The sequence below is a fragment of the Rhinolophus hipposideros genome, assembly GCF_964194185.1.
Source record: "Rhinolophus hipposideros genome assembly, chromosome: 17".
NCBI lineage: Eukaryota > Metazoa > Chordata > Mammalia > Chiroptera > Rhinolophidae > Rhinolophus > Rhinolophus hipposideros.
The window spans coordinates 333,535-387,915 of NC_138063.1; the positions used below are offsets into that span (position 1 = coordinate 333,535).

Here is a 54,381-nt window from a genome sequence, read left to right on the forward strand (position 1 = left end):
ACACATGTCAGTGCTGTGCAGCTCCCTCACTCTGGTGCTTCTGGAAGGCAAACGTTCTTTGACAGTTTCCCAAAATGCTACACTGAATCCTTTGGTACGAGAGAGACTTTTAGGTAGTATGTGGACAAATATTGTTTTACTCATTACATAGTTATGTGTGTGTTTGAATGCAGAATAGAACAAGTATAGCAAATGCACTAAGCTCTTGGAGTGAGACGAAGTTAAAAAGGATTAAATTTAAAAGTAATTTAAAGAAAAACATTAGGTGCCTACTGCACAAGTGCTGTAGGTATGGCAAGGGTCGTCCGGGGTAGGTCAGCCTCTGAGGTTTGGAGCTCTGCTAAGAATGACTCAGGAGGGTCCAGGAAAAGTCCCACCGCCTCAGTGAGGTGAGGACTCCACTCCAGACACAGAAGCTGCCACCACACACTTGACCAGGAGGGAACAGTCCCAACTCAGTTGCTTGGAGCGAGAGGCCTGGTTTATTTGGTGCCCTCGGGAGAACGGCCCCAAACAAACACTGGAGCTTCTCGTGTTGATAACACAATCAGGAAGTGGCCTGTGTAGAATTAGTGGTCCATGGGCTTGGAGTTTCGTCTGTCACCGTGCACACAGAAGGGACAGGGGAGAATCCATGGGTGCCAGTAGCAATTAGTGAGGCCTAGCTGACACTTCTGAATCCTGAAGGTCAGGATTTTGGAAGAAAACTTCAGCAGGCCGAGTCACCTAGGGTCCCCAACCGCTTTCTGCTCCTGTCCAGTCTTCCATGCCCGCCTCACCCCTCAGGGAGCTCTCATCTCAGTGTCTTACTGCATTCTAGTGACAGTCCTATGAGGAAAGATGGCGTACTCTCCCCATGTTCTCCAGGAGGAAACTGACATTCAGAGCAGGGAAGTCAGTTAACTGAGTAACTTAACTGGTTGTTGGAGGGATGGCATTTGAATTTTGGTTCTCTAACTGTAGGTTTCCTTTATATTACACTTTCTCAGAATAATTTTCACCCCAGCATGACAGTGCACTCACCTGTACAGATACACTGAGCCTGCTTCTGATATAATAATTCCAATTTTTCCGGGGGAAAAGATTGGGACAAAGAAACCCAAGACATAGGATTTCTTCATATCACACAGAGTTGCAATTTGGGGAGGGAATTTGTGTGCTGATCGGCTTTGTGGGACAGAGTGTCTTTGTACAACCACGTAGCAGAAAGGGTGTCATTTCCTGTTATTAAGCATATGCTTCAAATGCTTGGGGGATATAAAAGGTGTTAAGACATATCTGTTGAGGAACTAAATGAATGACTAAATTATATAATGACATAGTACCTGCCTTCAAGCATTAACAAGAGGCTAGAAGCTTCTATCAAGCATTACAAGAAACAGCGTCCTGCAGAGAAGCTGGAGGGCCATCGCCCGTCTCCAGTGGCCCCTGGGCAGGTTCCTGAGCCAGCCCGTCAGATGGGGCCTCTGGTTTGCAGTCTTTTCTGTCACCACACTGGGGCACAATTGGACCTCTAAAAATTACGTGCACAAGATGAAATTGATTTTTCAGCATTTATAGCATCCTCCAAACAAAAATGGCAAAGCCAGTTTAGTGAGCAGGGAAAGAAAGGGGCAAGCTTTAGCAAGAGAGGCACACTGTCTCTGGAACCCACAGAGAGTTTGACAGTGTGAGGAGTTGGAGTCCTTTGTGGGACTGGGAAGCAGAAATGAGGGACGGCAGCCGTGTGCGTAGGACGGGCCCTTTTACCCGATGTGCCCGGGTTTATTCACACAGAGCTCACGAGCCATCTGGTTCTAAGGACGCAGAAGGTTCTAAGGTGGAAGACGTGGAGGGCGTGGGGTGTTCAGGTGAGGATCTTGGGGGCCTGACTGAGGTCTGCCAAATTGGTGAGAAGCGGGCAAAGCATCAGAACTAACAGTAGCAAGGCCTAGGGTGACAGCCAAGCTGGGGGGCATAAGGTGGAGATTTTAGAAGGTGTCCCAAAGGGTTACAGCTGCCCAAGCAATTAAAAGGTGCCCTGAATGAGGCTCCTACAAAGTCTATTGTTTTCAGATCTCATAGGAACGGGGTTATAATCAGTCCTTAGGGATGAAAACCTGGAGCCCAAGCTCAGGGGCGTCAGTGAGACTCAGGGAGAGTCTGCAGGTCAGAGCAGGGGCAGTTCCCGCCTGGGTGGTGGGTGGGCCCCGTGGGACAGAGCAGACAGAGGAGAGACCATCACCAGGCCGGGACAAGAAAGACACAATGGAAGCGTGGGCCTGCGGAGCTGGAGAGCGTGGTTAATGCTGCCCGGCCTGCCCAGCTCTGCCTTTCTCTTCTCTTTGTCTCTGTATCTCTCTGTCTCCAGTCACAGACGTTCACTAGCACAAAACTTATTTGGAGATGACATTGGTTATCAGTGTCAAAAAGAGTAATTACAGGTGTATCTCAAATGGATGAGTTAAATTTTACAAACATGTAAAAAGTGGCTCAGAGAGAGATGCAGTCATAAAATACAGTGAGGCTGGGTGTACGCCCACAGGACTGAAAAGCAGGATCTCGAAAAGATGCTGGCACACCATGCTCAGAGCTGAGCTACAGTGGCCGGAGGTGGCTGCGACCAGTGTCCACCGATGAGTGGACAGAGAAGCAAACCGGGGTCTCTCTGCATGATGCAGTGCTACTCAGTCCTCAAAGGACGGGTGTGCTGACACATGCCACAACGTGGACAGACCTGGGGGACATTGTGCTTCATGAAATAAGCCCGGCACCAAAGACATAGGCTTCCAGGTGCCTGGGGGGTCAGATTCAGAGACAGGAAGTAGGGCTGGGGGCGGGGCCAGGCAGCCGTTGTTGGGGGCGGCAGTGTGTGTTCCACGGCCCATGCGCCTGTTGCACTATCCAGGTAAACATGGCCAAGGGGAAAATCTTACCACCGCCCCCCCAATGGAGGGAAGGACCTGCCTGCACTGAGGCTGCATGTGGGAATTCTGGGGGTCCTGTGGCTATTCTCATGGGGAGCCCGGTGATGGGACGCCCAGTGTCTCCTGAGGCACAGTGATTGCTACACAGTTGAAAACACAAAATGTATGGGTTTTGTTTGGATTCTTTTTTTTTAAAAGCACTAAATTTTTTTTTTTTAAGATATTATTGGGGAAGGGGAACAGGACTTTATTGGGGAACAGTGTGTACTTCCAGGACTTTCTCCAAATCAAGTTGTCCTTTCAATCTTAGTTGTGGAGGGCGCAGCTCAGCTCCAGGTCCAGTTGCCGTTTCGAGTTGCAGGGGGCGCAGCCCACCATCCCTTGCGGGAGTCGAACCGGCAACCTTGTGGTTGAGAGGACGCGCTCCAACCAACTGAGCCATCCGGGAGCTCAGCAGCAGCTCAGCTCAAGGTGCTGTGTTCAATTTTAGTTGCAGGGGGCACTGCCCACCATCCCTTGTGGGACTTGAGGAATTGAACCGGCAGCCTTGTGGTTGAGAGCCCACTGGCCCATGTGGGAATCGAACCGGCAGCCTTTGGAGTCAGGAGCATGGAGCTCTAACTGCCTGAGCCACCGCGCCGGTGCTGGATTCTTCTTTTAAGTGGCCAGGAGGAGTCCCAGACTCACGCTGAGGATGTCTAAGGGCATGTTGGACGGAGCTGGTGCTTGCAGGCATAGCGGGGACACAGCTGTCCTCACGGTGTGGTACCCGCAGACGGGATCTCCTGAATAAACTGCGTACCCGTGCATGGCCCACGGACGTGCTTTGGGACGTCACGTGTCTGTGGCCCTTTTCTGTTCTGGTGTGGCGACCATATTCCATTCATCCCATGAGAGGAATTTAGGACATGTGCTAAGTGGATGTCACCTGTTTTTTCAGAACCAATCCAACCTACTCTTGTGACCCAAGGCCTTTTCCTCCCACTCAGACCCGCAGTGGAGAGTCCCCACCAGCTGGAGCGTCCGTGAGGGTACCTGTCCTCACAGACTGGCTGCTCCAAGGGCACCGGCCTTCAGACAGGGTGCCCTCCTTGGGGGTGCAGGTCCCTCACTGGCCCAGCTCACTGGGTCCGAGGTTCAGAGGGCATAGCAGCCGAGGAGGGCCAGCGGCCTTTTAAGCAAAAGAAATGCCTTTTCATCACGCCAAAGACTTCAGGAGACGCTAACACTGCTGCCCATGTGTTTCCACTGACACCTTTGAGCTTATAAATTGTTTCGATCAGAGTCCCTTCCTTACAGAGCTCAGACACTAGCAAGCGCTGCTTTGACACACAAGCCAAGTGGGGTCAGAGCTGAGCCCAACGGCTCATTTTAAACAGACACTAACATTTTAAACAAGTCTGGTGACAACTCCCAGCCCACAGCCCTTCTAGGCATGTCCCTGGTTCTGGCCCAGAGAGAAGAAGGGGGCCTTCGGAGAGGCCACCCCCAGAACCTTGCGAGGGAAACCTGAATCCCATCCCAAATTTCAGAGTCTTTGAAACTATCGCTCACAAGTTAGGCTTTTCATCCAAGCAACTCCAGATTCTGGGATGTAATGTCACGGCAGTTCATTCTAATTGGGATGGGAGCCTGGGGTCCTCTGATGTCTTCCGGGGGATCTTCTCTCTGAGCCTGTCCCTGGCATCTGGCAACGTCACAGCGACGACGGTGGGCCTTGCTCCCGCCAGAGGACGAGGCAGCCTGGGCTCCTTGGCCAGGGCACCCACACAGAGACGGGTGGTGCTTCCTGAGCACGCAGGCTCCTGGCAGAATAGACATTACAGAAGCCGAGGGCCTGTGTCCATCCTAGGCCTGGCCAGTCAGCCTGGGCTGGCAGCTCCTCCTACCTGACTGTCAGACTGCCTGGCCCAGCCCCTCCCCTGGCTTCTTCAGTCAATGATTAAGTCTTCTAAGAGCACAGCCCCGGTCCCAGGCTCCTTCTCTCCATTACCCACAGGAAGGCCATCTAATACGCTGTTTTGTCCAGGCTTGTAGAGGGGAATCGCAGGGTGCTGGACCGCGGTACTTTTTCCAATCTGGATGGTAGTTTCAGGATGTCTCTGACACAGCTTGTCCTTAGTATCCTGGGTTCCACCGTGATCCAGCATGACCGCAGCTCCAGGTGTGACCCCAGCTCCAGGTTGAACCCAGGTTTGCTGTGACCCCAGGTCCAGGCTGAGCCCTGGCCTGGCCCAAGGTGGTCTCTATGTTCGTTCAGCCTTCACTGGGAGTTTGTTCTTGAGGTCCAGGGGCCTCATAACCATCTTTGAGGCATCTGAGTGACAGCACTGAATTACCTGCTTCGGAGCAGGTTTTCGTGGCAGCACTGGAAGTCTCCTTGTCCCCTGGCTGACCAGCCATCATTCATCCATGTTTGTGTCCTCTGCTCCGCCATGTCTCCCTGGACCCCTTTCCCAGACAAATCACTGACAGCTCAGACCCCTCTTTTGTTAGCTTGTCTGTTGTCAGCACCTCACCTGAACTGTGCGCCCCTCCCCTGGTTGGTGCACTCTGAGCAGAGGGACAGTTGCAGCTGGATTTAGAATCCGGTGGAGAGACGGATACCTGCTTATTTGGGTTAGGAATGAGTGTCAGCTGGATGGCCACTGCGCCCACTCCTCGCACATCTCCCCAATGCTGGAGGGCCAGTGCCGGACACGATGGCCTGTCAAGCTGGCTTCACATCAGGCAGGCTCCGGCCCACTGGACATCACGCTGCCATCTGCCTGTCAGGAGCCTTTAAACATAGGCTTCTCCCAAGTGTGGATTCCAAGTGGGTGGGAAACTGCAGTGCCTTCCCGATGCCTGTGGCCACAAAGTCATGTAGCTGCTTATACTTAGAATAGGGTGACAACTCCCTTCCGGGGACACCGTAGCCGCTAATAGGTACCAGCTGTGGCATCGGAACCTCGGGTCCATTGATCCTTTTCCGAGACTGTGCGTATGTCCTGCGAGCAACAAACAGAAATAGAAAGCCACCCACTGCTCATAAGGAGCTTCGCAGGGTCTCTCCCCACCTTGCGCTTGAGGCTGACCCATCTGGAAGGTGAAACTAACAGGCTTGATGGGGTTAGCTTGTGAATAGGTTTTAACCTGGCCAGATTCCAGAAAGGGGTAGAAATAGATCATATGAAACAAAATGCGGCCGATTAGTTTGGTTGGTTAGAGCCTGGTGCTCTTAACAACAGGTTGCCAGTTCGATCCCCACATGGGCCACTGTGAGCTGCGCCCTCCTCAACTAGATTGAAACAACTACTTGACTTGGAGCTGATGGGGCCTGGAAAAACACACTTAAATAAATAAAAGTTAAAAAAAAAAGACACGAGAAAACAACAACAAAAAATTTTAAAAGAAAACAAAACAAAATGTACGGAATGAATGCAACCCCCACATCATGACAGAGAATGTAGGAGGTGGCACGGAGACCTGCAGCCCAGGTGTGTGTGGCTGGCTGAGACTGGCTGGGAGGGGTTTGCAGCCCACAGTGTCCACTCAAGGGAAGACACCCTCTGTCCTCGTCTAGGTTTCACTGACGGCCCACAGGCAGGGCAGACTCCCCTCACAGACACCCAGCAGATGGGGCTGGGCCCCCCAGTCAGGGACGGGCAGAACCAGGCAGAACCCCAGGGCAGCGGCAGGGGACTCTGGGCAGGTGGTAGCTCCTGCAGTGCCCAGGGCCACTGGCTTGAGAGTGGGTCCCTGTAGCCCAGACAGAAGCATGAGAGCTTTCTAGGAGGCGAGCCCTGCACTGTATAAAGGGTGCTGCAAAGTGACCTGCAGAGACAGGGACCGCCGGCTCAGTGTTGGCACCTGAGAAGCATTCCAGGTTGTCATGTGGAGCCTGGTGTTTGAGTCAGGAACAAAGCCACCTGGAGTGGCTGGACCCAGTCTGTGAGGAGAGCCCCACCATGCCGAGCTTGAATCTGGTTGGGATTTCTTTGGACCAGCACAGCCTTCTAAATTAAGCTTTCAGAATGGTGGGCTGCTCATTTGAAGCCCCTTTCTTTTGTGGATGATATGGAGTGTGGCCTGAGCAATGTTCACTCATTTGTAGCAACCCTGAGGTCTGACTTGGGGCCCTCCTCCCCCGTCTTCCTCCGTCTGCCCTGCGCTTGTCCCTCACTGTTTTAACGGCTGCGTTTTTGCAAATCTTTAAATGTGTGGGTAGCACAGATCCTTCCTATAACTGGAGGGTTTTTGTTTTATCTTGCTTTGCTTTTCTTGTACTTTTCCAGAGGAAAAATTAATTTTGTCAAGTTCCTTGCAAAGGAATGAATGCACTCATTTCAGTCATCGTCTCCCGTCTGACTGCACAGCACCCGGTCTGTCCTGAGTAACTGAAATGTGACTGGGACCACTGGTTGGGGGGACCTGGCCTGTGAGTCAACGGACAGCAGGTCCGGGGGGGGGGCGTCCGCTGTGCAGACGACTGGCCTCGTGTCCCAGCACCTGGGAGGGTTTCCACAAGAATACGGAAGGGGAAACTTCCGGGTTTTCTCCGAAAGAGGAAGCTTGGATCAATCATGAGTGTTTTCAGTTAGTGTATTGTTTCTGCTTTCCCCAGAAATAGCTGTGTGCTGGTGAGCCATGCCAGTGCTGCTGACGGGACAGTCACACCGGAAAGCCCCGCTCACCCGGCTCCCTTAGACCTTCATTCCTGCTGAAAAGTCCTGTGGGATGGTCGGTGGTCGGCCTGTGGAACAGGAGCTGGGGCAGCCATCTGCTGCCAGACTCATTGTGTGCCTGTCGTTGTAAACATTCTAGCACCGAGTGGGGCTTCAGGAAGAAATCCCACGAAACCGACTTCCCTGTGGCGGGTATCTAGTCCTGAAGCCAGCAGGCTGTGCCCAGCACATAGGTGAAGGCTGCAGTGGTGGCCCCAGGTAAGGGCCACCCCAAGGCCCCACATCCTGGGTGGCGGTGGAGAACTTTCCTCACGAGCTACCGCTTGGCTTCGTTTGGCCGCTATGAGCTAAAGGCCGCCTTTCAACTCACACCCCCCGCCTGTGCCAGTCGGGTTGCTGTGCATCAAGCTCACTCACATAGTAGTGTGACAAGGGACATCTCGTGCCCCTCTAGCTGACAGGCCCAGGGGCAGGCTGCAGGGGTGGCTTCATCCAGCAGGTTAGTGATGTCACCAAACGCTTGTGTCTTAACTCTCTGTCCTACCTCGTCCAAGGGGATTTCTGATGGCGCCTGCCTGTGAGCGTGTCCCTGTCCCGCTGTCGCAGGCCAGGTCGGGAGGCTCACATGAGTTGACGAGCTGATGGCGGGGGTGGGGGGTGGGGGGTGGAGTGGTGGGGGGTGCGACCTAGGCTGGGCGGGGCGGACTCAGCCTTCCCAAGGCCGCGTGTCATGGGGAGCAGCCTGTCCTGTGAGCACAGGACCTGGGCGTAGAATCCCTGTGTTTTGGTGTGTGAAGTGGCAATGCTGAAGTAGCTGCTGCCAGAGGGGCCCCCACACCCGCTTCCGAGTCCCTGCGCCTTGGGCAGGGGTCTCACCCTCAGAGCCAGCACATTGTGACCAAGGGCTAGGGCAGAGGAAAGCCCTTTGTCCTCTCTATTCAGGTAATTCTAGAAAATTCTCGAGAACTCTAGAAGCCAAGTCCTTCCCTTCGTCAGTACTTGGTTATTAGCACTCGGACTCTGACTCGCTTCAGGGAGTTGGGGTCCCCCCTTCTGCGGAATTTCCCTGGGAAGTCCCAACGGGCGTACAGCTCAGTCATCTGAATGACGGGTTATAGATGGATTTTTTTAATCACAAAGCAAGAATTTTGTACAGTGCCTTCCTTGAAGAAGGATCTGACAGGAGAGCAGCACTCCCCCTCTCTGGCACTGAAATTCCTGCTTGTCCCCCAGCTCTGCTCTGTGACTCTGCCCCCTCCACTTCTAACACTGCTCAATGAGATGAGTCTACAAATGTTAAGATTATTTTCCAGTGTTATGGAAAAACGTTCTGACATGTCACCAGATGATTCGGATTCCAAACACGTCTTGTCAGCTGCAACGGCATCCAAACCTTGCTGGCAGCTGGGGGGGACCCTGCTGGTGTGTGCCCTCCTCCTTGCCTTGATCCAAATGAGATTTTCCACGTTAAGCGCAGATCCAACCTGCACCGCTCCCATGCCATTGTGGTGTGTGTGTGACAACGTGACGGGACCCAGAGCTAATCCTCGCTGTGCCCTCTCTGCCCCTACTCGGTGACATGAGCCCTTTGTAACCACTGTCCCAAGCCAGGCCACCCTTTTAAAGAACAAGTTGACCCCTGTGTGTGGCGGCAGGATGGCAGGGTGGGGCTGGGCTTCGATTACACCGGGGGCTGTGGGAGTCAGCTGGTGTGGCCCATGGCTTCCTGACACGGTCTGTAGCCATGGAATTGATGCCAGTTTTCCTTGTACCCTTGGTCCCCTGTGATGCGTCATCTTAATGTTGCAATTCCCATTTAGGAAGTTATTACTCTCTCAGTAAGACCAAGCATCGGCCTCGTCCCCACCAGCAAAACTTAATGCAAACGTCCCTGCCTACCTCCACATCAGTGACACAAAGCTTCATGTCAGATGTGCCTTCGTTAGTTTGTAAACGTGCCATTCTTGGGTCAAATCATTCATTCATGCAATTAAAAATACTGCCACAGTGCTGTGATGAGGCCTACTGAGGGCCTGGGGCACCGAGAAGAGATGCTGACCCCCCCCCCCCGCTCCCCTGCGGTCTGTGTGCCATCAGGTGCTGCTGTCACCTGACTTGTGGTGGCGCAGGAGACCCCTCGAGAGACAGGAGCTGGCAGACGAGAGAACCTGATCACCCACAGGCCCAGCGGTTGGCGTGGGTACGTCGTCTGTTTCTTGTCACTCTGTCTGGGTCCCATTGACAAGGACACACGTTTGATGTGCGACATGAGGTATATTAACAGGTACAGGAAGAAACGAGGGGCACTGGCTCCAGCCACACTTCTCTGTGTCTAGAACTCTCATCCCGAGTGAAGGGCCCGTCGCCGTAACCTTCCCTTGGAGAGGACGTGTCCTGAGGAGCCCTGAACCCAGGACACGAGAAGCGGCAACCTTGGGGTGTCTAGCCACACTCTGCCAGGGCCGTCAGGCTTGGCCTTCCAGATTCAAGGTCACTTGACTCCTACTCAGACGCAGAGCATGCTGGACCGGAGGCCTTCTCGCAAGCTGCGCACAGCACGGCTGCCCCCTGGGGACCGCAGCACAGGAGGGTCTTCTTTCCTCCTCCCCTGCCCCCACGGTGAGTGAGAACACACCTAACAGACACCCGTTCTGCGCGGCCTCCTATCAGCTTGGTGGCCGCCAGGGTCGCCCCGCAGGCCCGTGGGGACAGTCTCCTGTGTGTGGCAGCCACATCAGCTCCGGGCACTATGTCTGGATGATGGCTTCTTGTTCTTCCTTTAAAAAATGTGTTTTGACTTTTGTGGCAACACATTTTCATTGTGGAAAATTTTGGCAATGCAGTAAAAGTATTCCAACTCTAGATTCTTAAAAAGAAATAAATTCTGAGTGGATATTCTGTCAATTGAACACCCTTCATGTGAGAACATGTGGCACGCTGGAATCGTCACAACCCCAGAGAAATCAGTCGGCAGGTGCGAACCCAGAGGCAGCCGTGCGCTCCCAGGAGGAGCCAAGATGCCATGCAGGCTGAGTGCCATCCTCCGTGCCACTCTGCCACGCTCTTCCCACCTCTGCGGTTTTGTGGGCGGGCTCGCTGTTGAAGTGGCCCCAAGTGCAGTGCTGGAGTGCCGTCTGTGTCCCCGAGCTCCGGGGGCTGCCAGGTGCCTCTTGGAGGTAACGCATGTGTCAGATGAGCCTCGTCCAGGCAGGAGTTAGAGTTTACAGTTCACAAAGCCACGTACATATTGCATCAGGCGACCTTAAGCAGAAGCACACATGCAGCCTGTGGGCTGGTCTGGTGCAAACGTGACCAGGACTCAAGGGCCCTAACCCAGATTTCCCCTGGAACCAGAGCCGTGAGTCGGGGTTTGCTAATTCAGGGCCGTGGGGACGTTAGACTGAACTTCCCTGATGATGGTGATTGGCTGGAGGCCCGTCCTGAATGTGGCAGCGCAGTTACTTCCTAAACATGTGCACGTAACAGACTTGTACATCGTCATGTGTGTTACATAGTGATATAAATACATATAAATAAAACGTGCACTCTGCGTGGGGTCGCGCGCAGATGCCTCTGTGGGGTCAGGCGTGAGGGCTGCCAGCTCCTGCGGGGTCCCAGGGTCTCCTCCCCGCCCAGGGCCTCATGGCTGACTTCATCCCTTTGGTCCCAGGTTTACACGCAGCACTCGTGAGTCTTCCTCTGCTAAGCTGGGCGCACGCAAAATGCCAAATTACCTTTTTCTTTCATTCAAGTTAAATTCCCCTCTCAGACCCCATCCATGAGGCCAGTGCTGCCTGTTGTCCCTGGAGAGTCCCTCTCCACTCCAGGTGGCCTTGGTGGTGCCTGGAGAGCCCCACCGTAGATGGTTTTCCTGTCGTGCGGTGGCTGAGGGAGAGGAGGCTCTGCTGTCCCCTTGCTGGCTCTGGGTACTGGGGTCTTGGCCATTTCTGGAGAACTGGATGCTTTGGCCCAGCTCGCTGGGCACCACACACACACCCTCACGTCCCGAGGAAGTCCTGCCAACTGGGGAGCAGGCGCTGCCCCTCTGACCTCTCCCCGTCGGGCCATCTCTTTCCATTGACCATCGTTCCTGGGACCTGAGCATGACCTCCAGGGGGTCAGCCCACAGAGAGGGCGTCTTTGGCAATTCTGCCTCACTGGCCTGGCCACCTTCTCAGAGCCTGTGCGCGTGAGTGGCCAGGGCTCCTGGGGAAGGCCTCCACCCGACCCTGCAGACACCCATCCGACGACAAGAACACACGGCCCCCACAGGCTGGGACGGCCGGGCGTGGGCCTCTGCTCACGGCAGCCTCTTACACCCGTCCCTGGCCGTCCACTGTCCTGACGCTCGTCACCTCTTTCTTGCAGGTTACCCCTGTGCCAACAGGACCCCTGCCCTCAGTGCCCCTGCCGTCCCCCGGAACCCGGTCCCTGCTGTGCCCACTTCAGGCCCTGTACCAGCACCAGCTTTCCTGACGGACGAAATGACTGCAGACCTGGGTGGGCACAGGTGACCACCTCACAGCCTATGGACACGTGACTCCGTGCCTTCGTAAGTTAAAAATAAAAAGGACTTTCTCCCATTTTTCCCTTTGGTTTATTTAGTCTTAGGCAGCTGTGGGGTGTGTTTACATTTCTGGCTATCAGTAGAAAGACCTTGAAAGCTGCTGAGAGGACTTTTAAAAAATCCCATTGGGCTGGCCCGGTGGCTCAGGTGGTTAGAGCTCCATGCTCCTAACTCCGAAGGCTGCCGGTTCGATTCCCACATGGGCCAGTGGGCTCTCAACCACAAGGTTGCCAGTTCAACTCCTTGAGTCCCGCAAGGGATGGTGGGCTCCGCCCCCTGCAACTAAGATTGAACACGGCACCTTGAGCTGAGCTGCCTCCCGGATGGCTCAGTTGGTTGGAGTGCGTCCTCTCAACCACAAGGTTGCCGGTTGGACTCCCGCAAGGGATGGTGGGCTGTGCCCCCTGCAACTAGCAACGGCAGCTGGACCTGGAGCTGAGCTGCGCCCTCGACAACTAAGACTGAAAGGACAACAACTTGACTTGGAAAAAGTCCTGGAAGTGCACACTGTTCCCCAATAAAGTCCTGTTCCCCTTCCCCAATAAAATCTTTTAAAAAATCTTATTAGACTTCTAATTCTGTCAAATTTCTGAACATAGAGTTGTTAGAATCTTTGAAATATCTTGTCAGGTTTTAGCTAGAACAAACAGAAATTTTAAAGTACCTGCTCAGATGGCCACAGTTTCTTTTAGGATTCATTTAGAATTGTTTTGTCTTTTAGAAACTTCTATTTCGTTCTGGACTGTGGAACGGGCTTTGGAGCAGACACTGTCGGCCCGCGTCACAGCCCACATGTGCCCAAGCCTCCAGTCGCCCCCACTGCAGGGCCTGGGACACCCTCAAGGTGAGTAACTGTTGGTTCATAAAACAACCCGCAGACGAGTTCTTACAGCTCACTGTAAGTTAATTCAACCCTTGCTGTCTTATTGTTCTTAGATTCAAAGCTAATTTGGAAAGATCCACGGTTCTTTAAAGTTGCGTGGTTGAAAGGATCTGGGAGCCGAGCTTAATTAAGGGAGAGCGGCTCTTAGCGTGCGATGGCTGCAGTCAGAGGGAAATATTAGATTATGGCGTCCCCTCCCACCCACAGCTGCTCCTGGACCAGAGGGGACGTGTACTGACCCCTGGTGACCCCTCGCTGCTCCATGGGCCCCAGGTCCTGTAGTGAATGTCTGCCAGGGGTCCCTGCGTGGGCACCCCCACGAGCCCGGGGGGGGGGGCACTGGAAGGATTCCCTGGGCCCCTAGGAGTCTTGTGACTGAAATCCCTCCTCTGAGGTCACCAGGTAATCAGGGTGAAGGTCAGCAGTGATGAGTTGTGGTGACATGTGGCCTGGATACGTGACTGTCCTCAAAACTGCCAGGTCGTCAAAATAAGGAGAGGCTGAGAAATTGTCACACCTGATACTAACTGTCACCTGGGATCCTCACAGCAGGGGCACACTGAGGGAACCTGAGGAATGACGGGGTTTAGTTAATAGCGTGGAGTGTTAATACCATCAGAACCTGAGTCGTTAGCGTGGGGCCACTGCCTGTGGGGCCTGGGGACTGGACTGTAAAAGTTTATTAAACCATTTAGAAGTGAAGGAGAATAACAATGGTATGAGGAGAGAATAGAATTCAGGATTTAAAAAGAAAATACCCTTCCTTTGTTGCTGAGCACCGCCCTGCAGGTCTGGTGGGAGCAGCTGCAGGCTTGCTTCTGCAAGGAGGATGCTTGATTGCCTGGGGGCTCTCCTGCCTGAGGCCGAAACCTCATGGCTGGGGGCTCGTGCAGGACAGGACTGGGGGGTCCCTGCTGACCCCACCTGGAGCACGAGCACTGCCCCCGCCCCCCGCCTGCCCAGGGACTCATGGGTCTCACCTCCTCCCATCTCTTTGGAGGGTAGAAGGGCCCTTTCTGAGAATTCCCCAAGTGCAGGGGTGGGGGGTTTCCTAACCCAGGGCCACGCAGTCAGCTCCCCCCACCGCCGGCAGGACAGCAGGGACCATGCACATGGGCTCACTCTTGTGCCCCAGGAGGGGTGCTGGAGCGAGCTGTGGGCAGGTCCGTGAGTGGGGAAGGGGTCTTTGTCACCACAGAGTGCCCGGTGTGGTCAGGAGCTTGCTGGACAGTGGTGCCCATGCCCCTTGTGTCTCGGCCTCTGACAGGCTTGGGTGGGGACATTATGGGCCTGGGGAGTGGCTGCCATGGCCTGAGGCCAGACGTCCTCTCCCCCAGAATCGAGAGTGGTAGAGCCCAGGCTCAGGACAGGCAAGCGGGCGCTGCTGGCTGGGTGGGGAGGGTGGGCACTTAGGACTGGAGTGCCCGGTGGCCACACAGGCCCAGGGTCCTGGCACACGCATCAGCTCTAGAAGCCAACACCTGTGGAAACAGCAATGTGGTCAGTGCTGCTGGAAGAGACACCAAACAGAGCGAGAGGTGTCTCGGGTGTTCATGAATCTTGTGTGTCAGTGGCTTTAACTGCAGGGCTCTCTGCAATAGCACGGCCCTGGGACAGCTGACCCCAGACCTCGCGCTCCAGACGCAGAGACAGAGCTCTGGGGGTGTGGGGATCTCAGCACTGAAACCAGCCAAGTCACCCTCCTGGAGGCTGCAAGGAGGGGGCAACCTGTAGGGACGTGACCGGCCCCCATTACTTACTGTCTCGGGGGCCTTGGGCTGCTGCTTCGGTGGAGCCTGTACTGAGACGAGATGGAGCGGGTATGGGGGAGGCCCCGAGCTCACAGGCCCGGGCCTGGGCACCTGGAGGACAGCCCTCCACCTGGCGGGGCCGCAGGGCTGTGGGAATTGGGCCAGACAGTCAGGGTGGCCGGCATGGTGACGTGTTGAGACATCAGGTCTGCTCTCCGTGCTGAGGCAGCCCTCCTCCTTCCTGCAGGATGGTGGCCGGGCCTGGGCACCGCAGGAACTTTATCTCAGCACCAAAGCTCCTGCTGAAGTACCTCTCTGTCCCCGAGTAGGGGTGGGGCCGGGAAGGCTGGGGGGTTGGGGTTAGGGGTTCCTCAAGATGCCCTGGCCTGGGAGGAGCCGCCATCCAGCTGCTTGGGGCTGGGCAGGCAGCACGTGACTGTGGCCAGGGGTCTCAAGGCCACGGAGCCCCCGCTGAGCGTCTGGTCCTGTGTGTGAGGCCGTGGGAGCAGGGGCTCCACTGGGGGCGGCCTGGCAGGACGGGGCGCAGGGCAGTGGGTCAGGCGGGAAGGGAGCTTGACGCTTCCTAACACTGTGAATTGAGGTTGTGTGAGGCTTCTCATTAGGAACTGTGGTTTCACGTCACTGCGGCTGTGCCGACATCCTGGATCCTGGGTACACACGTCACTGTGTCAGAGTGATGCCGCTCGTTGGAATTGCCACTAGATGTTGCCATTTCATGTGTGACTGTGGAAGGACATGTTACTACCTCGTGGTTATATTTTAAAGAAATAGCTGCACAGCTGTGCCACAGTCTGTGTGTCTGACTTTACAGCCTCGCATTCGTTTCCCTGGGAGGGGCAGCAGGCCTGCTGAGCAGAGGGGGAGGGGGGTATGTGCAGGGAGGGGCCAGTCCACCTGTTTCCCAAAGGGATCTGAGGCTTCGACATTAAAGAAAATGTAGAAAATTAAAGAAAATGTACCACAGTCAGTGGTAGGGTGACAAAATGGCAAAGAGCAGGTGTCACATAGTTCAGAGAGAGGGTAACTGGGCCTTTGATGCCGCGCTTCCGAGCAGACAAGCAAAGCTGACTGTAGGCCTTGAAAGGAGGCAGCGAGCCTGGGGGTCTGCTGCTTACAGCACAGGTGGGTCTGCAGGAGCTTCTCTGACTTCAGCCGGAGAGCGTCCCTCTTGTCGCGTCTGGCTGGGTGCCCCCCCCCCCCCGTACCCCCGCCCTGGCGACATTGACATTGTTCTCCCCAGTGTCTTCCCCCAGAGAGCATGGCCTCTCACTGAGGAGGGTCCAGGGCAGCCCTGCCCGCCACTCCCAGCTCTCCCTCTACCCCTCAGCCCTCGCTTTCAGCCTCAAGCCAATTTTGTAAACTTTCACATTGAAAAAAACTATAAATTTATGTATCTTAAAATAATCACATCTGGGCCGAAGTATTTTTCCAGTACAAAGTAATGGGAGCAAAGCCGAGTCCCAGGGACACCCATTGTCAGCCAGACACACCCGCGGCCGCGCAGGGACAGCCACTCGTATTTGCTCTCTCTTCCGGAAGTTTGTAATGTTTGACCACCTTTGCCCAGTTCAGTACCCTACCCCGCCTCTGGCCGCCACCAGTCTGCTCTCTGCATCTGTGATTTGGTTATTTTAGATTCCACATGTGAGTGAGATCACACGGTATTGCCTTCTGCTGAAGAAGATAAAGGGCAGGTTAGATTAGGTTGCAGGTGCAGCGTTAGATTTCAATTACTCAGTTTTACCTGCATTTGGGAAGGATCCGTGGAGCTGGCGTTTTACCCTGATGTGCCTCTGGGGAGCCCCTTCCCATTGTCTGATGGGTCCCAGGCTGGACGTGGTGGTGGCTGCAGGGTTAGGGCAGACCAGGGCTAAGGTCCCCATGGAAGGCAGGCCCTGGACACACAGACCGTCCTGGAGCACAGACTGTCCGCGCAGGCCGCGTGGGCCGGCTGTGCAGGTCCAGCCTTGAGTGGGGCTGCAGCTATTGTGACACTTTGCTCCTGGGGGTTAGTTATGGCTTGAATTGCACAGAGGCGTTCAATTCATGCCCTAAGCTGTACACTGACATGCTACCTCCTGCCCTGCATCTCGTTTACTTCAGTCGATTTCAGAGCACCGACTGTGAGGTGAGGAATGCATACACGTTGCTGGGCGTTTGGAGGATTAATAGGTGATTTGTAACTCCTTAATGAGCGCGTTACGCACGCACAGGGTCGGCCATGGGCTCGTGTCGGCTGTGAACGCTGTGGTGTAAGGTCCTGTTACGAAACGCAGCACCGTCTGTAAGCTCAGCCACATGTATTAAGAGATAATTGCTCTAATGAAATTCTTACAGAATAAGGCATCGTTCATACGGAACATTGCCCTCCTAAGGGCTGGTTCTTCTGCCAGTTACAGATGAGTGTGGAACCTTTCATGGTCTTCTCCTGGCACCTTTGTCGGAGGGACATTCAGGAACTGCTCAGGCTCACTTGGGCTGTTGGAAACTCCCTGGTTCACCTGAGAAACTCTCCAGTGGTTAAAAAAACACAAGTCCCGCAAACCCCGGTGGCTCTCCCGCACCCCCTGGAGGCAGCAGCTGGGGCTGCTCCGCTAGCGATTAGAGGGGGTGGGTGACAGGGAAGGGTAGCGGGACCTACCGTGTTTCCCCGAAAATAAGACCCAGCAGGACCATCAGCTCTAATGCATCTTTTGGAGCAAAAATTTATATGTAAGACCCAGTCTTATTTTACTATAACATAAGACCAGGTATTTAATATAATGTAATATAATATAAATAATAAATATAATATAAATAGTATAATAAATATAATATAATACAAATATATACCAGGTCTTATGTAATATAAGACCCAGTTTTATATAATACGATATAAAACCAGATATAATATAATATAATACAATACAATACAATATAATATAATACCAGGTCTTATATTTTTTGCTCCAAAAGATGCATTAGAGCGGATGGTCCAGGGAGGTCTTCTTTTCGGGGAAACACGGTAGTCCTGGCCCCGCGGGTGCGCCCCGCCTCCGCCCTGGAGGCCTGACCTCTGCACCTCAGGTGTGCTACTTTGCAGTACTGCTGGGAGCAGCTGCCTCCACTCACCAATGTCCCCTTTTAAGCAAAGTAATGAGAAATGAGCTGGGCAGCTGCATGGTGTTAAAATCAACCTTCCACACCAGGAGGGGGCCCTGTTCTCGCGACAAGCAAGGTGCTTGACTTCTCCAGAACTCAGTTTACCCGTCTGTAAAGACATGGTACGTGGTCCGGGCTCAGTTGCTCTCCCCTCTCCCCTCTCCCCCCCCCCCCCCCCGCTCAAACAAATTTGTCACGTTTGCTGTGGGATTCCCAGTTTAAAAAATCTGATTCAAACGATTTGGCAAATGGGCGGATCATCCTTTGCCCCCGTTCCAGCTGCCTCTTGTGTCCTGTGTCCCCAGGCCATCCGTCCCTGTGGAGCGCAAACAGCAGACCAGCCACCCCATCCATCTGTTCACCAGGCACCGTGCACACCCACTAGGCAGGTCCCCGCTCTCCTCGGTGACAGGCCACATGCATCACAGGGCAGGAGGGACATGTATGATGGTGACGGCGGCTGTACGTCTGCCAGGCCCTGACACACCTTCTTCAGCTCTGTTCGCCCCCGAGGTGAGAAGTTAGACTGTGACTGTCACGCAGGGGACCCTGCTCGCTGCGCCATTTGTCGTGCAGGGTTTCAGCTCCCACTCCCCGCCCAAGAACGCAGGACACGGTAAGGCCAAACAGGAACACCCACGGAGCCATAGATAGGGGAGTCAAACCAATATATTCTCGCTGGCGGCTGGGCTGGAGACACAGGAAGCAGGATCTACATAATCTGCCTAACAGCAGTCCGTGCTTGCCAGCCACCATCTTCTTGCTAGCCCCCATTCCTCTCTGCTAGCATAGCCACAGCCGTTATATTAGTGGCCAATGGCCTACGGGTTACAGCTGACGGCCAACTAGCCACAGCTGCTGGCCATCTGATCACAGTTGATGGCCATTTACTACCCGAGCCAGCACCTTTCTATGTGAGGCCGAGCCTGGAAACTGTTTTTTGGGGTTTTGTCCCCACACTCCACCCCTACAGGGTCTCGCCTCACAATCTACGCGACAAGCGTCTTCTGCGAGGGGCCCTGTGCAAGGAGCCTGGAGGTGAATGCACTATCCTGAACACAGCCAGGCTCTCTGGGCACAGCCAGGGTTTCTCAGGGCACCACCAGTACTTCTGGGCACAGCCAGACTTCCTGGGCTTCTTAAGGTACCACCAGTCTCCCCGGGCACAGCCAGGGTTTCTCAGGGCACCACCACAGTACTTCTGGGCACAGCCAGACTTCCTGGGCTTCTTAGGGTACCACCAGTCTCCCCGGGCACAGCCAGAGTTTCTCAGGGCACTGCCACTCTCTCTGGACACAGCCAGACTTCCTGGACACAGCCAGGGCTTTCAGGGCACTGCCACTCTCTCTGGGCACAGCCAGACTTCCTGGACACAGCCAGGGCCTCAGGGCACTGCCACTCTCTCTGGGCCTCTCGGGGTACTGTGCTGGAACAACAGCGGCTCACATCAAGGTGCTTACATATTATCAATGGCGGCCAGTCAAGACACAAAAGCAAACATCCGCCAGTTCCACTACATGGTGGTATGTTCCCAAACAGTCAAGCGTCCAATAAATTAGGGATGGAAGGCAATTCCCCATAGTCCATAGTCATTCGCCAGGGCTGTCCTGGGGGTGAGGGATGACCTTGACCTCACCCTCATCTCCCACGGAGGACTCAGCAAGCGTTTCCTCCTGGGACTAAAAGTCCTGCATCCGGGCTGCCTCAGCAAGCAGTTCCCAGCCCACAGGGCGGCAACAACCTTCGCTTTCTCCGCTTTCTCCACTTTCTCCGGCCTCTGCTGGTTGGGGAACCATCCACATCTTTCCACCCCTCCACGGGAATCGAGCTCTCCAGCAGCTGCTTCTCCTAGTCTTCCTCAGACTGAGCTTTCATACGCACAAACTGCTCCACTGCCCTTCGGAAAGCTTTGGCCAGCACCGTATCCTGCCGACTACGCCATGTGTCACGCAGGGGACCCTGCTCGCTGCGCCACCCGTCGTGCAGGGTCTCAGCTCCCACTCCCCGCCCAAGAACGCAGGACACGGTAAGGCCAAACAGGAACACCCACGGAGCCATAGATAGGGGAGTCAAACCAATATATTCTCGCTGGCGGCTGGGCTGGAGACACAGGAAGCAGGATCTACATAATCTGCCTAACAGCAGTCCGCGCTTGCCAGCCACCATCTTCTTGCTGGCCCCCATTTTTTCTGCTAGCATAGCCACAGCCGTTATATTAGTGGCCAATGGCCTACGGGTTACAGCTGACGGCCAACTAGCCACAGCTGCTGGCCATCTGATCACAGTTGATGGCCATTTACTACCCGAGCCAGCACCTTTCTATGTGAGGCCGAGAGCCTGGAAACTGTTTTTTGGGGTTTTGTCCCCACAGTGACCATCTCCCGATGGTCTGAATCTTGTCTGAGGCCAGACAGCTGGCAGGTGGCAGAGCTGGGGTCCTGGCTGTGCTTTCTGGGGTGAGGCCAGTGGTCGGGCTGGCCAGGATGCCCTCACGGTGGGCCCTGTGGCTTTTCCAATGACTGATGGGCTGGGGCGAGGACCTGTGTCTCCCTGCACATGCCCCACTTCATCGGGCCACCTCGCCCTCCAAGGCCCCCTGGCCGGTCCCCTGACGTCCCCATGCCTCCTCACAGGACGCTGTGACATGACGCTCGTGCTCCAAGGTGAGTCATGGCATTTAAGTACATGGCACTGGAACGCGCATCCAGCCGTCAAGCTTAGGTCTTGCCAGGGAGGTTCCAACAGCTGTCCCCTTGCCCCACGCCTGCCTCTTTGGAGTCCCACAGAGCTCCCATTGAAGCCAGGCACCCGGGGAAGCTCGGCCCCTTCTGCCCACAGTGACAGCCCCCAAAGTCACCTGGGCCCAGCCTTCTTATCACAGGACAGTGTGACACTTCTGAAGTTCACACAAAACTCCTACCTGTATGTCACAGGGAGACACGCAGCTCAGAGTCCCAAGGGCGTGACCCCACAGAGGTTCCTTGTGGGATGTGAGCTGCAGAGGTCACCTCCCCAGCTGCACAGGGAGGCGGGGGAGGGTAAGTAGGGAGCTGACAAGAGTGGGACCTGGTAGGAGTCATAGTGACAACGCCAGGAAAGGTGATCCTGCGAGATACGGCTGAGGATACCCCAAGCTACCTGCTTACTCACCTGGGGCCCCTCCAGGCTGCACACATCCTGGGGGCAGGAGGGCAAGGCAGGGAGGTGGCAGGCAGGGCCTGGGGCTGGAGCAGCACCCAGTCAGGACGCTAGGGATGGGGGTGTTGGGTCAGGTCTGGACCTGCCTCCAGTTCGTGGTGACATTTGGTCACTCCTGGTTCTACTCAATGTAGTGGTGACGTCTGCTCTGTCCTGGTTCTGAAACAGGTTAATAGTGACGTCTGAGGCGGGTTCTGGCTCTGACACGGGGTAGTGGTGACGTCTGCTCAGTCCTGGCTCTGACACGGGTTAGTGGTGACGTCTGAGGCGGGTTCTGGCTCTGACACGGGGTAGTGGTGACGTCTGCTCAGTCCTGGCTCTGACACGGGGTAGTGGTGACGTCTGAGGCGGGTTCTGGCTCTGACACAGGTTAATAGTGACGTCTGAGGCGGGTTCTGGCTCTGACACGGGGTAGTGGTGACGTCTGAGGCGGGTTCTGGCTCTGACACGGGGTAGTGGTGACGTCTGAGGCGGGTTCTGGCTCTGACACAGGTTAATAGTGACGTCTGAGGTGGGTTCTGGCTCTGACACGGGGTAGTGGTGACGTCTGCTCAGTCCTGGCTCTGACACGGGGTAGTGGTGATGTCTGAGGCGGGTTCTGGCTCTGACACGAGGTAGTGGTGACGTCTGAGGCGGGTTCTGGCTCTGACACGGGGTAGTGGTGACGTCTGAGGCAGGTTCTGGCTCTGACACGGGGTAGTGGTGACGTCTGAGGCGGGTTCTGGCTCTGACACGGGGTAGTGGTGACGTCTGAGGCGGGTTCTGGCTCTGACACGGGGTAGTGGTGACATCTGAGGCAGGTTCTGGCTCTGACACGGGGTAGTGGTGACGTCTGAGGCGGGTTCTGGCTCTGACACGGGGTAGTGGTGACGTCTGAGGCGGGTTCTGGCTCTGACACGGGGTAGTGGTGACGTCTGAGGCAGGTTCTGGCTCTGACACGGGGTAGTGGTGACGTCTGAGGCGGGTTCTGGCTCTGACACGGGGTAGTGGTGACATCTGAGGCAGGTTCTGGCTCTGACACGGGGTAGTGGTGACGTCTGAGGCGGGTTCTGGCTCTGACATGGGTTAGTGGTGATGTCTGAGGCAGGTTCTGGCAATCTTTTCTTTCTTTGAAACAACTGGGTTAGAGAAGATGGTCCAGAGGGGTCCCCAGTGAGTTATTTGATGTCATGTATGAGGGACGAGTTATCAGGGGGAATGCTGTTCCATCACTGACCCCCGTGGAGTGTGGGCCTTATCAGCAGGACTTTTTCCAGGGGCCCGCTGACCCCCTGCACCCCCATGTTGTCAGACGCCGGTGTATAGTTCATGTCTATTAAGTTTCCCAGAAGAACACTTGGGGCCACTCACTCCCCTGAGTATTTCTCCTGCGTGAACAGCAGTGAGTGTGTGGGAACCGCGTCGGCTCTCCCTGTGCTCACTGTGCCCTCGTGGGGACAGCCCGGATCGCAGCGCACATCTGTGGGCGGGTGTTAGACAGTGACCCCACCGAGTGTGAGGAACATCGAGAGCTTGTGTGACCCAGCTCCGGGCCCAGTGACGGTGACATGCCATGTTTTTGGGCTGTGCTGTCCCAAACAGACTCCTGACGTGTCTTTGGCAGGAGGGTAGGCCTTCAGGGCGGCGTTCACACGGCCACAGCCCCTGTCCGGCTGAGTTTGTACAAGGACAGGCAGAAGCGCCATTTCCTGGAGCCGAAGCCTGAGACACAGAAGGGGCGTCCACGGGCAGCTCTGGGCTGGACCCCCCACCTCCAGGCATGTAGGGGACTGTGGGTGACAGTCTGGCTGGGACCGGGTGTGGGTAAGCGTCTGCACCAGGGCTCCCCATGTGACTGCGGCAGTGCCCGGGGCCTGTTCCAATGCAGGGGGTGGCGTTCCTCACCAGCCCCCGGGGCCACGCTTGGCAGACGAGCCTGAGGTCTGTCTGGGGTTTGCTGAGCAGTGTGTCGCTGTTCTCAGGTTTCTGTTTCTCTGGGTGGTGATTCCTGGGGCCCCAGGGCCACCCCACGCCTTGGCTTCAACCTGAGCCAGTCATCACCTCCCCCGGCCCCTCCTTTTATGGAAGGAAACTGAGGCCCAGGGACCTTGCCAAGGTCACTGCTAATTAGTGGCTGAGCTGTTCCATTACGACACTGCCTCCCACGGCAGAGGCAGCGCCGAGGCGCGACTGGACGTGTGCCGAGGGCCCTGCTGACGTCTGAGCAATGGCCCTGACCTCACCGACCCCCCGCAGCCAGGGTGTTGGAGCCCTCATGGGGCAGCTGCGATCATAGCCGGTCCCCTGCCTGACCAGCCTCTTAGGGGGGACGGGTGGAGGCTTGGGGGCGTACCCCCTCTCCTGGCAGAGGAGACCATGGGTGTGAGGGTCTTAGAGCTCCCAGAGGAAGGGGCGTGTGACTGCAAGAAGCTCATTGGTGGTAGCTGGGGGGGTCATCCAGCTGGATGGAGGCCATAGGAGGCCTGGGCTTCAGTTCTGAGCCTCAGTGATGCCAGCTGCTTCTCGCCAGTCAGAGCAGTGGGGCCTTGGTGGGCTGAGGCCGACCAACTGAGGGCACCTGCAAGGGAGGGGGCGGCTGCCCGGCAGAGTGGGCCCAACCCCTCCAGAGCCAGCGGCCCACAGAGTGGCCTTTGTGTGGGGGACATGGAGGTGGCCTCACGGGGATGCTGGCTGCTCTCCTGGTGGTGGCTGCCATCCTGCCTGAGGGGCAGCGGGTCAGGAGCCCTGCTGGCTATGTGCACACTGGGGTGTTTCTGTGCTGTGCCCACCTCCTCCCACCCCCTCAGCCCTTCCCACGTCTCCCACCCCATTTCTTCAGGAAATGGTTGGAAGTGAAAACCTGTGTTCATTCACCAGACGCCCAGCTTTGTGAGGGGCGCTCCTGGCTGTCAGCCGAGTAGGGAGGACAGGTTCGTGGGGGGGTCCTTCCCGAGTGGACGTGGGGGGTGGGAAGACCAGTCGGAGGAAGCGGCTTCACAGGAAGCACGGACTCCTGGCCCCCGAGGTGGGCGATGGCCCCAGGACAGCCCAGCGTCCACCAGGACAGTGGAGGAGGGAGGAAGGAGCTGGCCAGGCTCAGCTGCGAGCTTGTGAAAACAGCCCGTCCCCCTTGTCCTGACAGTCAGCAGCACAGGACGGCCCAGGCCTTGCAGTGGAGACGGGATTAAACCCGCCGGAGATTTCCCGGCAGTAGGGCCGGGGAGCGGGGCGGCTCCGTGGGCTGCAGACACCTCTCAGGAAGGATTCCATGGAGTGACCTGGCTTCTTCCCCTCAAGAGTGGTCGGACTGCAGAGCCATCTGGGGTCCTGGGCTGTGACCTCCTGCAGCTGGAGGTGGAGCACTGGGTTCCCAAGCCCACTGCTGTGCTTGTCTGTGCCCTGCCTGTCCCAGATGGGGCTGGAAATTGTTCTCAAAAATGCAGAGCTGATAGTGGCCTGAGCACGTGGCTCAGCAAGGCTATGGGCCCTGGGATCAGAGCTGTGGGAGGGGCGAGAGACGGGCGAGAGGTGAGCCCAGGACTTGGGGAGCAATGCAGCAGCAGGGCGTTGTACAACCCACATCCGCCCCAGGACGGCCACCAGCTCCAGTATAGCTGTGGACCGTGGCCCAGCCTGGGTAGGTTCACTCCTCCCTGAGCGACTTACATGCCGAGAGATTCTGGGAGCCAGGCCAGGAAAGGGACCCGACCACAGGGTGGGGTCCACAGGGTGGGGGCCCCATCACAGGTGGGGTGCAGGCTCATTGCAGCAGTGTGGGGTCTGCGTGGGGAGCCCCTTCCTCCTCATAGGCCAGAGAGCCCCACCCCACCCAGGGGTCTGGCTTAGGGAAGCCCCTCGTGCCTTTCAGGTGGCACTAGCAGGACCAGTGGGAATCTTCATGGCACCAGAGAAACCATGCTGCCCAGACAGTGCTGCCGGGGCTCTGAAATGTGACGGGCGTTAGGAGCGCAGCCACAGCACGGCCAGGGCTGGCTGCCAGGCACGTATGGGTGACTGCGGGTGAAAATGAAAAATTCAAATAGAGCCCATGGTCTCCTATCAGAGCAGACAAAATTTTCAGGATAAAATAGAAAATGAGGAAAATCACAGCTGGACTGAGATGATTGTCACCAACATGGGACGCCCCCAGTGCGGGACGTGCAGAAGTGGGTCAGGGGTAGGGCTAGGGGTAGAGTCAGAACGAGCGAAAACAGACACTCTCAGCAAAGGAAACAAAGGGATTAGAATGATTTGAATGGAAATTATAGAACAAACTGTTCAATAACAGAAATAAATACTTGGGCTCACAGTGAAGCAGGGGTGGCAGTGGAGAGAATCAGTGAACATGAGAACGTATCAGAATGCATCCAGCCTGAGCAACAGAGAAACAGACTGAAAAATACATCAACAAGCCTCACGGACTTAAAGGACAATAACAAAAATCTATATATCATCAGTCTCAGAGGGAGACGAGAAGAGAGTGCAGCTAAAAGACTATAAGAATAAATGATGGCAGAGAACTCCCCAAATTTCATAAAAGATGTCAACTTATAGATTCAAGTGTCTGAGAAATCCCAAATAGCAGAAACCCTTAAAACCCACACGAAGATACACCATTAAATTTTTGATAACTGAAGACAAATACAAAATCCTGACAACACCCAGAAAGGAACACGTTCCTGGTGGGAGAACACCCCTCCCATCCTGAGATGAGAAGGCAGTTTTCTCCTCTGAAATCCTGGGGGCCAGAAGGAAGAGGCACAGCATTTTTCAAAAGCAGGATCAACCTCAAATTATCCACTGGAAATGAATGGAAAATAAATGATACTTCTGAGGCAAAAACAAAAACAGAATCCACATACTAGAAGGATTTGTCACTAACAAACCTACCCTCCAAAAATGGGTGAAGGAAGTTTTTCAAACAGAAAAAAAAAAAAAAGAGAGAGATGGAAGAAGTCTTGGAAATCAGGAAGGAACAGCATAAATCTGGGCACACATTGTCCTTCCCCACACACTTTCTAAGTGACATTTGATGTTTGATGCAAAATTATAACACCATTTGATACTCAAGACAATGGCCTTTGGAAGCGAGGACGGTGAAGGAGCTGTCCGGAGGTGAGCGGGTGAGGAAACGTTGGCGCCAGTAGGCTGTACGCCAGGTGTGCAGATGGCAGTGCCCAGGACAGTCATAACAAAGCCACCTCAGGTGGGGCACTCAGGGCCACAATTCATCAATCCAGGGGGTACCCAGAATGCGGACCACACGGCCAGGTGACAGCAAACCAGGCAGAGAAACCAGGGTGACGGGATGAGGTTGACGACGGAGCATGGTGTGCTAGCTCCTGGTGGACGTGGCAGGTTGTTTGCTGTGCTGGGGCCACCGTCCCCAAATCCCACAGACCAGGGGTGCTGAAAACAACAGGAACGTGCTTTCTCCCCGTCCTGGATGCCAGAGTTCGAGAGGAAGGTGTAGGTGGGGTTGTCCTCCTGGGAGCCTGAAGAGAATCTGTGCAGCCCTCTCCTGACTTCCAGAAGTTCTAACACTCCCGCGTGTCGCTTGGTGCGTAGCTGAATGGCTCCAAGCTCTGCTTCTGTCTTCACGTCGATTCTCCATGTCTCCTTTCTGTTCTCACAGGACACCCATCTTTGGACTTAGTGCCTACCCAGGTAACTCAGGAGGGGCTCTTCTCGAGATTCGGACCTTAATCACATCCGTAAAGATGCTCATTCCACATCAGGTCACGTTCTAAGGTTCCCGGGGAACATTTCTTTAGGGGCCACCACTCAACCCACTACTCTGGTCAACTAGGTGCTGTGCTTTCCAGCAGCAAACACAACAAAGGAAAGAAACATAATGTCATTCATAATGTCTAAAGTAAAACAAGCCAGTGTTCAAAATTAGCTCAACTATTTCTAGAATTTAACCTGGGAGAAATTTCTTCAAGTGATCACTTTGACGAGATAAACAGGAGTAAACAGAATCAGTCTGTTAATTCTAGCTCTTTCCACATCACAGCCTTTACTATGTTTATTATGTTGAGATACGTTTCCTCCGTACCCGCTTTGTTGAGAGTTTTTGTCATAGATGGATGTTGGATTTTGTCACATGCTTTTTCTGCTTCTATTGAGAGGCTCATGTGATTTTCATCCTTCATTTGGTTCATGTGGTGTGTCACTGACTGGCTGCTGGGTGGGGAACGTCCTTGCGTCCCTGGAATGAGGCCCATTTGGCCGTACTGCCTGATCCTGGTGCTCTGTTGCGGAGTTTGGTTTGCTCATATTTTGTTGAGAATTTTTGCATCTGTGTTCATCATGGATATTGGCCTGTCATTTTCTTTTCTTGTGGCGTCCATGTGTGGTTTTGATACCGAGTAATGCTGGCCTCTTCCGTGAGCTCTTACATCTCTGCCTGCGCTCTTGTTTAAGAGAGGTGGTTCCCCCCTTTGTTACTTTGCATTCATGACACTATGTGCCAATACAGTTTCATCTGTTCTGGGTAATTCTTTTTTTTTTTTTAATTAAATTTATTGGGGTGACAATTGTTAGTAAATTTACATAGATTTCAGGTGTACAATTCTGTATTACATCATCTATAAATCCCATTGTGTGTTCACCACCCAGAGTCGGTTCTCCTTCCATCACCATATATTTGATCCCCCTCACCCTCATCACCCACTGGGTAATTCTTTGATGGCGTGTGTCCTTTGTCTGCCATTTGTTCTTCCTATTTCCTCTGTCTTTGTTTCTTGTAGTATCTTTGCATAGACCCCTTCTGATTATGAGTCATCACTGGACATGGTGACTTCTCTGTAGACCTTCTATCTGCAAGAATTCACACAGGAGATGGTCAAAATAGTGTCCCAGAGCTGGTGGAGTTTCCTGGTTCTCAGCAAAGCCCCAGATATGCGCCTCTGTACTCACGTTGGGATTGCTCACTTGGGTCCACCTGGACGTCTCCCCAGCCCCAGAGGTCAGCCCTGTAGGGGGTGGGGTCACAGTGGGAGCCCTCCCCGCCTCGCCTCACCTCACCAGCAGGCCACTGCAGGGCTGTCCTTGTCACCGTGACACCCCATAGCCAGTGCACGGCCCTGATCCCGTCCCCCATTCCAGAATGCAGTGTCCTGCTGCTCTGGCTGAGCCCTCTGCTGCAGAGCCCACTCTTAGCCATTTCCAGTCCTACAATAACCTGTGGACACGTCTACATGTAGAATGATTTAAGGTTCCCAGAGTCTCCTACTTCGGTCAGAAATGATGTTTGTATTTTGGCTTCTCTGTCTCCTGGTTGTTCCCAAATGATTTCAGTGAGGACAAAGAAGAGACATTTATGCACTATTTTAAGCTCAAAGTCTACAATACATGTTTTTCCACTTTGATCAGAGTATATCTAATTCATCTATGGTACGGGTTCGGTGGTTGTGTACAGAAGTTGCGTGGTCTTTATGAAACGCTGCAGTGGGAGGGCCTGTCTGGGTGTGACAGCAGAGGCGGGGGGCCCTGACACCCCACGCGTGGGTGGCGCCACCCCACCTCCCCGAGAGGGCTGAGCCAGCACTGTTTCTGCACTGTCCCCCGAGCTGCTGTCCCAGGCAGGCACCCCCCGGGCGGCCCCCTACTTGGGAAGCTGGCCTGCCTGTCCTTCTCAGCTCACCTCCTCACCCGACGGTGTTTTGTGGGGTCATCTCCCAAATGCACTTTAATTCAAACTTTGGTCTCAGGGGTCCCCTCTTTGGGGTTCAGGCTCACACAGGCATGCTGTGGTTTCACCCCCTCTGACATGTGCAGACCCCGGTCCAGGTGCAAACACAGCAGCCAAAGGAAAGACCGTCCTGGAGAGCGGGGCTCTGCGTGGGGCCATCTGCCTGGGTGGGCCTCGGCTGTGTATATCCTGCTGGCATTGTTCAGACACCTCACGGTGGCGAGCTGGGACGCCAGCTCCCACAGCCCAGCGCTGAGACGACCACCGCCCCCTGCACCCCCCAAGGCTGGCAGCGTGCGCCTGTACACCTAGGTTCACATGAGGCGGGGGGGTCACCGTGCTCCACACGCCCTCTCGGTTTCCACAGTGATAAGGACTTCTGTGTCCTTGTTCTATCCTCACGTCTTGGAAATGTCTCGAGAGCTGGTCTGAGGGCGGGAAGGCAGTGCATTGGGATGGCGCCCGCAGTGGGATGGGACCGAGGTGCTTCCAGAGGGAAGGTCTGCGAGACCAGGTCCAGCTGTTCAGACAGTGCTGCGCTGTGAGGAGCAGGAGTGACTGACGGAAACAGGCTGAGCGCTGCTGGGACGGCTGTGGAGCCTGCACTCTGGAGCCCACGTCCTCTTGCATTTGCTCCCGGACGCCCGGCATGCACATCGACAGGCTTGTGTCGACGTCAGTGGAGCGGGCTACGCAAGCCGTTGTCGGCCCTCAAGTTGGCAGGTGTGGGGTTCCCTGCCAGCCCTCTGTCGGCCGCACGCGGGCAGGCGTCCAGAGCAGGCCGACTTGGAGGGCGTCCGGGTGGGTGAGTAGAGGAGGGAGTCTGGTAGCAGTAAAAACAATAATAATGAAAACGTCAGAAACGAAGCCAGCCCTTCAGGACCGTTTCACTTGGCAGATTGTTTTTCTCTTTTATGGCGGATTCTCCAGAGCAGGTCTCACCCTGTCTCATTGACCCTGGGGTTGGGTGGCTCAGCAGGGGGCGTCCTGTGCTCGGTGGGTGCTGAGCAGCACCCCGACCTCTGCCGTCTCGATGGGAGCCGTCCCCCCAGCCGTTAGGAGCCACGGGGAAGGGTATTTTTAGATGAGCGGTCATCTCAGATGGGAGTGGGAGGGGGCTGGAGGGACCTCACAGCACCCTGCTCTCTTCCCCAAATTCTCTGCACCCTCCCGTCTCCAGTGCACGACAGGCTTTGGCCCCTCCGTCACATGTGTGACGTCTACTCCTGCTCGGTGCTCAGAAGGCCTGCCTTAAATCCTTGAGAGATGAGTGAGGGGTGGGCGATAACTAGCCTTCCCACCGGGCCCTGAGGGAAATGAGCCACTTGGACTGCGTGGCACGTTTGCTGTGAGCGTTGGATGAGTGTCCGGAGGCCTGGTCTCCTCCCACACGCTGCGTCCTTCCCAGGAGCTGGGCGCTGCCAGCGGAGGCCCTGGCCCGGACGGGGCCTCTGACGGCTCTCCCTCCAGCTCCTAAATTGGGGCCTTGGAGACAGCGTGGCTGAACGCAGGGCGGGGGCACGCTGTGCAGAATGGCTCCACCTGATTCCAGAAGACAGCGATGCCTTTATGATATCGCTAAAATATTGGTGTTTGCAAGGGTTGCTACAGAAACCCCGAGTGTAGAATCCAAAATAGAATGTCTAGACAAACTCCTACTGTCTGACCTTTGATGCATTTCCTCATCCACGCAGCCTCGCCAAGCAGATTGGTGACTAAGCAGCGATCCACCCGACACCCTGTCACAGGGGCCCCGCGAGGCCCAGGTCATGGCTGTAAATTTCAGTCTGTCTGCACTGGTGACGCGCAGCTCCCCTCACCAGCACGGTCTCGTGTGGCCTCTGAGCCGCGATGTGTGTCTGAATCGTTATGAGCTCATTTCAAGTCTGCTAAGTCCAGAAGCCATGGGGCAGCCGAAAAGCAGAGCTCACTTCCAGTCAGCAGGAGCAGCGTTGACAGGAAACGTGAAACCGAAGGTGGCAACAGGCGGCGGGGTGAGGGGCGCCCGCCAGGCTCTCCTGAAGGCCTGGGAGGGCTCGACGGACGGACGTGCTGGCTGTGCCACAGGGAGCAGCGCTCGGGGCCCACGCGGACGGCCTTCTCCGCGAGCGTCAGCCCACAAGTGGCCTGAGCAGGCGGCTTGGATGCAGGAGCGACACCTCTGTTCTGAACAAACTCCGCGAGCAAACGCTGGGCTTTGGTGACCTGGGGACTGACTTGTTTTCCTGCAGCTGATGCCGTCCGTGAGTGTCAGGAACGTGGGGCCCATGGATGCTCGGGGCACCGCAGCTCTCCTGGGTGGGGACGACCACGCCCCATGGAGGCGAGTGGGGGGCCCAGGAGCCATGGCAGCAGGCAGGAGCGGGACTTGGGCCATGTGGGGGCCAAGGCTCCCCGCCGTGCATGTGGCCGTAGACGTGAAGCCTGTGAGGCCCACGAACGTGTGAGACGCTGTGATTGGCGGCTGTTTCCTGGGGACGCATCTGTGGTTTTAAAAACGGAGACCGGAATAAGACGGGACTTGTTTTATTGGGAAAGAGCCCCTTTGCCTGGTCAATGTTGGTGCTGTGAAGAGAGGGGCCCCTGTGCCTTTGTGCTGGCGCCCACTGGACAGATGCTCTGGACGGTCCGAATAGAAGGACGTAGCTCTCACCCGACAGCCTCACTCAGGCCGAGGGGGGTGAGCGTGTCCCGGAGCCTGGGCTGGGCCCAGCGGGGGCTGCGTGTGGAGCTCAAGGACGGGCGCATCTCGTGGCCACAGCATGTCCCAGGCAGTTTCACGGCACAGCGTGTGGACATCCAGAGGCAGAGCGAGTCCCCTGACCACGGCGAGCTTCACGGGCACAGCTCGGCAGTGCTTTAGTGTCACCAAGGACGGAAAGTGGCAGTTTTGCTTGCATTTTTCACAGGCTGTGGGGCTGGCCTCTGAAACTCCACTGACACTCCCTCACGTCCCAGCCTGGTCTCCAGCGAGGGCCCACGGTGACACGGGGCTGCTCAGGTGGGAGATGCTCTGATGTGACCGGGGCAGGGAAGTCACCACAGCACTTGTCTGTGGACTTGGTTTCAAGGGCGACTGGACCAATTTCAAGCATCGGAAATACAGGAAGACCTGCCTGGTGGTCCGGTTATTGCGTGGTGGCCACACGTCACTGCCATGGTCAGTCTGGAGCTACCGGCATCCGACTCGGTGGTGTGGGCTGTGGGCGTGGGGGGGCGTGGCAAGTGTGTGGAGCCATCGCCGTGTCCCTGGAAGGGAAGTCTACCGCCGACGTGTGTTCTGAGCCATCCCCCCAGGGAACTGACTGGACACGTCCCGTCCAGCGGGTGGCACTGGCTCGTGTTGACCTTGGGCTTGTGGTGCATAGGGCACCCCTGGCTGGCCCGGGGGGCGGGAGCCGCTAAGCAGGCCTCCGAGAGTCTGAGAAACGCCCCAGATGCTGGCCTTTGCGTCTGAGGGCGGTTTGCCCCCGTCACTGCCTGGCATTTGGCAAAGCCTCTCTTTCTGAGGGTCCTTAGCTGTTCTGACCTCTGCTTCTGGCTGCGGGGACCTGGGGCCTCTCCTTATTCATCGGTGGACGCACATATGGCCGCCAGCGGACCTGAGAGAGAAGACACAAGAAACAGGACATTCTGGAAATGGGGAGAGGGACCAGCTGCCCAGGAGAGGGGGTCAGTGCAGCTGGAATGCGGCCACCTCACTACGTCCACGGGACCTCGGGAGGCCCTTTCCCAACCAATGTGGATCCTGTGACAGGACTGCTGGCCTCGGAGGACACAGGGCCAGCCCGCCCAGCCCGCATCCCTGGCTCCCAGCAGGTACAGTTGACCACACGCAGGGCCGTAGAGCCCCAGACGGTGACCGAGCGAGAGCATGGTGGCTCAGCGTAGGGCACTGGCTTCGGAGGGTTGTGCGGTTCCTGTCCCAGTGACACCTGGTGACCTGGTGACACCGCATCACTCTTTGGACTAGGGCGCCGAGCTGGTTGTCGCGGCAGGAGAGGACGAGCGGAGTCGCGATCGCTGCGCCCACCGGTTCTCAGTCACCTCGCCCGTGGGAGCAGAGGCCGCCAACACCGCCCTTCCCAGGGCCTCTTTAGCTCTGGCTCCTGGCGGCCTCTGCTCAGCAGCGGCACTGCCAGCCACTCCTGGCGGGGAAGCCGTCTCGTTTCCCCTTCTGCGGCCTCTGCCTCCTTCTGTGGTCAGGGCTGCGGTCTCTGCTGAGAGCTGCTTCGCGTCCGCCCCCTGGGGCCCCCGCCTCATGCAGGCTCTGTGGTCCTCCTTCCAATCACTGTCCACACAGTGTCCCCATGGCTCCCTGGCCCGACCTGCAGGCCCGTGTCACACTGCTCCAGGCCAACTAACAGCACCAACTCCTCCTCGTGCCCAGCTCAGGTCCCACACGTGGCAGCCCAACACGTGTGTCCTGCTCCTGTGCCAAGGCGCATGGTGGCCCTGTGGTCCTCCCGCTCTGTTGTGTGGCACGTGTGTCCTGCTCCCGTGCCAAGGCGCGTGGTGGCCCTGTGGTCCTCCCGCTCTGTCGTGTGGCATTGTGTGCAGCCCCCAAACCAGAGGCTCCTTCAGATGGACAGGCCGCACCCTCTATGGCCAGTCTCAACACGCCCGTGGCTTCCCCTGCCTGGGAGACCTGGCGACACCCCGACTGCGCCTCCCAGCACCTGCCCCAGTTTTCCAGAGTCGTCGTCCCAGCTGCTCTGCACACCTCTGTGCTCGGACCTCTGTGTGAACCGTGTCAGGCTTTAGGCTTTTAGCTGCAATGTCCCTTCTTGGGGAGTCTGTTCTGACCCCACTGGTCTTCTGCAGAGTCCATGCGTCGCCCCAAGGGCCACATCCTGGGGGCCCCATTCCTGAAGCCCTTCCTGGCTACTGGGCACGTCCAGCCTGCCTGTGGGACAGGCCAGAGTGCAGTCACCCAGGAGCATCCCTGGGGACAGCTTTCTCCCCCTCGGGGGACATACAGGGGTGGCTTCTCGCAGGAACAAGCACCACAGAGGGGACCCCCTGACACAGTGGCTTTCTCCTTTCCTCCTGAATGAAGCAGCTGCTCCCCTGTGCCTTGGGGTCAGACCCTGAGGAGGGGCACATGCGAGCAGGCTCCCGGGGCCCTAGGGCTGACACACACGCCCAGGACATGGTCTTGTCCCAACTGAAGTGTCCAGACCAGGCAGAGCCGAGAGAGCAGCGAACCCAGGGAGAAGCCCAGACGTTTGACAAGTGCAGGTTCACTGGAAAGGTAACCAAATGAGAAGTGGGCGGAGTGGAGAGGGAACCAGACGGCCCGGCTTCCTGCCGAGGTGAACGCCTCAGCGTGGGTTTAGTCGTGTCCAGTGCCCCGGAGCCTGCGGCCACTGCCCTCCTTGTCCCTCCGCAGACGCGGCCTCCGGGGCCACCTGTCCCGGGTGGCAGGGCCACTCAGCACCACTGAGGGGTGCGGGGCCCACACCTGCCGGCAGTTCTGAGGCCCCAAGCCCACTGGGTTCGACTCTCCTCCGTTTGGTTTGTGCACAAACTTGGGTGCTTCCTCAACAGGTGTGTCACCTGGTAACAGACTGGACGGTGCCTGCTGGGTCCCTGGGACAGCAAGCAGCTCTCTCTGGTGACTGTGGGACGGAGGTGGGCTCTGGGCGCAGGCACTGTCCACACAGGATAGAGGCCAGTGGGGTGTGGATGACGTCAGTGGGGCTCAGCCTGGTCTGGGTCTGGCTGGCCTTCCTGACGTGTGTGGAGTGGGCGCTCTGGGCCTCAGTTTCCTCATCTGTAAGTGTGGGAACTACCATGGCGCTTCCCTGCAGGACTGGAAGCTCCACAAGAGCAGGTTGGCAGAGCGGCCTGTTATGTTGGGGCCCCGCGGCCTGGTGCCCTGGGCACCGGGGTCCTTGCAGCTCGAGGGGCTGGATGTGCAGACACAGTGAGGTCCGGGAGCTGTGTGTGCAGACAAAGCCTCTGAGCGCCGTGCCTCGGACCTCACACTGGTAGAGGAAATGTCACAAGGTTTTAACAGGAAAAACAAAACAAACAGGGAGAATGGGGGTCGCAGGCTGGCCTGTTGCAGACCTGTGAATGGGGCCTTGTTTGGAAGTGCAGATGCTCAGGTCAGGTTGAGGGGCTCAGGCCCTGACTCCATGTGACCGTGACCTTGTAAGAAGAGGGACATTGGGGGACACAGAGACATGGGGACGCCACGTGAGGATGGAGGCAGAGACTGGAGGGATGGGGCCACAGCCCAGGGGCGCCTGGAGCCCCAGCAGCTGGAAGTGGCAGGAAGGACCCTCCCAGGAGCCTCTGGAGGGTGCTGTCCTGGGCCACCTGACCACAGTCTCTGGCCTCCAGCACTGAGAGGGCACATTTCCGTTGTTTAAGCCCCCAGCTGTGATAATTTGTTATGTCCGCCACAGGACGTTAACACAACAGGTTAAACAGAAAAGTGGGTTCCTGTGGATCCCAAGGCTGCCCCAGCCCCAGGCGCCACAGTGGCGACCCCTCGGCTTCTCTGGCCTTCAGCTCCTGGAAAGAAAGGCTCAGAAATGGACTCGTCACCAGATGTTTCTTTTCGAGGTTTTTATTTGCTCTTTTATTCCCCAGACTCTTGCTCCAGGCTCCTTGGGAGGAGTGAAGATGGGCCACACATGGCTTCGGAAAGGACACTCCCGAGGTGTCAGCAGCGTGAACTGCTCCGATGGCGAAAGGCTGGGAGCTGAGACGGGAGGTTAGTGATGGAGGCTGCAGGCGCAGGGCAAGACTGGGGCTGTCACCACCACCACACGCATGATTTACTCTGTGGCTTCTTCCTGCCCTCAGTTAACTCTTTTAATAATGAACACCCGACGAGGAAAAGGATGGAGGCTCAAAGCAAATCTGGCGTCTGCGAGAGAATCATCGTGGAAGCAGGTCAGTGCCTCCTCAGCTTCCAGGGCTCCACCATGTGAAGGTGGGATGGGGTTCCCAGGAGGGCAGGGCCGTGGGAGGTGTGTGTGCACGAGTGTGTACATGTGCAGATGTACGTGTGTGCAAGCGTGTTCACGGGAGTGTACGCGTGTGCAAGTGTATGCACGTAGGAGCACATGCGTGGGTACGTGTGTGCATGCATAAGCGTGCATTTATGCAAATGTGTGTGTGCACGGGTGTGCACACGTGGTGTGGGTGTGTCAGAGCTGCATTGCCCCCATTGTGCCTTTGGAGAGAGGTCCCCTGACTCTGAGATTCTGTGACAGCCACGTCTTGGGGACGCTGTTCTTATGGAAGTGTTTGGATTTTAAAGGATACTTTCCATAAATGAACAGAAAGTTCTCCAACTATAGCTACTTGGTTCCAAAAATTCATTTGCTGCTCAGAACTCTGGTGTCCCTCAGAGAGCATGTGGCAGAGGGCTGGGCTTCCTGCGGCCACAGCAGCCTGGTGTCCCCTGAGGCAGGAAGAGGAGGCCCTGGGCCCTGCATGACCCACCGGCCTGCTGGGTGCAGCCCATCCAGGGCTCAGACCAACACCTCAGCTGCCTCCATAGAGGCTGGGGTGGAACAAGCCACCGGACTTACCCTGACATGTGGAGGACTGATGGGCCTTTACTAGTCCACATACACTCGCATTGTTAGAATAGGACACTATTTAAACCCAAAAGATCTCTAATTAGTTTCATTCCCGGGGTTAAGTGGAGCCTCAGGGAGCGGACTCTGGGGAAAGGACAGAGTGAGCATCAGTTGGTGCCAAGATAGCCCAGCTCCCACCCAGAACTCAGGCAGCCTGTGCTGGCTGCATGTGCCCGGCAAAGGGACAGCCGGGGTGGGGCTCTGAGAGACGTGCCTGTGTCCAGCCTGGTGGCTCTGTCACACCTCCCGTCCGCTGCCTAAAAGCCCTGGGCTGCAGTGAGGCCGCCAGGACACCTTCCAGGGTGGCCATTTGGGGCTCAGGGCATGTGTTTGTGGTCTGTTTGCCCTCAGCTTGGAGAACTGGAGGAGGGGTCTCCTCGGAGGGTCACCAAGGTGGGACTGCGCTGCCCACGAAATGACCAAGGCTGGGCAGGAGCCAGGGCCGGTTACCCTTAATACCAGTGTGTCCACCACTGCTGGCTCAGGCCAGAAACATCACTCCAGTAGGCCATGGGGGCGTCAGTGAAGGGACAGATGGGGTCAGGTGAGAAAGGGACGAGGGCCTCCCAAGACCCCCTACCCCTCTGGCCAGCAGGCGTTGGGCACCCAGTTCTTTAGCGTCTGCTCGGAGCCAGGTGCACAGCAAAGAACCTTCTCTCCCCGTTGCCACCAGCACAGGCCTGGACAGAAACTGGGGGCTGCCTCCCTCTCCCGTCGTGTGCTTTGGGGCGCTGTGTGGCCTGGATCTCCCTGTGGAGCCACATGCGCGGCGCAGGTTGTGGTTACGTGTATAGGTTGAAGGAATGAACCTCACCTGAAAGGACCCACAGCCTGGCCTCCGTCCTCGGGACAGCAGGGCCCTGTTCACAGAGCGCTGGGTGACCTGCTGCAGTGCCGAGTTCTCCGAGGTTCTGTGTTGGGCCCGTGGGAGCCAGCAGGGTTTGTGGATGTGGGCGCGTTGGCTGCTGTGCTGCTTTGTGACCAGGAGGGAGCCGCTGCTTTGCTCACCAGTGACCCCTTTTGCCCGCCCCGCTGACGGGTGGTGTGCGCTGCCTTCCCGCCCTCCCGCCAGCCTGGGCTTGGCCACAGGGCCCTCTCTGGTAGACAGGAGGAGTGGAGGGAGGGAACGGAGTCTTAACTGTGCTGTGTGGACCCTAGGCTGGGGCGTGGGGTCAGAGGTGAGGGGACAGCAAGCTGGGCATGGAGGTGAAACGCCACTGGGGCCGGGTGGCTTATCAGGCAGTGTCAGCCCACTAGCTGACTGCTGACACGTGGCTCCAGCTGCAAACCAAGGGCGTCCTCACCCCCGTCACCTCTGGGCCCCTCTCTCCATATCTGACATCTCTCTGTGCTCCTGGCTGATTTGCATGACTTCATCCCCTGACAAATGTCTCCTAGCGCAGTGTCCCTCTCTGGACCCATAGCTCTCAGAACTCTGGCACACGACGCACCCACGCTTCACACAGACGCCAGCTGGTTACGCTGGGCTCTGCTCTGCTGGTGTTGCCACCTTGTGCCCTGGTCACTCAGAGGGACACTGACCAGTCAGTCCTGAATCTGGGCAGAAAAATCATTTCATGGACCACCTCAAAGCCTCCCTCTACAAAATTATTTTTTAGTAGGAAAACAAAAGAAATATAGGAAACAAAAATCAAACTCATTTCCCCCAAATCGTAATTGTGTCAACTATTGAGAGTTCCCTTGCCCACGTGTCCACGTGTGTGGATTGTACATGATTCTAATAAAATCGGCAGGAGGTGGAAAATCTTATAGCGATTTTCTAGACATACGCTGTCTGACAGAAACCTAATGGGAACCACATGTGTCACTTCAAGTTTTCTGGTGGTCATATTAAAAAAAGTAAAGATAAGTAGGAATAGTTTGAATATTATATAATATTACATTTTATTTAATCCAGTCTATCCGAAATAGGATCATTTCAATCTGTAATCAGTGTAAGAAATTAGTATGTCACGTCCCTCTTTTCACATAAACTCTTCAAAACCTGGTGCACATGTCACATGCACGTCCCACATCACAGTGCACGGCAGACACCCTGGTGGTGGGTGAGCTGTCAACGTGGAAGGACAGGTGTGTGACACTCCACGTCTCTCCCTGTTTCAGGTAGGACCCCAGTGCCCGGCGTCGGCCAAGGGTCATTCTGGTGAGAAACTTAGTGGGTGGCTCTGAAGTGCCGGGAGAGGGCGTGGGTGTATTGTCACCGGTGCCTGCTGAGGGTGGGAGTTACCCTGACTGCTTCGCTGGCCCTTTGCCATCACGGGAGCCCTTGAAAGCCAGCATCCCTCTGGCTGGTGGTGACAGTGGCCATGAGCGTGAGAGGGGCCACACGGGAGGAAGCAGGAGGCCAGGAGCAGAGGGCTGGGGGCTTCGTGCTGCCGCGGGACCTCTGGAGCCTGCGCCATGGAATGCGGTTCTGCCCTGGTGCAGGTGTGAAGGGCCTGAATGAGGCCCGGCCACGTTGGTGTGGATCCGACTCACAAGGTCGAGAGGACAGATTTTCGTCTCGGGTCCTGTTTGTCACACAGACCGCACAGCTGCAGGTCGGGAGCCAGAGGCTTGAAGAAGGTCGGGGCTGTTGGGCTGTGCTACCGTGCACGAGATACTGAACATCTCTGGGCCTCGGTCTCCGAGCCTGCGGGGTGGCTGGAACCGTGTGAGGCGCTCAGCGCCCTTTGAAGGTGATGCTGAGCACGCTCGTCTCCACACCTTCCTCTGCCTTTCTTGGCCTGCAGGCCTCCGTCAGCTCCCCTCCTTGTATAATAGTCTGAACCCCTGCAGGGGAGGGGGCTGGGCCCCAGAGCAGCAGGGCCACGCGTCTTCCCCACCTTCCCATCAGCGGCTGCACCGCCAGTGCCGTCCTCAGGCCGGACTGGGAGCTGTCCCCCTCCCCTCTTTTCATCCCAGTCAACCGGTCACCTAGTCAGCTGCCCCCACCCCAGGCCCACAGCCAAGAGCGGACCCTGCTCGTCTTCCTGCCAGTTTCTGGAGGCCGCCCTGTCCTGGCCCATCCTCATGCGGCCACAGGCGGACAGTGTCCTTCTTTGTCTTTCAGCAAATGCGTATTGAGCACCTACTTGTGCCCAGCAGCCTCCTCAGTGCTTACGGTGAACAAGAGCGACCGTAGCCCCAGCTTCCAGTCTGGTTTCCCCGCTGCCCTGTCCCCAACGAGCCTGGTGGCCTGTGGCTGAATCTCAGAAGCAAAAATCACTAACAATTTTCAGCAGAAAGAGATTGAAAACAGGGGACAGATTGGTGGCCACAGAATTCCTTCTGTTGCATCTGCCCAGGGACGTTCTGGGTCGACGCTTTGCCTGGACATTCTCACCTCTTGCGCCCGTTCTCTGCCCTCCCCCACTCTGCCTGGCTGCCTCTGCTCTCAGCAGGCGTTCTGGGTGGCGGGTGCCCTCCGTCCCTCTGAGAGTGCCGTCCTGCCGGTGTTGGGTCTGGGCTGCAGGCTCTGCTGCCCTGGGTCTGTGGCGGCCAGTCAGCCTGGTGTTGGGGGCTGGGCTTCCCCAAGACCAAGTCTCCTTCCCTGGCCACATTTTCCTCCAGGGCAGCTCGACGGCCCAGGGCTGTGGATGAAGCTCACCCACCAGGACGCAGTTCTGGGGACGTGGCTGCCAGGAGCGCCTGCCAGCTGGAGGTGTCGCTGGCGCCCGCCCTCCCAGCCGGCCTCCCGCTTACCAAAATACCTGGGGCTCATAGTAATCTCCTTTCTTCCCTCCTGTCAGCGGGCCAGGCCCAGGGAGGTGGCTGTGTTTGGGCGGCTGTCTCGTGGAGCTGTGAGCACAGCTGTGGAATAAGGCAAAACTGCAGGTTTGGTCTTTCACCCTCGTCTCAGCTCAGTTTATACTCGGAATGGCTTGCAGCTGCTTCACGGGGGGGAGGGGCCTGGCCAGCACAGCTGGACCAGATTAACCCACCTACTCGCTTGCCATCCCTGGGCGTACAGACCCACTGTACACGCGGACGCACATGGCTCGGCAGGAACAGTCTTTTCTTGGCCAGGCAAGAAGGAAACCGCAGCCGAATGCAAAAGGCTGCTGTTTTAGGCGGGATCCGTGTGAACCTAACACGCACACCGTGTGCTCTGCACAGCGTGTGCCACTCGGGAGAACACGGAGCCACAGCCAGACAGAGGTGCACCCACACACCCTTCTCATCTGCCCAAGGGCACCCTCTCGTCTGTCATATTCTTGCTCACGGCAAACCTACACCCCGGCTGTTCCTTGCGAGGGCAGCTTTCCTGGTGGGAACCCCAGCAGAGGCCCGGGCAGGGGTCTCCGAGAACAGAGCTGCGGGGGCACCTCGGAGCCACGGGGGCTCCTGGTACATTGATGCCCGTGGAAGTGGCAGCGTGGAAAGGACTTAATGTGACAGGGTTGGGGGGGAGCGTTCTGGATCGAAAAAGGACTTTCGGTTTCTAATTTTTTGTTAAAACTTTTTGCATTCATCATTATCTGTGGGCCATCACTGAGGTGCCTGGAATGCATAAGAAAGTATTTTTCCAAACTGAAAATCTGAAATAGAAGCACCAATAAAAACAGATCCCAGATTTATGACCATGTTTTTTTTTTTTTCTCTCTCTCTCATGTTTTTTTTCTTCCAGTTAACTTGGGATTCTTGAATAAAAAGTGAGGGAGTGCTTTGCGAGCTGAGGTGCTGAGTGGGGAGCTGTCCCTTTGTCCTTTGTCCGGTCCCTCAGCAGAGCTCAGCCTTGGCCAGGGCCCCCTGCTGCCTGGCCTTGGGGGGGTGGTCGGCCAGGAGGGTTCCTGGCCCCTGGAGTCCCACCCTTGCCGTGTGAACAGCTGTTCTGGCAACTCAGAGTAAAGACCAACTTGAGTGTGAACTCAGAAGCTGGAGGCTGGTGGCGGGTGTGAAGAGCTGGGCCCTGCACCGTGTCTGCGCTCAGCACGCAGCTGGCTGCTCTCAGCCGTGGCCTTTGGATCCGTCCAGGCTTTTCCTTCTCCACTTCTGGCCCCGTCACAGCCACTGCTTTCCAGATGTCCCCAGGGGCACTGTGGCCACTGCCTGCCAAGGGTGCCTGGTGCCGGGAGCAGGTCTGTGCACAGACACAGCCACACTGGCAGCCGCTGCCCCAGGCTCCGAGCAGGGTGAGCCCGCTGCCGGCACCAGGACCAGGGCCCAGGAGCTCGAGGCCCCTCTGAGTCATGGTTCCTGTGCCCCACGGCCACGTCGGCCGCAGTCCTCCAAGGACCTGGTTTCAACGGCCCACGTGGCATTTGGCCACAGCAGGGAAAGTGTGGGCACCCCCCCTTCCCTCCATCGGTGGGGGTTGTTTGCTTTCGGGGCTGAAGCTAGAAATAGGGGTGAGCAGTTCCCCAAAGCAGCCATTTGCTCCACTTAAAAATACCTCTTAACTTCACAGACACGGAGGACCTCACTTTGGACTATTTTCGCATAGGCAGTCTGTAGCTCCGAGCCCTCCCTTGTGAAAAATCAGAACAGAAGTATGTTGCCAAAGGTACTGTTCCTCCAACTTAAACACAATATCACATTTGCTTTAATATTATTTTAAGTGAAAGCAATTAGGTCTGCAATTTAGTTTAATCATTTGCCAGATCCCATTTTAAAATCGTAACCATTGAGGGGTTAAAGCTTTCAGCCTCCTTCCCACTCCTAGAACATGGCAGGAGCTCAGCGCCGACGGGGTCCAAGAACTCTGGTGCCCAGCAGGGCGGGGCTGCAAGAACAGAGTGGGCCGCAGGCTGCTGGGAGCTGGGGGCGGCGGGGAGGCCTGGCAGCCCCACCCCAGGGCATCCCGCTCTCCAGGCACCGGCCACGGCTTTGTGTTGGTGCCCATGCCCGGGGCGGGGGTGGGGTGGGGGGGAGGCCTCTGTGCTGACTCTTGACACTGACAACCCCCCCTCCCCTCTGGTGGGGTGTGTGTGTGGTGGTGGGGGGACACGTGGGCGTGGTGCTGAGGTGCTCACGGTCCCTGGTTTTTATTCATTTCTCCTCCTCGTGCATGATTCATGCCGCCTCCTGGGGGCACCCGTGACAGGGGAATGTGGGCTTGGTGGCAGGAATTGAAGCAGCTGTATTGGGCCACGAGAGGAGTGCCACATGCTGAGATGGCCAAACACCAAGAGAAGGGCTGGGCCCTGGCACTCATCTCAACACGGGGGGACACTCCAGGCCCTGGGGGGACACCTCTCTGAGGCCCTGTGCTCTCACATGCTACTATGGCCACTGCAAAGCCGTCACCCAGGAGGTCCTTTCCTGTGGTCCCCAAAGCCCCAGCCTTTCTCCTGTGCTGGGGGCTCAGGTGACCGGGCTCCCAGGCCTCTTCTCCTGAGATTTACACTCATGTATGGGGGGGCACAACCCCTAGGAGTCTCCATGATGTCGTTTAGGAAAATATCTTCTCTCTCATGCTTGATGGATAAGGTGGTGGGGTTAGACTTTAAGTGGGGAATTGTTTTCCTAAAAACAGGAAGGCATCGCTCTGGGTCCTGCAAGTCCCACGATGCTCGTTGGAACCCAATGTCATTCCTATTCTGGAACCTCTGTGCGTTGCCTGTGTTCTCCCCGGAAGCTCTTAAGGGCAGAGGGAGGGGGTAGCGGTCTCATTGCTCAGTACGTGCCCGTCCCTTGATCTTATGTGTTTCTTTCAGCGGTGCAGGTGCCGGGCGGAGGGCATGTGTCCTGCTGGTGGTGAGCGTGTCGGGAAGGGTGTCACTGCTTCTTCTGGAGCTGCTGCCCCTCGTTGTGTGTAGCTCGTCGGGCTCCGGGGATCCTGGGGGCACAGTGGCTGCCTCCCCGATTCCCACAGCTCCCACTCACCTCCTTGATTCCAGCATTTTGGCCATTCCTTGTCCAGTCACTTCCTGCCGTTTTCTTTGTCCTTGTGCAGTTTTACCTCCCCCTTTACTGTTATTTTAGTGGAGTTCCAGGGAGAAGTGAAAAAGAATACTCGCGTCCCACAACAATTCTTAAGGGACTGACCCCTTCGAGCTATTCTGTCACTATGTTGGTGGCAGAGACCACAGCTGAATGGAATTGCTCCACTGTTCCTCCTGGACTTTTCTGAAATCTCAGCGTCTTTTGCAGACACGGCGCCTCCACGCTCGGAGCTCAGGGACAACTTCTCGCTTTGTGAGGCTGCGCCCTTTCTCCTCAGAGGCAACTTTCTCCTTCAGATGAACTGAGTTTAACACTGGCTCTTGGCTCCGTGACCTCCCTGCACAGGACAGGGGCAGAAAGTCTGAACCACCTCCGTCATGTGTCAGTGCTGAAGGCAGACTGACAGGGCGTCCTCGACGAGGACGCCAGGGGACCGGCAGCGCTCTGCCTCTCAGGAGCGCTGTCCCGCGGGTCAGTGCTGTGTGGTCAGCACGGACGCCCCTTCCTCCTCAGACCCATTTGCGGGTCTCACTGAGGAGGAGGGTGCACAGGAAATGTGGGAGGCAGTGGGTTTGGTTAGACAGTCGGAGCGAGATGGGAAGATGCCAGGGACAGAGAAGAAGGCAGGCAGCGAGGCGTCACAGGGGGACAGGCGCTCACGATGCAGAACCCAGATAGGGTCTCGGTGGGGCATTCTTGGGGGTGCTCGGAATCGCGTGTTCTCTCTGAGTCAAACCTAATTTAATTGTGAGGGAGTCACAGGAGTCGAAGTTTGGGCCTGTGGCAAGTGGGTTTCTGAAATACAGACGCCTCTGTCCGGTGTCACACCACGCTGCACACAGCTAGCTGGAATGACGACCTCCTGCCTGTTTCCAGGAAGCCCTTCCATGGTCAAGAACCCACACCGACAGGACGTGCCGGGAGGCAGTGCTCTCCTCCTCCGGAAGCCTCTGTGCCCTTCCGCCCGGGACCGTGGGCCGCTAGCCTTCGCAGCCCCAATCCCTCTGACAGCAGGCGTTCTGGAGCTGGCGCTGTGACATCCGTTGTGGCTTTTCCTGAGTGACGAGGCTGAGCACCTTTTCAGACGCAGATCTGACGTTTGGACGTGTGTTTGTGGCATGCCGTTCGAGTCTTCTGGCCATTGTAAAGTGGGACTGTTAGCATTTTCTTGTTATTTGTGCGAGTTCTCGACCTCTGATATCCGTTGGCTCCATGACTGCAAATCTCCTCTGAGCCTCTGGCTATTCTCTTTCTGAATGGTGTCTTTTGATGGACAAAAGTTCTTAATTTTAGTGACCTCAGATCAAAGTGACCTTTTCTTTTTTTTTTTAAAGATTTTTTATTTGGGGAAGGGGAACAGGACTTTATTGGGGAACAGTGTGTACTTCCAGGACTTTTCCAAGTCAAGTTGTTGTCCTTTCAGTCTTAGTTGTGGAGGGCGCAGCTCAGCTCCAGGTCCAGTTGCCGTTGCTAGTTGCAGGGGGCACAGCCCACCATCCCTTGCGGGAGTCGAACCGGCAACCTTGTGGTTGAGAGGTCGCGCTCCAACCAACTGAGCCATCCGGGAGCTCAGCGGCAGCTCATTGACTTCATTCTAGTTGTGGAGGGCGCAGCTCGCTGGCCCGTGTGGGAATCAAACCGGCAGCCCCATTGCCCAGAGCTTGCGCTCTAATCAACTGAGCCTCGTCCGCCCCAAAACGACCTTTTCTTTATTGTTAGTTTTCTGTGTCTTGGTCAAGGACTCTGCCCCACCCCTCCGGCACACGAGGCTTCTCCTGCTCTTTCTTCTCTTCCCTGCTCCCTCTCCTCACCTTCCACATTCAGGTCGCACTCCGCACCTGCTGAACTCTGGCCTCTCAACTCCTCCCTGGGACAGGGGACAAAATAGTACAGATGGGGAGGAGCACGCAGCTCCTTCTGCACCCCAAACGCTGGGGACACCGGGCAGGTCCCCAAGAGGGCACCCTGACCAGCAGTCCCCTGCTGCTGTGTGGCCGGGCTCTGTGCCCGAAAGCCTGGGGACGTGCCTGCCGCATGCCTCCTGACAAGCTAAGCTTCCAGCTCGGCGTCTGCGGCGTCCCTCCCGGCTAGCCAGGATGGCCAGTCCCTCAGCGCTGCCCGTGCAGGTACAGGGTCTGTGATCAGGGCAGGCTGCGCCCCGCCCTGGGAGGAGGAGGTAAGGTGGTCCCACTTCTCAGAGTCTTGTCTCAAAATAGAGCCTCAGTTTCACAGATGATTGGGGACTTCCTGCCGAGCACCATTAAACATCCCGGGCGCCCCGCTCAGAGCTCCCAGACTGCTGTTTAATCATCTCGTGGCAGGCGTCTAAGCCGGCAAGCCCTGGGCCCACGGGCGCAGAGGCCGGTGGGAGGGGCTGTGCGGTGCTGGGAACGGAACCTGCCCCCTTCTCAAGCCCAGTTCTCATTTGTGACACGGCAGATGGGCGATGGGACTGAGCCCAAACTCCAAGCCTCAGCTGCACTGACGTCCAGATGCTGCTCCCTCCTACCTGGTGCCTGGCTATGGAGTTGCGTGCGCTGTAGGGAGCCATCTGCAGACACGTGGACTGGCGTTTGGGTGGGATGAGTGGACAGCAGGTGGCTGGGAGACGGTGGGTCCAGCGAGGCCTGGGGTGTGAATGTGATGGCCTGCTAATGGCCTGAGGTGACAAGTAGCTGCAGTGACAGGTGCACAGGAGACGGGACAGCTGCCAGAGGTTTTACTGCATTTGGGGAACTGAGTCAGAGATGTCTTGACATGTTGACCTGACAGGATGGAGAGGTTTTTCTGCAAGAGGGAAGGCACAAGAGAAGTAAGATGGGCAAGATTTCGCCACGTGAACGCCAGCTGTCCCCCATGTGCCTCTCTATGCCTGCCGGCAACCCTACCCCTCAGTCCTGCTTGGACACCATAACCCCTGACCCCGTGGGCTGTACCCAAGTTCTCACTATGCCTGGGAGCCTATGGGGCCATGGCAAGCACTCAGTCTGTGCATGACATTGAGGGCACCCCACTCTCACCTGCTACCAAGAGCAGGGGACCCTGGCGCGTCTGTGCTGGGACCACCCTGGACTCAGCAGGAGGGCTCCGCCCACGGGAACAGGCCAGCCCAGAGCCAGCCTCACCCCTCGCAGACCCTGCAATTCCTCTTGACCCCAGAACACTTGTCCCAAGGGCCTTCCTCCCAGGAGCAGAGGGAAAACACAGCCAAGGCAGTGACTGACTTGGGCACGTGGCCTGGGACAGAGTGAGGGAGGGAGGACAAGGGAAGCAGACCGAGAGCTGGGCACTGGCTCTTCCTAGCTGCCATGGTTCGGCAAGAAGGAACACCCAGGAGAGTTCAGGTGGCTCCGAAGGCACGTTGGTCGTTTGGGGGAAGGCACTGTGTACAATTTGTTAGCTCGGTTGCACCCTTAAATGTTCAGGCATAGGGTGCATGGGACCCTCCAATGTTGGGGCACCTTCCCAGTCCAGCATCCTGACTACTGGCACAAACCCCCTTAAGGGCACGGTCACATGTCCGTGGCGCTGTTTGGCCATCTGAGAACGGCAGCAGGGCCCTGGGAGGTCAGGTGTCCTGGGGTCGGTGGTGCTGCCCGGAGTGCCATCTGGAAGGGACGAGGGCACAAAGACAGGTGACATGGGAGGAGCAGGATTGAGCGGCCAAGTGAGGGTCCTGCAAAGGGCCATGGGATGGGGTGGAGGAGAGAGAGGAATGCTGCAGGTAGAGCCAGAGTCGTCTATGAGGACGTCGCGGTCCAGGAAAAGCAGAAAGTACAGCCCTGACTCACTGACTGCTGCACCGGGGAGTCTGTGCACGGCTCCCCTCCCTGCTGGTTCTGCCGCCACAACAGGGCTCCTGCTCTCTGCTCACAAACCACCTCCAGGCACCTTCGTCCCAGCTCTGCTCTAGCAATCAGAGAACTTGGCATTTTTGGTCTTTTGCTTTTGTCTACTCACTAAGAAGGACATTAGCTATAATTTTAGTAAGATTTTAAAAGCAAGATTTAAAAGAAAAAGTGTTTTCCAGTCAATCATGAGCTAACCATAAAATTCAATTAAACTGAACACCGACCGTGGCCACTCCTTTGAGTCATGCTGCATTTCTGATTGCACTTCTGGATTCTCCAAATAAGTTTAGTCAACTCTCAGGAAGCTCTAAGACATTTACAACTTTTTTCCATGTGAAATAGTCTCTAACTTTAAATCGGCCCTGCATTATGATGTCCAGGAAAGGACCTGACCGTCACCGAGTTCAGAAGAACCTGAGCAAGGGCATTAGCTGACCTGACTGTACAGCTGGGGACAGTGAAGGCTGGAGCGAGAATGGAATGCCAAGGTCAGACAAGGTCAAGTGGGAGCCACAGAAATAGGCAGCAGGGAAGAGCTGTGGCCTCAAGTGGCACCTGGCAGAGAAAAAGCATCCAGAAGTCACTTGCCACAGTGCCCGAGAGTCGCATTGGCCTGTCTCCTGCTTGTACAGTGTTGGGAGGAACAGACCCAAGGACCCTGCTAACCTCCTCTCCAGTCACAGCTCTGGGACATTGTCTCAGCTGCCCCTGCTTCTAGGACCAGCTGACAACGTTTGTGTGGTTAGCAGCTTGTTGTCACCACCCGTGAGCCCCCAGACGTGTCCTCTGCAGGGCCGGAGGCCACCGTCCACTGCCTGGTCAGCCTACATCTGTGGCTTCTTTACCCACCTCCCTCTGGGCCTGTTTTCACCGTGACAATGGGCCGTGTGGGGTGTGAGCCAATTCTCCCATGAGGTGGCCCAGAAGAGCAAGGCCACCAAGCAGCTCCTGGAGACGCAACACCTGCCTGGCAGCACCTCTCCCACCAGGTGCAGGGCTCTCACGGGGGCAGGGGTCACCCTGGCCTGGGAGACCCCAAGCCAGGCCCTGCTGGTCTGCAGCCCTGGGTCCCGCCTGCACAGCCCCATCGCTCTGCCCTCCTGAACCAGGAGGTGAGACTCAGCAAGACCATGCTCTGATGATCAGTCTGGGTGACGTTTTCAAGCAACCAGCAGCCGTCCCAGCCCAGGGCCTCACCTCGGCCTGGGCCTCGCCCAAGTCATGGACCAAGTGGGACCAATACAGGCTTCTTTCTTTCTTTCCAGCAAAAATCGAATAGGGAGGAGGGGGAGTAAGCAGAAGGAGGGGAGGAAGTCATTTGCTCAGGGCTGATGTCAAGGTGCAGGACGGCAGGACTCGGGGGGGGGGGCAAGCCTCCGCGTCCTCCCCCCCCCCACCCCTTCTCAGCAATTCCAACGGAGCCGTTGATTCAAAGGCTGGGAACAAGACAAGAAGCTTAGCTGTGTTCGTATGAACAGCAAGTGTCTAAATGTGCTTTCCATCTAAGGCGTAGCATTTAGGAAGATAAACAAGGTGTGGTTTAAATAGCAATTTTTAATAGTCCTGGGAATCTCAAAAGAATTTCACAAAGGGTTGAGTTGGATACCGGCGTGCAGTGCCTGCTCGAGAGCGGCGGTCTTGGCAAAGCTGTCCCCGAATTAGGCCCTTTATGGGGAAAACAGTGGCCAGCCTTCTGAGGGTAACACAATCGCCTTCCCAAAGTGTCCCGAGGACTTCAGCACCCCCCTGGCCGTCGCCCGGGATTCGGAAGTTAAATAGGACCACGCACTGCTGTGGGTACAGGATGGCTCGTCCCCAGGGATCTCACGCCAAACTGCACAGGCACACGAGGGCGTCAGGGCCGCCGCGGGCAACGGCCTGCGGTTTCCTGCATCCTCTGACAACCGTGCGGCCCCCACGTCCCCAGGTGCGTCCTCCTCGCCAAGCCCGGAGTCAGGGAGGCCACGTCCGGCATGAACTCGCCTGGAATCTGGGCAGCACTGTGTGGGCAGCGCCGTGGCCGGTGGCTGGTGTCCGCGGCGCTCCCAGGCCCGGGCTAGCCCCAAAGCAGCGCCTCTCGGGACGAAGCTACGAGGGGTCCATGCGTCTGACCTGGCAGTGGGTCGGCAACGTCTGGGCTCCGCGCGAGAGCACGCGCCCTCGGCGATCGATCTGCGTGGGAGCGCGGGGCGCGCTGGGCGCTGGGGTCTGGGCCGGGTGAGGTCCATGTCCGTGTCGCGTAGCCTGGCTGTGGCCTTGGGCTGGGAGCTGGGAGGGCGCAGGAGGGAACGTGGGCTGGACAGGGAGGGACGGGAAGTGGCCCGGGCGTCCGAGCGCACGGCCGTGTCTGGCTCAGGCCAAGGCCGGCCTCCTGGATGACAGCCCTGCCGGAGATGCCGCCAAGGGAGGAATCGGCCGCCAGTGGTCTCGCAGACCGTGGTCCCAGGGCCCACGCAGGGCCCGTCCTCCGGGGCGGCTGGGGAGTTCGCCTCCGTTCTCTGCCCTCAGTAGCATTTCGGTGGCTGTTTCCCTGTGGAGCCCTCGTCAGGGAGGGCGAGCAGTGGTGACACCAATGTCTCTGCTTTTTGCACATCCATGGGACACTGGGTCAGGCTGGGTGGGCCTCGAGAGAGTGGGTTCCCAGGCTGGGCAAGCACGGGCCGCAGACAGGGTGACTCAGTGGGTGGCGCCGTTCGCGTGAGTCACCGGCCAAAGGTGTCTCCCCAGGTGTGTGACCCGCTGACACGCGGCCCCAGCAGCCGAGGCAGCATGAGCGCTTTGCTGGCCTAACTTCAAGTCCACAAGACAAAGCCTAATGGCCTTTGGCAAATTGACGGTGAATTTCTACGACTCCCACTTCCCAGGTGTTGCTGTTTATCCTATAAAAGCAACTCATCTGCGGCCCTTGAGGATCAGGTTCTGGGTGCGCGGCTCGCCTGCGACCCTGACCTGCTCGTCTCAGCTCCACGGCGGAGGTCCCCGTGTCATCCTCACCGGCAGTGGCAGGAGGACAGCAGCGCGGTGCAGCCTGGCCCCCCGCGCACACGTGTGCAGACAGGCCTAGCAGACTCGCTGCCAGCTCTCGGCCAGTGCCAGAGAACACATTCCCCCGCTGAGTCACCGCGCTGCTCTCACGGCCTTGTGATCTGCGGTGGGTGCTAAGGGGCTGTGGTCCCCGGCTTGGGGGACACTGGAAGATAGAAGACCTGCTCCATAGCTACTGGTCAGCATTGCATGTGAAGTCCGTCTGAGGGTGTGCGAGGTCCCGGCTGTGGGAACACGGGGCCAGCAGCCTGTTCTCCCCAGGTTCCGCTCCACACAGGCTGTGAGTCTCCAGGGCCGCACAGGGTCTGCTGGGCACACTGACTGCGTCCTCCAGGGAGAAGCACCAAGGATTTGGACGAAACCCCCGCGGCGGGTCCAGTGGGTGGGCTGCGATGCAGGCCGCCAGGGAGGGGCCAGCTCCCAGGAACAGGGCTGAGGCTTACAGGGCCCCTTCAGCTCCGGCACAGAGCGGCCGGGTGCCACTGCACACACACCGGCCCGACAGGCTAGGCCTCCAGATGCCTGGCTCCATGAGGGTGAGGACGGGGTGCTTAGGGTGGGATTTAGGGACCGGATCTGAGAGGCCAACAGGAGGCTTGCTTTTGTTTCTAATTTTCAGAGCAGCCTGCCCAGCTGTTCACTTTTCTAAGATTAAATGAGGATTTGAAAGGAAGATCGTGCCACGTAAACTGGACAAGTTTCAGTCTGCTTTATTGTGAATTAAGTCTTGTTACCATGAAAGGTGTAAATATGTTCCGTGTCTATGACAAGGAGAGAAGGAAGGGAAGGAAGCCCGTCGGGAAAGAAGGCAGTGAGGAAGCTGAGCCCACCCTGGCTGGACGGGGCCACACAGGCCTGGGCAGACACGGGAGTTCCCGGCCAGGAGGGCGGGGAGCCGGCAGCAGGCCAGACCCAGCGGGAGGTGGAACGGGGGGCAGGCTGCCATCTTGTGTTTTGCCGAGTGGTCATCAACGTGGGGAGCAGACTGACCTCAGACCTCTGTCAGGGGTTGAAGTGCGTCCCCCAAGGTGCAGACGCTGAAGCTCTCTATCCCCAGAGCCTCAGAGGAATCTGCAGAAGGTTGTTGCAGATGTAATTGGTTAGGTCATGCTGGAGTCGGTGCTGTCCTTCCGAAAAGGGGAAGTTTGCAGACAGACACCCAGGGAGAGGCCACGCGAAGGTGAAATCAGAGGTCAGGGAACCCCACAGACTCACGGCAGCCCCGGAAGCTGGGGGAGGCCCGCAGTTTCTCCCGCATGCTCTGAAGGAAGCAGCCCGCCCCCTTCACCCTGACTTCCAGCCCGGAGCTGTGCCGCGTGTGATCCTCGGTGTTGTTCAAGTTGCCAGTGTGGCGCTGGGCTGCGGCGCCCAGGGCCCTCACAGCCGCCAGTGGATCCCCCATCTCCCGTCTTTTTTCTGCTACTTTTGTTTTTTTCCTACTGCCCTTCACAGCCCAACAAGGCACCTGGCTGTGAGGTAAGACAGGAAAATGGGGGCCCCCTGTGCCCACAGGGGTTACAGTCGTGCTAATTGGAACCAATTTGCCAAAGTTCCTGGGCAGGTCCCAACGGGAGGTGCAGGAATAGGCAGGAAATTCAGACGACCACCAACAGGCAGAGCAGAACAAAAGTCAGTCAAATAAATGATGCCCCCTCCTCCAGGCGGGCGCCAGGACTGCTGTCGGAAGTGGGGAGGAACTGCAGGGGCACCAAGCTGGGGGGAGGCCCCCAGGGTCGAGGAGGGCACCACAGCCCACGCACCCAGAGCCCAGGCCAGGGCATGGCGGGGAGGGACAAGGTGGGGGAATTCGAGCCCAGTGCCAGGGGCACCAGAGGCTGGGCTGAGCAGCTGAGCAGCTCTGTTAAGTCCCACAAGGGCCCTGCCGAGGCCAGCTCCGTCCCTTTCACATGGGGGAACAGGGCTGCGTCAGCGCCCCAAGTCCAAGCCAGGCCGATCTCGGTAGGACGGCCCCACAGCATCTCCCTTTGTCCCCACAGCCAGCACCCTCCCCAAGACCCTCAGTGCCTCTGCAGCCTGTCTCAGCCTCCTGAGGAAGCTGCCCTCCCTTAGCTGGGCTGTAAGTAAATAGTCCTTGTGAGCACTTGTGTCCCCACGTCCTCGCACCTTTCGTCCCCCACCCATGTTGCCACCAGCTCAGAGCTACCCCAGCCCTCCGGTGAGATCTGTCGGCCCAAGGAGGCCCTGGGTACCCCCGGGGCCAGCACAGGTGCCCCTGGGGCCTTTAGGAGAGCTGCCCGCTGACACAAGCTTCACCGTCTGTTCGGCCTTCCGCCGGATCGCACGCCTCTGTGGTACCCGCACCTTCCGATTCTCACACGCGCGTGTCCAGAGGTGGGGACATGCAGGCGCCTGAGCTGTTGGGGTGTGTTTGTGGAAAGCGGCCACCTACACAGGCCTAGAACGTCCCGTTTGGGTATTTACTTCATGCATTGCTCACAGTTTGCCAGGGTGAGGTTTTGTAGGAGATGCTTTGGGCTCTCTCACCCAAGGGAGCAGGCACGGTCGGTAGCTGGAGAGCCTACTGGACGTGGGGCCCCATGTCCAGGCCACCTGCACACAGGGCAGGAGGTCCAGACGCTGCTCAGAGGGAGTGGCACTTAGGAGACACGTCACCCACGAGACAGCGCAGGATGGCCCTGCTGCCAAGACCCAGGTCCTTTGTGGCCACTTCCTGGCCACGCTGAGGCGGAAGTTGGGGTTCCTGTAAGAGCAGAGGGAACACTTGGACGACTCGCAACAGGAGGGAGCACTGTGAGAGCTGCCCCCCCAGGGGGAGCCTGGAAAGCACCCTCGATAAATGCTGAGGGGACGTCCCCAGAGGGCGTCCCATGTTCGTCACTCTCGCTCAGTTTTTATAGTCATCTGTATTCTGAAATAACCTTCTGCCACTGCAATAAGGAAAGTAAGGACAGAGGCTGAGCGGGAGGCCAGCCGAGGCAGGAACGGAGCCCAGACAGTCCCGCTAAATAGAACATGGACTCCGGGGCTGGGGGCAAACCAGCTGATACGAGTGCTTGGCGGCTGTGGCCGGGTGGTGGTTGACAGGACGGTGACGTGCTCTCTGGCGCCCGTTGCCTGGCGTGCCCTAACTGGGCACGCTCTGTCCGTGCAGTTAGGATGCGTGCTTCCATCTGCTCTCGGAGGGGACCGCACACCTCAGCCTCGAGGATGTCCGTGCTCAGCTCATTCACGTCACTGCAGCCAGCTTGCATGGGACCCGGTCTGTGTTGTCAGCCTCCTGTGGCCAAGCCTGAGCTTTGCCGCAAACGTAGTCCAGAAAGGTGACGTCCTCTGAGCCTAAAACGCTTTAATAACCACACACTCTGTGAGCTAAATGAGGTGAGAGTAGATCTAAGAATTGAAGGAAAGAGACTGTCCCTCAATGACAATACATGGAAAGAAACAGATTATTGGCCTCTCCTTGACCTTAGATGACACGTGTGGGATGGGCTCAGACGAGGCACCGACACGCCAGCCACAGCAGGACCGTGACACGCCAAGGACAGCAGCACAGGCCCTCACAGAGGGAGCTAGTCCACAAGCTTTGTTTTACAGAAGAGCAGACACGGCTCAAGTCACACAGCCACGGCCAGGCTTCCAGCAGGTTAGCTGGGTCGGCAGCTGCCCGCCCTGTTCCGGAAGCCTCTGTTCTCTGTCATGTTTGTCACCATGCACACGCAGCACAGGCGGGCTGCATGTTGCCTCCTTATCCTCTGCTCCCCAGTGGAACCTCCACTCCAGTGGGCTGGAGCCAGCAGGCGTCTGCTCACTGCAAATGGGGAGCCAGCACTGGTCATGGGACAGGCCACACGAAGGGACCATCCCCTTCTTTGTTAACAGGTCATTGTCAATGTCCCTACAGTGGTGAGATCTTACCTTTCTCACATCTGACCTGAGAACTCCGTGCAGCCCCCCCAGGGAGGACCCAGTTTCGTCCTCAGTTTTCTTTACAAACTCTTCACTAGACACCGATTTCACATTGATGTTCTAGAAAGTGATTTTCCTTTTAGGACAATGCAAAGAACTGCTGCCTGTTAATGAACGATTTCACACGTCAGTGTGTCAGCGAGGGCATGAGCCAATGGAACCCTGCACGCTGGGGAGCCATTTGCAGCCTGAGGGACGTGAACGTGTCACAGCCAGTCACCTGCACTCGAATACGC

General features: G+C 57.0%; 1 long non-coding RNA gene across 1 annotated transcript; it reads left to right on the plus strand.

Annotated features, from left to right (window-relative positions):
• The first annotated feature begins 8,693 nt into the window (after positions 1–8,693).
• LOC308509766 lies at positions 8,694–40,992 on the plus strand. The gene is made up of 6 exons (XR_013995253.1): positions 8,694–10,192; positions 11,942–12,125; positions 12,862–12,984; positions 35,413–35,536; positions 35,629–35,718; positions 39,487–40,992. It is a non-coding gene; the product is annotated as an uncharacterized lncRNA (long non-coding RNA).
• Positions 40,993–54,381: the final 13,389 nt, after the last annotated feature.